This window comes from Pleurodeles waltl, chromosome 1_1 (assembly GCF_031143425.1).
Source record: "Pleurodeles waltl isolate 20211129_DDA chromosome 1_1, aPleWal1.hap1.20221129, whole genome shotgun sequence".
Taxonomy (NCBI): Eukaryota; Metazoa; Chordata; class Amphibia; order Caudata; family Salamandridae; genus Pleurodeles; species Pleurodeles waltl.
Genome location: NC_090436.1, coordinates 236464872 through 236536960, shown reverse-complemented (window position 1 = coordinate 236536960; position 72089 = coordinate 236464872).

Sequence of the window (72089 nt, the reverse complement as noted above, 5' to 3'; positions counted from 1 at the left end):
ACTGCACACACATGGCAGGTCTGAGACATGTTTACAGAGCTACTAATGTGGGTAGCACAACCAGTGCTGCAGGCCCAGTAGTAGCATTTGATTTACAGGCACTGTGCACCTCTAGTGCACTGTACTAGGGACTTACTAGTAAATCAAATGTGACAATCATGAATGAACCAATTACATACACATTTTGTATAGGAGCACTTGCACCTTAGCACTGATTAGCAGCTGTAATGTGGCCAGAGTAACAAAAACAGCAAAAAACAGAGTCCAGCACACATCAACAACCTGGGAAACAGAGGCAAAAAGTTGAGGGAGACCACGCTAAGGATGAAAAGTCTAACAATGGTTAAGGAATACTTTGTAGCTGTGGGCTACCAGAGTACAACAGTATTACTCATGGAGTCATGAGAGATTGTGGGACCATTTACCCTACTTTCCACCAATATCAATTGAAACATTACTAATGTGCTGAATATTGCCAGACACATTTGCAAGACATAATCTCACTATGGGCCAGTGACAACGAGGAGCATGAACAGCTGGACGATGAGTATGTTGAAGATGGGGCCCAAGCCCAAAATGTAACATCAAATGCAGCAACATTGCTGAGTCCACAGTTTCTAGTCCAATGTGTGGTAGATGCACGAGTGACTTACACAATGTCAGAAGAGCCATGTACCCATGTGAGAAAGCATATAGCATCACAAACAGTGTGTAGTCAAATTACCTGCCCAGTAACAGTGAGAGAAAGTGAACCAGTTTGCACATACTACAAAATATTAGTTACTGAAAATGGTGTGGACTGACCCTGGCTGTGCCCTGGGTCTGCTACCGAGGCCGAGGGCCACTACTCTGACTAAAAGGTATATGCAACATTGACAGAAGCACAATTGCAACCGACAGACTCTTGTATGTCCCTAGCAGATAATAGGGCAAGTTTCACTCCAACTTCCTATAAGTTCCTAGTAGATATTAGGGCAAGGTTGACTCCAACTACCTATAAGTTCCTAGTAGATAATAGGGCAAGGTTGATTCCAACTACCTATGAGTCCCTTGTAGATAATAGGACAGGGAGGTTTTGACTGTCTGCTGCATGTCAAATGTGGTGTCAGGGCCAGATATAATATCCAGTAGCAAACTGGGAGTGTGTACCCTGATGGAAGGCCCCTGAATGGGAGAACATGATTAAACTGCAACATGACTAGAGCTGTGTAATTTCCAGAATGCAGGGATGCACTGTATTTACAAGAATACGGTGCACCCTGTGTTGTCCCCTGTGCTGGTGCTAAATCAGTTGACTATCACTGTTGGAAAATGGGTTATTGGTAGGGCAGGTAGGTACCTACACCTAGCAACAAGCCACAAACCTCCACAAAAGTACAGTTAGGTCTCAGTAAATTAATCCCAGCTCTACCCTTGGTAGCTTGGCATTGAGCGTCAAGGCTTAACTTAGGAGACAAAGTGTAAAGCATTCAAATATCACAAAACAGTAATTAAATAAAACACAGGAAACAGTTTAAAAATCCAAAACCAATTTATAAAAATAGCTTATATTTTTATCTTTAAAATGACACAAAAACGATTAAAATCGGTTCAGGGGAACCGGAGATATGAATTTTTAAAGTATTATTATTTTCTAGCGCTTAGAAACAAAAAGCGCCAATCGGGTCATCTGGTTGCACCAGGACCGGGGCAAAGTCAAACTTTCAGGCCGACCGCGATGGAGCCCTGCTCGGCTACAAGTCGCGGGAGGCCTCGGTTAAAAAGTTACCTTCTGACTTAGTCTCTTTTTTTGATGTTTTTCTTCCCCAGGCCGAACCTGCCAGTTGGATCCGACCTCCTGGAGCCCTTGTCCGGATACGCGAAGTCGGTTTCCTCGGTGGTGATTTTTACCTTCGGACTTAGTCGTTTTTTCGAGATGAAAATCCTTTGACCGGGGTAAACCTGGATCTTGATCCGACGTCCGTGGAGCCCTTCTCAGATACGATGGCTGGAAGGTCCCGGTCAACTTTTTACGTTCGGACTTAGTCTCTTTTTTGGATGTTTTTCTTTACCGGGACGAACCACGAAGTCAGGCCGGGTCGCGGTTGAGGCAAGCCGGCTAGAATTTCCGCGTCGGGTCGGTCACTTTATGGAGCTTTTTTTCAAAAATTCTCCAATCTTTTCCAAACTTCTGGGGCTTCACCCAGATGTTCTTTTAAGGTTCTTTTGGGGTCCACAGCTCACCCCAAGGGTCCAGAAGTTCTGTGATGGTCCTTGGGGGTGCGGACTTCAACTCCCAGAATGCACCTGGCGCAAACTCCTTTTTGGCCACTGGACAGTGGTCAGCTGGTCACTTTTTCAGGAGTTGGTGCAGGGGACTCTGGTTAGCAATTTTTCACCTGTAGCAAACAGGGAGTCCCTCCTTGAACCAGTGGAAGCCAGGCAAAGTCCTTCTTGTGGTGAAGCCCAAGTGTGCAGCTGGTGCAGTCTTTCTGAGTGCAGGGTCCAGGTGCAGGCCAGGGGTCCAGCAGGGCAGTCCTTCTTCTTCTTGTAGTTCTTTCTTCTTGAAATTTGGTGGGGATCTGAGGCGTGGGTGCAGGTCTGCCAGTTTTATCCTTGCTCCTGGGTGAAAAGCAGGGGGGCCCTGGTCCTCAAATCAGGGACAGGGTCGTCCCCCTGTGATGACCACTTCCTGGGAAGTGTGGCAAAAATCCATCCCAGAAGGCAACAGTCTCTAAAAATCCAAAATGGATGAATCTGATTTTTAGAGGAGAGATCTGGCTGAGCCCACCCACTGGTGTGGCTAAAAATCATAAACACACCCCTCTCCTGCCCTCTCCTAATCTAATCAAGGGGGCACCTAGCTGTCTGGGGTTGCAGGATGTGGGGGTGTTGCTGGGTGCTGCAAATGTCCTTCTCTGCCTTTGAAGACCAGTTTGGCAGCCCTCCCCCTTCCTGTCTCACCATCTGCTGAGGGGAGATTCTCTCCCCCAAGCACATTCCTTTGTGTGAAGTCAGGCCACTTCACACCTCATTAAAGTAGCCTGGCAGAAGCTGCTGCAGGCTGGCCAATCAGAGCACAGCAGCAAAAACAATGCAGAGCTGAAATTGGCAACTTTTTAGGTAAAGTCTAAACTTTTTACCTGCACTAGTTATATTAAATCCAACAACTGGAAGTTGTGGGATTTATTATAACAATCAATTTGATACCAAATTCTTGGTATGTAACACTTAAGGAGACTTTAAAATTTTAAATAAAGTCTGCCCATTCTAGCCTATGAAGGCCATTTACTTCAATGAGGGAAAAACGAATTTGGCTGTTTTTACCTCAGCAGGGCTTATAAATCTATTTTTATAAAGTCCCTGCTTATAGTTACATGGCACCCAGCCCTAGGGGCACATAGGGCACACCTTAGGGGTGACTTATATGTAAAAATAAGGTAGTTTAAGACTTTGGAAGTACCTTTAATTCCAAAGTCGAATTTGCATATAACTTTAATTTAAAAGCAGCCAGCAAGGCAGGCTTGCTTTTAAAATGACACTGGGCACCTCAGCAATGCACCTAGGTGTGTACCACCTATGCTGTGGTCCCTAAACCTACATGCCCTACCATATACTAGGGACTTATAGGTAGGTTTACTTAGCCAATTATAATTAGCCTAATTTGCATATCCATTTTACACAGAGCACAGGCCCTGGGACTGGTTAGCAGTACCCAGGGCACCATCAGAGTCAGGAAAACACCAGCATAAAGTGGAAAATGGGGGCAAAAAGTTAGGGGGCCTCTGCAATCAGCCCCAGTTTCTCACACAACCCCCCCCCAGCCCACACGCCCAGGAGACTCAGCCCAACCCTGGTAGAGTCTTCCTGGCTTGTTAGGCGAGGAAGACAGTGAAGAAAACTGGCTGTCCCTTTGCAGGGCCTACTCTGCCTTATATCCTCCTGTCAGGGTCACTCCCTCTGGGTAGTGAAGCCATCCCAACAGTAAAAGGACCCAACCCAAACTGAAACTTCCCTCTAGGGGGGTCTTCCTCCTCTCTCTCTGCCAACTTGGGTAGTGAGGTGCCCACCTCCCCTACTCCTAACTTTGCTAGGGCAACACCTAGCTTACCCAAAGAGGTCACCCAACACTTGAGCAACCCCACCATGACCAACAGGGTCAGGGGGCCTACTTTGCTATTGGCCTTGGGGTCTGCCTCCCAGGCCAAGTACAGTGCTGCCAGGAAGGCTAGCACCCAACAGAGGCTACTGACAGCTGTCAGTACCCAGAACCACACCCTAAGCTCTCCACTGACAGGTGGCTGAGCTGCTTTAGGGGCATCTTTGGGGTCCTGGCACCCCTCTTGCTGTCTAGAGTGGGGGGCTACCATCTCCTGTGGCAGACACCCTCCTTCCACTCTCCCTTCTGTCAGTGCAGGGGCAACACCTTGCATCTGGACAGCTGCCTGACTACTCAGGACTTCCTTGGGGTCAGGTGAGGCCTCACCAGTGCCAACTCTGGGCTCCCCCCCTACTGGGGCAGAAGGCCTTTGGCTCCCTGGAACTCTCTTTAAGAGTGGCCTACCCTTCCTTTTCTTCTTTCCTTTTCTTGGGGACCCCTGTCTCCTAACTGTAGGGACTGACTCCCCAGGACTTTGGGTTGGGGGGGCGCCCTGGGCGACCACCCCATCTGTGACCAGACTCACCTCTGGGAGATCATTGCCCAGGATACAATCTAGGGGAAGGTCAGCACTGACTACCACCCTAATCCAGTCAAGGATACCCTCCCTCTCTAGGGGCACTATGGCTACAGGTTTGGAGGTGACCTCCCCTGTGGCTATCCTGACTTTCTTTGTCTTTCCTGGGACATACATGTCTGGGGTCACTAACCGGTCACTCACTACAGTGTGACTGGCACAGGTGTCTCTCAGGCCAGTGGTAGGGATCCCATTCACTTGAATGTGGTGGAAGTGCCTACTCCCACCCTCAGGGATCACCAGCTTACCATCTGGTCCTGTCTCCCAGCATAATGCTAGGAGGACTTCATCATCTGAGGAATCCTCCTCTATGGCTACACTGGACAGCCCAGTGCTAACCACCTTCTTTGGACAGGCTGCATCTCCTCTGAAGTGACCTGTCTGCTGACAGTCAAAGCAAGCCCTACTGTCTAAGAGCTTTTTTAACCCTGGGTCTCCCTGTCTCTGCATGTCAGAGTGGGAGTGGGATTTACTCTCTTCCTTCTTAGGGTTCTGGGGTACAGAGGGAGTCTCTGTGGTGGGCTTACCACCTCCCTCCTTAGGTTTTTGGGGACCTGTCCCCCCCTTCTTGGAGTCTCCCCCCTGGGACTTGACAACCACCCTGGTTCTCAACCACTCATCAGCTGCCTCCCCTAGCTCTCTAGGGTTGGTCAGCTTAGAGTCCACTAGATGCTGGCGTAACCTTTCTTGGATACAATTGGTCAAGATGTGCTCTCTCATGATCAGATTGTATAACCCCTCATAAGTATTTACTTTGTTGCCAATAATCCAGCCCTCTAGTGCCTTTAGTGAGGTGTCCACAAAGTCAACCCAAGACTGGGTACTGACCTTCTGGGTGTCCCTGAACTTCATTCTATATTGCTCTGGGGTCAGACCAAACTTCTTGACTAAGCACCTCTTCATACTAGGGTATGAATCTGCCTCCTCCCCCCTTAAGGTCAGAAGCCTATCCCTCCCTGAGTTGGGGACCAACTCCCACAAAAGGGAACCCCAGTATTGAGGCTTAACCCTTCTCATTTGGAGTGCCCTCTCAAAGGCCCCTAGCCACTTATCTATGTCATCCCCCTCTACATAAGCAGGAACCACCCCCTTGGGTAATCTGGGGCAAACTCCCCCACCCATGGACACCTCAGCTTCTTTATCGCTGCTTCCATCTCTTTTTTCTTTGCTTGCCCACTTTTTCTTTTCTAGGGCCAGCTTCTCTGCTTCCAAAGCTATGTAGGCTAGCTGGGCTTCCAGCTCTCTTTCCCTGATGGATGGGTTCTCTCCTCCTGAAAGGACCCTCTTCCTACCACTAGCTTTGGGTCTGCCCCTAGTGACTGTATCCAGTGAGGACCGTTCCTCCTCTTCCTCACTTGGGGTCTGATGCCTTCCCTCCCCTGAGTGGTTAGAGTTAGCATCCTCCTCTTTTTCTTCCTCCTCTGGAGCTTCCTCTGTCTCTACCTCTTGTGCCTCAGCCCATGCTGTCAGGGATGTGATCAGGATTTGCTTCCTGAGATCAGTAGTTGCAGGCAACCCTCTTTCAATACACAACCCCCTAAGCTGGACTACTGTCAGTGTGGGTAGGCTAGCCAGATCAAGCTCCATGGTTCCCTAGTTTTGTGTCAACAAAAACTTTTTGCAAAAATTGGAAATAAGAATTTAGAAAAAATTACAAAAATTCAATAATTGAAATTAATCCAAATTAATTTAAAAAAAAAATTAAAATTAAAAATTAAAAACAATTTTTGCACTAGGACAATTTAAAGGATTTTTAATTTGTTTTATCTAAAACTGTAACGTGATATTGAACACAAGTACAGGATCCCGTCGCTGCTTCCAATTATGTTGGAAAATGGGTTATTGGTAGGGCAGGTAGGTACCTACACCTAGCAACAAGCCACAAACCTCCACAAAAGTACAGTTAGGTCTCAGTAAATTAATCCCAGCTCTACCCTTGGTAGCTTGGCATCGAGCGTCAAGGCTTAACTTAGGAGACAAAGTGTAAAGCATTCAAATATCACAAAACAGTAATTAAATAAAACACAGGAAACAGTTTAAAAATCCAAAACCAATTTATAAAAATAGCTTATATTTTTATCTTTAAAATGACACAAAAACGATTAAAATCGGTTCAGGGGAACCGGAGATATGAATTTTTAAAGTATTATTATTTTCTAGCGCTTAGAAACAAAAAGCGCCAATCGGGTCATCTGGTTGCACCAGGACCGGGGCAAAGTCAAACTTTCAGGCCGACCGTGATGGAGCCCTGCTCGGCTACAAGTCGCGGGAGGCCTCGGTTAAAAAGTTACCTTCTGACTTAGTCTCTTTTTTTGATGTTTTTCTTCCCCGGGACGAACCTGCCAGTTGGATCCGACCTCCTGGAGCCCTTGTCCGGATACGCGAAGTCGGTTTCCTCGGTGGTGATTTTTACCTTCGGACTTAGTCGTTTTTTCGAGATGAAAATCCTTTGACCGGGGTAAACCTGGATCTTGATCCGACGTCCGTGGAGCCCTTCTCAGATACGATGGCTGGAAGGTCCCGGTCAACTTTTTACGTTCGGACTTAGTCTCTTTTTTGGATGTTTTTCTTTACCGGGACGAACCACGAAGTCAGGCCGGGTCGCGGTTGAGGCAAGCCGGCTAGAATTTCCGCGTCGGGTCGGTCACTTTATGGAGCTTTTTTTCAAAAATTCTCCAATCTTTTCCAAACTTCTGGGGCTTCACCCAGATGTTCTTTTAAGGTTCTTTTGGGGTCCACAGCTCACCCCAAGGGTCCAGAAGTTCTGTGATGGTCCTTGGGGGTGCGGACTTCAACTCCCAGAATGCACCTGGCGCAAACTCCTTTTTGGCCACTGGACAGTGGTCAGCTGGTCACTTTTTCAGGAGTTGGTGCAGGGGACTCTGGTTAGCAATTTTTCACCTGTAGCAAACAGGGAGTCCCTCCTTGAACCAGTGGAAGCCAGGCAAAGTCCTTCTTGTGGTGAAGCCCAAGTGTGCAGCTGGTGCAGTCTTTCTGAGTGCAGGGTCCAGGTGCAGGCCAGGGGTCCAGCAGGGCAGTCCTTCTTCTTCTTGTAGTTCTTTCTTCTTGAAATTTGGTGGGGATCTGAGGCGTGGGTGCAGGTCTGCCAGTTTTATCCTTGCTCCTGGGTGAAAAGCAGGGGGGCCCTGGTCCTCAAATCAGGGACAGGGTCGTCCCCCTGTGATGACCACTTCCTGGGAAGTGTGGCAAAAATCCATCCCAGAAGGCAACAGTCTCTATAAATCCAAAATGGATGAATCTGATTTTTAGAGGAGAGATCTGGCTGAGCCCACCCACTGGTGTGGCTAAAAATCATAAACACACCCCTCTCCTGCCCTCTCCTAATCTAATCAAGGGGGCACCTAGCTGTCTGGGGTTGCAGGATGTGGGGGTGTTGCTGGGTGCTGCAAATGTCCTTCTCTGCCTTTGAAGACCAGTTTGGCAGCCCTCCCCCTTCCTGTCTCACCATCTGCTGAGGGGAGATTCTCTCCCCCAAGCACATTCCTTTGTGTGAAGTCAGGCCACTTCACACCTCATTAAAGTAGCCTGGCAGAAGCTGCTGCAGGCTGGCCAATCAGAGCACAGCAGCAAAAACAATGCAGAGCTGAAATTGGCAACTTTTTAGGTAAAGTCTAAACTTTTTACCTGCACTAGTTATATTAAATCCAACAACTGGAAGTTGTGGGATTTATTATAACAATCAATTTGATACCAAATTCTTGGTATGTAACACTTAAGGAGACTTTAAAATTTTAAATAAAGTCTGCCCATTCTAGCCTATGAAGGCCATTTACTTCAATGAGGGAAAAACGAATTTGGCTGTTTTTACCTCACCAGGGCTTATAAATCTATTTTTATAAAGTCCCTGCTTATAGTTACATGGCACCCAGCCCTAGGGGCACATAGGGCACACCTTAGGGGTGACTTATATGTAAAAATAAGGTAGTTTAAGACTTTGGAAGTACCTTTAATTCCAAAGTCGAATTTGCATATAACTTTAATTTAAAAGCAGCCAGCAAGGCAGGCTTGCTTTTAAAATGACACTGGGCACCTCAGCAATGCACCTAGGTGTGCACCACCTATGCTGTGGTCCCTAAACCTACATGCCCTACCATATACTAGGGACTTATAGGTAGGTTTACTTAGCCAATTATAATTAGCCTAATTTGCATATCCATTTTACACAGAGCACAGGCCCTGGGACTGGTTAGCAGTACCCAGGGCACCATCAGAGTCAGGAAAACACCAGCATAAAGTGGAAAATGGGGGCAAAAAGTTAGGGGGCCTCTGCAATCAGCCCCAGTTTCTCACAATCACCAACATGGCCACCCTTTCACCATGGTGCAAGGGTGCCTGTGCTCCAGGAGTAATTGTATTTTTCATTTTAGAAACAATCATTAATAGCAATTTGCCCCTTCTATGTGTGCTGCAAAATGCAGCACACACAGACAGAGCAATTATTACAAATTCTTGTAAATTTGGTGGAATGGCTGGTGCATGTGTACACCTACAGCAACACCCATTGTACAGCCCTTTGCAGAAGAAAACTGCTTCCGGGAGGCCCATATTACCAAAGCCACATTAAGCCATGAAAGGTAGCTTAACACTACCTTATAAATATGGTGCAGGGCACAGCGCAACCAGAGCATTGACAAAAGTGACACTCTGGTGGCACAAGAACCTCGTACATGAGGCCCTAAACAACACAACACTTGCCTGCACCAGCCTGCTGTCTGCACTTTGGGACACAGCTCATATTGTCCAATGTCTGCATTGTCCTAAATTTGGGTGTGTGACCCATATTCCAGGGCTGGTCCTTGGCATCCCTGGGGACAAATTAAGCAATGGACTCAGGTGCCAACATATAGGGTCTAATTTATCAGCCCCTTGCGTCATCGTAGCATACTTTTTTTATGAGGCTACAGCGGCGCAGAATTGTCCCACACTCTGTGCTGGATTTACAAACTGGCACAATAGTACCTGCGCCAGACATAATGTATGCAAAGGGGGCATTCTCCCATTTGAACGAAAAGAGAAAGAAAACGGTCACTGGTAAGTGAACTAAGGATTTATTTATTTTTTAAACGTCGTAAAATGCTGAATGAGATGAAGTCAGCAATTGAAAATAGAAGCTTGAAACATACTGAGAAAAAAGAATAAATGCATTTTATGGGAATTAGGAAATCTAATAATAAAACTGAGACTTTCAGGCAGAAACAGAATGGAATTAAAGAAATTAAGAGAATAGTTCAAAATCTTTGGAGCAAGATGAAGAAGTGTAAGAGGAGAACTGTTGTTCTAAAGCAAAAACATCATATTGAGAATATAATTGATAAAGCATTTGTTGTGAAGAGGGAACTTTTTATATTAATATTGAACAAAATAAAGACACTAGATAAAACAGTCATGTGCATGAGGGAAAAACACTAAGAAATAGTCTTATTAACATAACTAATTTTCGCAAAATGTTTAAAAGTGAATAGATGCACACATCTAGTACAGAACCATTTTTATATGAAGAGAGGTTTTTGCAAGAGAGTACATTAGTGCATGCAGGTGACACAACTGGTCATTGCCATGAATTAAAAGAAGGTACTTCTGTAGAAAAATAAGAGATAGTTTCTAGGAATGTAGAAGTGTTAGCTGAAGAACTACAAGGAAGGCGTAAACAAGCTCCTGTGTACAAATGGAAGTCTAGTAGTATATGCAGCATCCGTCAGGAATCAGATGATAAATTGAAAACTTTCTTAGGAGAGTTTTCATGGAGAAGTCTGAAACAGAAAATTAAAATGCTTCAAAAATTAAATCCATGAACAGTTAGAAAATATACTAATTTACAAGACCATTCATTGGCATGTCTTTCAAAGAAAGTGTGTAGAAGCATTTTTCATCACTTTAGAAGGCTAGCTGTGCTTCATTTGAAAATGCAAATTTTGGTAAGCAGACTTTATTATGTGAAAACTCCAGTTTTCTGTTTACGAGATTTCAATAGAGCTCTTTTATATGGTACTGTGGCAGAGGTTGAGAAAGTTTGTGAAGACATTCAGGGGCATATTTAAACTCTGTTTGCACCGAATTAGCACCATTTTTTTAACTCTAATTCGGTGCAAAACTAACTCCATATTTATACTTTGGTGCTAGACCCGTCTAGCACCAATGCCCTCATTTATTCTTTTTTTGCGCCTCATTAATGTAATTTTTTGACACAAAAGTGGCGCAAACTGACAAAATATTGGCCCTTATTTATACTTTTTGGTGCAAAACTGCACTAACTCAGTTTTGCACCAAAATGTTTAGCACCAGCTTGCATCATTTCTGTGCACCACATTTATGGAATGGTGCAAACCGCTGCAAAAGGGTAGGCTAGAGTACCAAAGTGTGGTGGAGCTGGCAGTATAGAAGAAGAGGGTTTAGCACCGAAAATAAATGACTTTAAGCAGGTTAGAGTAAAAATAAAAATGTCTCTAACCAGATTAGCACCATTTTATGGTGCTAAACCTACCATTCCACATGACTCCTGCCTTAGAGAAGGCAGGAGTCATGCCCACCACCCCAATGGCCAGCACAGAGGACAAGGGTCCCCTGGGCATGGCCATTGCATCCTGTGCCATGTATGGGGGCCCATTTCAGGGCCCCCTATGGCACTTTCAAAAATAAAATGTAATCTTACCTTTACTTGCCTGGGATAGGGTGCCCCATCCTCCTCAGTCCCACTGGTGTGGGTGGGGGTGCCCCTGGGTCCTGGGGGGAGCACCTGTGGGCTTATTCCATGGTGTTCCACCATGGAAATAGGCCCACAGGTCCCCTAACACCTGCTCTGACTCAGGCTTTAAAAAATGGGGCAAAGCAAGCTTTGTACCATTTTTTGACCCCTCCTCCCTCCCATTGCACCATTTTTTTATGGGAGTATAAATATGGTGTTAAGGCCATAGAGTCATTTTTTGAACGGGAACGCCTGCCTTGCATCTTATTAAGGCAAGGTAGGTTTCCACTTCCAAAAAGTTATTTTAACTCCATAAATTTGACGCTAGATGGGTCGAGCACCAAAGCATAAATATGGAGTTAGTTTTGCACCGAATTAGAGTAAAAAAAATGACGCTAATTCAGTGTAAACAGAAAATAAATATGCCACTTAGGCCCTCATTCTGACCTTGGCGGGCGGCGGAGGCCGCCCGCCAAAGTCCCGCCGTCAGGTTACCGTTCCGCGGTCGAAAGACCGCGGCGGTAATTCTGACTTTCCCGCTGGGCTGGCGGGCGGTCTCGTTCAGACCGCCAGCCAGCCCAGCGGGAAAGAGGCTTCCACAATGAAGCCGGCTCGGAATCGAGCCGGCGGAGTGGAAGCTGTGCGACGGGTGCAGTTGCACCCGTCGCGTATTTCACTGTCTGCGCAGCAGACAGTGAAATACATGTAGGGGCCCTCTTACGGGGGCCCCTGCAATGCCCATGCCAGTGGCATGGGCACTGAAGGGGCCCCCAGGGGCCCCGCGACCCCCCCTACCGCCATCCGGATCTCGGCGGTCCGACCGCCGGGATCTGGATGGCGGTAGGGGGGGTCAGAATCCCCGCGGCGGTGCAGCAAGCTGCGCCGCCGCGGAGGATTCAATGGGGCCGCGGTACACTGGCGGGACCCCGCCAGTGGTGCCGGTCCGACCGCGGCTTTACCGCCGCGGTCGGAATCCCCAATGAAGCACCGCCGGCTTGTCGGCGGTGCTCCCGCGGTCCTCCGCCCTGGCGGTCAAAGACCGCCAGGGTCAGAATGAGGGCCTTAGTGTCAAAAAATTACGCTAATCTGGTTAGAGTCATTTATTTTGACTCTAACCTGCCTAACGTCATTATTTTTACGCTAGCCTACCCTTTGCACTGGCTTGCACCATTCCATAAATATGGTGCCCAGCTGGTGCTAAAAAATGGTGCAAGCCGGTGCAAAACATTTTGGTGCAAAACTGTGTTAGTGCAGTTTTGCACCAAAAAGTATAAATAAGGCCCTCAGTTCTGTTTCTTTGGCACTGAAGAAGAGACTAAGGAGAATGAAGAGGTAGTGATTGTAGGTTTAGAGGAACTGGACACGGAGATTAGTATTAACAACTTTGAACATGTCCCACAATCAAGAGGATCATTGCTAATTTCCTTAACAAGCACCTGTCCACCTTAACATGCCTGTCCACCTGCTCCAATTGTAACTGTCAAAACGTACTCTTCACACTGTGATCTGTATTGAATATGTGACACAATCAAGAGGATAATTTCTCATTTTCTTAACACGTAATCAACTGCCAAAAAGCACATATGCACATTTGCTTATTTATGGATGTTTGTGAGTCTGAGGCCTTGCTTGGCTTCATACCTATTGGTCTCCTCACCTGCTTCCAGTCAAATCAAGTTCCTTGTCCTCCAGCCTGCTTCTAGTGGAGTTCCAGTGCAAGTCAAGTTCCTTGTCCTCCAGCCTGCCTCCAGATGAGTTCCTCTGTTCCTCATTCTCTGACCAGCTTCTAGTCAAGTTCCAGCATTTCTCATCCTCCAGAGAGGCTAAAGTCGAGTTCCTGTAATCCTTGCCCTCTGGTCAGCTTCCTGCGGAGTCCTGGCTCTCCTTTTCCGTCTTCCATCTTCGATCCCATATTTCCTGCAAAAGGGAGTGTGAGAGGAGTCAGAAAATGGAGAGACGCACTAGTATCTTTATAGAGTGATTTAATAAAGAAACATATGGCGATATCAGTCCCTTATACTATTGTCTTTGGTGGCCATTCTCTCTCTTTTCCCTCTCTAGTTTCCTCTTCTCCTTTCCTCTGTCGCTTTTTAGGGTGGGATTCTCCCTCGTTCTCGCTCTCTGTCCCTCTTTGCTGCTGTTGATCTCTCCTTATGGATTTCTTGCTGCCATTCTCTGCCCTTCTACTATTTTCACTTGTTTTCCTTTCATCTTTTCTTTTTTCTTTTCTCTCTCTCTCTCTCTTTCTCTCTTCTCTGGTTACAGTTGTTCTTTCTTCTCTGTCTGTCACTGTCTTTACTGCGTTTTCTATCTCTTGCTCTTTTCCTTTGTTTGTATATAAATAAAATAGATTGTTACAACTACCGTCTCTTGTTTATTTCCTGTTTCTGTTGTTTTATGTTAACTAAATGCTTTTCTGCAAAAATGGGCAACAACAAAAATAAATTTTGTTTTAGGTTTAACTAAAAAGGAAACTGCATTGGAGCTGCTAATGTAACGAAACAATAACCCCAGAACCACTAATCCCCAACAAACATAACCTCTATCCAAAACAACCCGTTCCCGCCTTCCTACCTCCCCTCTCGTCCGGTACCTGGTGTGGCCACGCTCTCCAGAGCGTGACTGGTTTTAGCGTGTTGCATCCTCCTGGTTCCTGGCTCCGAGGTGCAGCAGTCGGCGAGGTTCGTCCTCCTGGGTGATGCCGTCATCGGGCTCCCAGTCTCGTCCTCCTCTGGTGGTTGCTCCTCCCTGGTGAAGCAGGCTCTTAAAATGCCCCGCCGAAGCATTTCCATCCATCTTGCCGGGAGTTGCCCAGAGCACTTCTGGGTCGGGAACGCTGTCCCCGGAAGTCTCCCCGGGGCCTCCCTGACTCAAGGTGGTACCTCCGGGGTACCGAGGGGCGTCGTCCGCAGAGGATGCCCTGTCACAGTCACTCCCCCTGGACAGTGGCCGTTGGGGCCACAGGTCAACTGGATATCAGGAGAGGTAATCAGCATTGGCAAGAAGATGGCCAGGTAAGTGACAAACCTGAAAGAAAAAGGATTGCAGGGATAAGAACCAACGGAGTACTTGCGCATTAGAGTCCTTATGCCACGCCAACCAGGTCAAGGGGGCATGGTCGGTAAACAAGGTAAAGGTTCGACCCGCCAAAGAATAGCGCAGTGATTAGATGGCCCACTTAATCACCAAGCACTCCTTTTCCAGGGTAGGATAATGTCTCTCCCGGGGCAAAAGCTTGCAGCTCAAGAAAACAATAGGATGGTAGAGCCCATGTTCATCAGCTTGGGAAAGAACAGCCCGAGGCCCTGGTCCGAGGCGTCAGTCTGCACTTGGAAAGGTTGCTGAAAATCAGGACATCGTAACACAGGGTTGACAGTGAGGAGATGTTTCAAGAGCTCAAAGTGGTTTTTCTCTCATTCAGAAAATTTTGAGATTTGGTTGGGTTTGGTTTTTGCTAATAGGGCAGTGAGGGGAGCAATTTCAGAGAAATTAGGAATGAATCTTCTGTAGTAGCCAACCATCCCCAGAAAGGCTCGGACATCTTTCTTTCTTTTGGGGAGAGGAATCTGTGTGATGGCCTGCACTTTTTCCAGTTGGGGTTTCACTGTGCCCCCGATAATGTAACCTAGGTAATTAATGGAGTCATACCCTAGTTTACATGTATCTGGATTTGCCGTAAGGCCTGCATCTCTAAGGGCAGATAAGATATTGGTTAAATGGGATAGGTGTTCCTTCCATGATTCACTATAGATGATGATGTCATCTAAGTAGGCCGCTGCATACTGTTGAAAGAGCCTCAGTACCAGATCTATTAAGTGTTGGAAGGTTGCGGTGCACCATGGAGACAGAAAGGAAGGACTCTAAAGTGATAAAGACTGGATGGGGTGGTAAACGCAGTCTTTTTTTTGTCTTCTTCCTTTAAGAGCATCTGACAATAACCTTTTGTAAGGTCCAAGGTGGTCATGTACTTGGCTTTTCCTAGACGTTCTAACAACTCATTGATTCGGGGCATGGGTTAAGTGTCGAAGTGGGACAGAGCATTTAATTGATGGAAGTCAAAGCCGAATCCCATAGTGCCATCAGGTTTTGGCACTAATACGACGGGACAACACCAGAAACTAGAGGATCGTTCAATGATACCGGCCTGTAACATCTCTTCAACTTCATGTTCTACCAATTTTCATCTAGCCTCAGGTATCCGATAGGGTCTTTGTCTAGCGATTTTATCCCCTATTGTCCGTATGTGATGAGAAACTAAATGGGTCTTCCTGGGGATCTTTTAAAAAACATCTAAGTTGTTATCTACTATCTTAGTTAAGTGTGACTTCTGTAGTGAGGAGAGACATGTACCGAATTGGGGCCTTCTTTTGTGGTTCTCTTGTGAGCTCAAGGAATATAATGGTAGTTTTCCTGCAGAGTTGGTGCTGACTAAAAAAAACATGGTGGGTTTCCTCTGCCTCATGCCATGGTTTAAGGGGGTTGATGTGGTATATCTGCTCCCTCCCGTTGGTAATTTCTAATTTATAAGTCACAGGAGTGACCTGTTCGAGTACCAAAAAGGGACCTTGCCACTGGGCTAGTAGTTTATTCTCTTTGCTTGGTAGTAATACCAGGACCTTCTGCCCTACGTTTAAGGTTCTGGGTCGAGAGGTTTTGTCAAAATAACTTTTTTGAGTGTCTTGGGCATTTTTCAGACATGTATGCGCAGCTTCCCACACCTCGTGTAGTGTTTCCGTTAATTCCTTTGCATAACTGAGCACATCTTTGCTTTCTGCGTCTTCCCATTGCACCACCAGGATGTTGAGCAAGGTGCGTGGTTGATGTCTGAAGAGGAGCTCAAATGGGTTATGCCCGGTGGATGATTGGATATGGGTACGGAGGGCATAGAAAACCAAGGGCAACTTCCCTCCCAATTTTTCCCTGATTCATTAATAGCTTTTCGTAGAAGATTTTTAATCCTTTGGTTGTACTGTTCTACGAGACCATCAGTCTGGGGATGGTGTAGTGATGTTCTGATCTGCTGTTTTCCCAATATCTGACATATCTCTGCCATGAGGCGGGACATAAAAGGAGTCAGTTAATCTGTCAATATTTCTTTAGGAAACCCCACTCTAGAAAATAATTCTATCATAGCCTGGGCTATCATTCTGGTGGTCATACTAGCAATGGGAATAGCCACAGGATAACGGGTGGAATAATCCACCAAAACCAGTTGATATTAATGGCCTTTGACTGAGGGGGTTAAGGGGCATACTAGGTCCATACCAACTCGTGTAAATGGGATCTTGATAATAGGCAAGGGTTGGAGTGGAGCCTTATGATCATTGGATGGGTTAATGAGTTGGCAACGAGGGCAGGCCTGACAATGTTTCCTAGTATCCCCTTAAATCCTGAGCCAATAAAAGCGTTTTGTGACAGACTCTTCCGTCTTTTCTCTTCCTAGATGCCCCTCACTGTTATCCCATGGGCTAGATGCAATACCTGCTCCCTAAATGGTTGAGGAACCACCAAATGGGCATTGGAATTCAGACCTTGTCTATATAGCAAGTCGTTTTTCAGTTGGAATGAAGGACCTACCGACTGTGTTGTTGGAGAAAGAGCTACGTTCCAAGCATGTTTCAAGGTTGTGTCTTTCTTTTGGGATAGTTGAAATTGACTGGATACTGATAGAACAGTCTTTGGGACTTCGGCAGGAGAAGAGCTCATCATATATTGTCTACTATTCTCTCTTTTTTGTGCTTTCGTGAGCTTTTCTCTGGGTTTTCTGTCTTCTAGTTGGACTGAGGCAAAAGGGGCTTCTTTCCGACACTTCTCTGAGGCACTGTCTTGCTTGAGTCTCTCTAAAAGCTCAAGGAAAGCTACATAGTCGGTCCCGATTATCAGATCCTCCCCTAAATCAGGTATTACCCCCACAGTGAGCTGCTCCTCTTGGCCTCTCCAATTAATGGCTACATTAGCTACCGGATAAAGCTTTTGATCCCCATGGACCCAGGTTATTAAGACATTTGCTCCTTTCTCCCATTGTTGGGGTTGTACATAGTGTTTGTTGACTTCACTCTGATTGCATCCTGAATCCACAAGTACGTCCCTTTTCTCATTATTAACTCTTATGGGTATAGTATATTTTGCTTTTCCTGCGCTAGCCCAGAGGACTCGTCCTTTTGCTATACCAATTTCCATCGGCTCTTCGGGGTCCTTCTTAAGAGGACAATGTCTGGCTATGTGGCCCCACTCAGCGCAGTGAACGCATTGGGGTCATGTATTGAAGTCTCTCGGAGGGCCACGAGAACTACTGGGTTTTTCCAGGCTAGGGTTAGGGGTGGGTCTCACAAACAGTGGTTTAGGGTTAGGACCCTTATTGGTGGGAGGAGTTACTACGGTAGGGGTACTCCTGAATTCTGGAGCTTGATGGAATGCGCAGGCTAGTTCCACAGCAGCTGTGTAGGTGAGGTTTGGATGTTGTCAAATCCAGTTTCTAGTTGAGGGAGAAAGCACATCTAAATACTGTTCTAATACTATTGCATCAAACACATTGTCTTTAGAAGTTTCTGTGGGATTGAGCCATTTTCCCGTGGCATATTGTACACGGTAATATAATGTATGAGGACTTTCTTGGGATGCTCACTTGGTTTGTCTGAACTGAACCCTATAGTTTTCTTGATCCAGACCGACTCTTTCCAGACTGGTCTTTTTGATTTCGGCATAAGGTGTCACACCCTTTGGATTTACAGCCTGATAGGCGGCTAGTAATGTCCCAGTAAGCAGAGGTGCGATGTATTGTCCCCATTTATCTGCTGGCCAGGTAGCGGAGCTAGCGACCCGCTCGAAATTGGTAAAGAATTAATCTGGGTCGTCGGTTTCTTGGTATTTTTGCAACACGCTACTGGGAACATTTGGATGGACTTTACTGCTGGCAATAGTGCCTGTTAATTTCCCCAAAGCTGTCTCATGAACCAATTGGTTGTTAGCAATGATGGTCACCTGACTCTTCAAGGCCGTTTGAAGGGCCTCTCTCTCAACCTTGGCTTCTCGGATTTGCTCCTCCCACACTAGTTGGCGATGCCTCTGACCCTCCGCTAACTGCGCAATCATATCCGTCAAGGATGGTTTGTCCTCCATTTTCTTTTCTTGGTAGATGGGTGGCGGGATATGGGCCCGCACAGATCCCACTTCTGACATCACTGTGAGAGGCGTCATAAAATGGAGGGATGCACTAGTATCTTTATAGAGTGATTTATTAAAGTAACATATGGCGATATCAGTCTCTTATACTGTTGTCTTTGGTGGCCGTTAGTCTTTTTCTTCTCTCTCTGCTTTCTATGTGGGCCTTCACGCTTTTCCTCTTGGTCTTCTTTCTTTTCCCCAGTGTCAACTCAGGAGGAGCATGCAAAGGAAAGAAGATTACAGGCAGTGGGTAAGTATGTTCTTCATTATTCTCTCTCTTTTCCCTCTCTAGTTCCCTCTTCTCCTTTCCTCTGTTGCTTTTTTGGGCGGGATTCTCCCTCGTTCTCGCTCTCTGTCCCTCTTCTCTGCTGTTGATCTCTCCTTATGGTTTTCTTGCTGCCACTCTCTGCCCTTCCACTATTTTCACTTGTTTTCCTTTCTTGTTTTCTCTTTTCTTTTCTCTTTCTCTCTCTCACTCTCTCTTCCTCTCTCTCTCTCTTCTCTGGTTACAGTTGTTCTTTTTTCTCTGTCTGTCACTGTCTTTACTGCGTTTTCTATCTCTTGCTCTTTTCCTTTGTTTATATATAAATAAAATAGATTGTTACAACTGTCGTCTCTTGTTTATTTCCAGTGTCTGTTGTTATGTTAACTAAATGCTTTTCTGCAAAAAAATTGTTAATTTGAGGCCCCAGTTATAGTTTGTGGGAAAAGGAATAGAAATGGGGAACAAAAACAAATCAATAGGCTTCCTGCCCTTGAGGCCTGGATCCGGTTCTTTGGTATTTGGACAACAACAAAAATACATTTTGTTTTAGGTGTAACTAAAAAGGAAACTGCATTGGAGCTGCCAATGTAACAAAACAATAACCCCAGAACCACTAATCCCCAACAAACATAACCTCTATACAAAACAACCCGTTCCCACCTTCCTACTTCCCCTCCTGTCCCGTACCTGGTGTGGCCAAGCTCTCCAGAGCGTGGCCGGTTTTAGTGTACTGCGTCATCCTGGCCTGGCTCCAAAGTGCAGCAGTCGGCGAGGTTCGTCCTCCTGGGTGACACCGTCGTCGGGCTCTCGGATTCGTCCTCCGGTGGTTGCTCCTCCCTGGTGGAGCAGGCTCTTAAAAAGCCCCGCCGAAGCATCGCCGTCCGTCTTGCCGGGAGATGCCCAAAGCACTTCTGGGTCAGGAGCGCTGTCCCCGTAAGTCTCCCTGGGGCCTGCCTGACTCAAGGCCGTACTCCCGGGCGCCCCGTCACAGGGAGAAAATAAGAAAGATGAAAAAACCCAGTTTGGGTTCTTCTGAAATTTTAAAGCAAGTAACTTAATTTCAAGGTAAAGAAAGATTAATTGCTCAAATGAAACAAAACAGAGCTCTGTCTTTTAAATAATTTATCACAATAAGAACTAGTGTGATTTATTATTTGGGTGGCAATCCAAGATACCGCTAAACAGACATTAAGGAAATACGTATATCGTATAATAAGTGCTCCCCTGAGAATTAGGTGATTGGAAATAGAGCAAGTTTATCACAGCTATTATTGGCAAGAGATTACGCTAGAACACAAAGAAGCCCTTTAGTCAAGTTGATTGTTTTTGAATTTGGACATTTCTATAGAGACTCGGAAAGTATTGTAAAAAGAGGAAGAGACTTGAATATACTTATTTATACTTATATAAACACATGCACAATATCTGAACAATAATTGACATTTTGCAATAATTTATGCAAATTCAATGTATTAATGAAGTAATTATTTTGCAGTCCAGAATGCTAAAAACCATGAATCCAGTATTTTGAGAAATCAGAAGTCCTGATGCCCAACAGGAAACACAATCCAGGGTCCAGCAGTCCGATTCTGCAGTCCATGAAGCAGAAGCTGGCATTTTCTCTTTTTCTCTTCCTAAAACCCCATTCCTCTTGAGGACTTGCGAGAGGGCAATGCACTCTTCATCGTGGTCACGTTAGTCCTCAGCGGATTTTGAGGAATTTTCATCGCCCCATTGAAAAAGCCTTGAATTTATGTGAGTGGCTCCCACAGAACACCATCCATTTCAAGCAATCGTTCGAATGGTGCCAAAAACAGGGAAACTGTCAGAAACAGAACTACAAAAAGCACTTAAGGGAAGAGTTTTGTATTTACCTCTAGATTTAAAAAAGTGTTGATACCAAAATGTTGTAGTTGAACCACTGATTATTCTAGTGCATGGAGTTCCCACCAAAAGTAAAAAAAAAAACTGACAAGAATTAGTGGATGTGAATAAAGTAAAAATAAAGCTACAATATATTCGAAAGAAAATAACGTTTTTTTTTTAAATTTTGATATTATTGGAGATGTAAGTTGTATTGAAGATGAAGTACTACAATCTAGTGGACAAATAGAAAAAGTGGATAAGCAGAACAATATGAACACTGTAGTATTGATCCTCTCCATTCAAAATAAGTTGTTGGTAATGCTATTGATTTGTTTCAAATGCAACAAGCTAGAAGAGCTCCAATCAGTGTGCAGGGAAAAATGTTTAGAGCCTCTTAGATTTCCCAGCTATTTCACACAGGAATAAGGGGCCACTATGATGATCAACCTGTACAAATACCAGCAGCTGAAAAGACAATATTCAGAGGACGCTAGGTTTTGACCATGAATTCCCTGTATATTCCATCTGTTATTTGAGAGTGGCTTGTCAGGACTCTCTTATGCTGTCAATCATATCCTTAAAGCAGTAGTTAATCTGCACAGTCTGAAGACAGCAGGAGAACTGTGCTCTTTGGATCCTGCTAATATATGTAGGTATGTCAATCACAAGTTTCAAGCAATGATGTGTCTCACATGCAATAAAACAAGTCTTCCTCTTAGAGAAGTTTTAGAAGTTTTTCTGAGAAAATAATACCAGTCAAGAGATGCACCTGATATACACATGCTCTTATGCCTAAAGGCTGCACCAACATTTGGAACTGATACTGATGGTTGTGTACTGTCTTTCCTAGAGCAGTATGTTACATGCACCTACCCAGATGACAATAATAACAAAACCCTAAGGCAGCAAGTGTACACTTCCAAACACAAAGATGTGGCAAGTATAGCTGCTGAAGATATAGATGTAAAGGAAAGTTTTATACAAGATGTTGTTTTGGCTTCCAAGGCCTATCATCTGTAAGGGAAGAGTGAACAGCTTTTTATCTACAGTGAGGCACACATTGACAAGAAAATCACCCAAAAATACATATAATCTGAAAAAATCAGTGGCCTCCAAATATATTAACTATTATAATCCTCTCATCCTGAAATTATGTAACGTAAATATGGACATACGGTTTGTTGCTGAGAATTCCATTGCTATTGCTCGCTATGTCACTTCATATAACACAAAGTCAGAGAAAACAGATATGAACAAAACATGGGAGGAGATTTCTGCAAAAAATCTCTATCAAAGAAATGATAGAGTTTCCGTGTGAAATTGTTCTCACATGGAGAGATACGCTCATTTGAGTGCTAAGATAGGTTGAGTTCTGCTAGCTTGTTCTCAAAGTCTAGAGAAATTGCTTGGGTTAGTCTAGGCCTTGCCAACACACGAAGCAAAGTCTTGAAATCCTACCCTGAAATTCAGTACTTAGCAGAACTCGATCCGAAGAGTACAGATATAGTAAAAACAAACATGCTGTATACTTACTATCCAAGAAGAAGTCCACACCTCGAAAACATGCGTCTTTATGAAATTCTGCAACACTATAAGTATAGAAATAATGTGCTCGAAAACAATGATGAAGGCAAATATGGTATAGCTGGTTGTAATGGTTGTTTAGTTTGGCATGCAAAAGGTAACTTAATCAACCATAGCAAACTTACTTGTCAAACTGCTGAGACACAAGAATTTTTCTACTTGGCACTTCTCCAGCTATTCAAACCTTGGCGATTTGGAACAGAGCTTCTTGGACTATTTGATTGCTACAAAGAGTCTTTCAATTCTGTAAAATACAGTATACAGTGCTTGATATTTCCTAACTACCTGAACATGTTAAATGAAGCAATTCAACAAGAAGAAACAATTGCTACTGAGATAGCAAAGGAAAGTTCATAAAGCAGCCAGAGTTCTGCACCTCTCAGTCAGGATCCTCTTGGACAGCCAATATTAGAAATTAAAGCTGCCATAGCGATGAATAACATGGAGACAGCAATGCAATAAGCAAGAGAAGAAAATGTTAACTTGGAAGAGTTAGTAGAGCAACTCAATAATGAGCAGAAAGAAATATACATAGAAATCAAAGAAAAAATAGAGCATAGATTCCTTCAAGCAAGCCAGAAATGTAAATGTTCAAGCTTTAAACCAATTCCTTTGTATGTCAGTGGACAAACTTGAACTGGAAGAAGCTTTTTAATACAAGTTTTGACCACCTGTTTACAGAAGACTACAGATTCTATTTTATCATGTGTAGTGACAGCACCTGCTAGATTAGCTATGCACAACATCAAAGGACTTACCTTACATCGTCTACTTATGCTACCTGTTGAACACAATCATAAACTGGAAAACCAAAAGTTATATGGAGAAGCTTGTCACAATGGTTCCAGAGTTTTGAAGAAATTGAAACTTTTCATCATCAGTGAGATGAACATTGTCTCAAAAGTAATGCTTACCTTTGTACATTTAAGAATGCAACAGATGTAATTGTTTTCGGTGATTGTTACCAATTACCCTAATGAAAGGACAGCCTGTATTTAAGACACTCCTACATGAAGACATTTGTAATTCTTTCGGAAGTGTTGGAAATGTCAACATTTGGTTGAATTTCTATGACCAAGAACTAATTAGAAACATGTGTCAAGCATCTGATGTGCAATATGGAAATATTCTAAAGGATATCAGATGAGGAATACAATCAAAAGAAGGAAAATGTGTGTTGGAAACCCAACTTATAAAGAACAGATTTCCTTCAAAACATCTGCAGCACAGTTAATGTTTGAATTCATTCAACATGGAAAATCCATTGTGTGTCTAATGCCTACTCTTAAAGAATGTACCTCTTTCAATGAAAAATTACTACAACGTCAGAAAGAACAGATATTGGAATTAATATCAATCGATGAAATTGAACAACAAGAAGTAACAATACTGTTGAGTGAAAAACTACAATAAAAACTCAACAATTTTTTTTCAAAAACTGCAGGATTAGAAAAGTGTTTACATGTTTGTAAGAACTGTAGGGTGATTTTGCAGCGTAATTTAAACCTTGAAAAAGGATTGGTTAATGGAGTCATAGGTAAAATAATTGATTTCATCCTAACAGAAATTAGGTTCAATATTTAGCAATTCAATTTGATGATCTTGACGGTGTAAAACTGATAGCAAGGTGTGTTGTAACATTTCTTTCTAGTTTCCAATATCTCTGACATATGCTGTAACGTTACATAAGTCTCAAAGTTTCAGTGTTGATGCAGCATTTATTAATATTGGCAGCACTGTATTCAAGGAAGGTATGTCATATGTAGCATTGTCTCGGGTTAGAACTTTGTCTGTTTCTATCTGATAGAGTTTGATGAAAGTAAATGCTGATTCCACTTGTTCACTGGAGTACAACCGATTGAGAATCCTGTATGTGCCACATCTAGGACAGTACCCAGTTTACAGAAAGCCTACAATCATAACAAAACAAAATATTTCACAGAATCCGACTGCTGGACCTGGGAAGAAGAGGAAAAAGAGAAGAAAGAAGTATTGGAGAAAAATAATACAAACATGCTGGTGAAAGGTTACCAGTTCTCAAACATCTGTTGAGTCAAATGCTCTGCCAATGTAGTTATCATTAGTCTCTTTACCTACTCTAATTCATGAAATTAAAAAGAAAAAGGATACATGATTGTTCGCTGCATTCTTTAGCTTGTTAGAATGCTTGTGCAGTGAGAGAACAAAAACATATTCTGCATCTTTTCTTAGAGATCTTGCAGATCTGTGCACTGACTCAATAGAGTTCACTCAAAACACTAAGGAACATGCACAAATGATCAATGGTCCCACTAGGTATTTTAGAAGAAAAGATGGTACCTAGTGAGGAGCACGAGGAACTATATGGACTAAGTTACTCACGGCAGCATGCTTGTGAAAATTGTTCATTTTCTTCAAAAACAGAAATAGATTCAGAACAATTTATTTACCTAACTCTACCAGACTGTAAAACAGTCAGTTTTGAGAAACTGTTTAAAGATGCATCACTGAATAATGCCTGCACAAAGTGTAAGTCTTCCCATCTATCAACTTTGAACATCAGAAAAACTGGCAAGGACATCTTCTTAATGCTAAAATGATGCAAAGCAAATAGAACTAAATTGGAAACTCAAATAAAAAATTTGGAAGCTGGGCAAGTTTCTGTTTCTGGAAAAACGTAAGTGTGACATCTGGACATTACACCATCCACATAAAAACTACAACTGGATGGACAGAGTGCAATAATAGCAAACCTACTTTTAATCAGAGATTACCAAATAAATGACAACATTCTTATCTTATGTTACTTGAACCAAAGTTCTAAGGAGGAATAATACATTAGAAATGGAATAGCACATGTCTGGGACTTTCAAAAAAACAAAATAAGACATCATACGGCCTAAGAGGGGTGATGTCTTTCAGAGGAGTTTTAAATCTTGAAATCTTCTTACTCCTGGAAGGAAACCACATATATACTACTTTACTGGAAATAGAGAGATCAGAAATTTTGAACTAGAACAAACATCTTCACCAGATAAAAAGAAAGACTTAAGTTTCAAGAAGAGTTCGAAAACAATAATAAAAATAGCACTACTGGTATAGTGTACTCTTGTTCAATGGATTACCAAACTTTATGACATCATATGGCCAATCAAGGGTGATGTCTTTATAAACATTATTAATTTCTACTATGATTCATTCACATTAACTACATTGTGAGGTAAAAGAGTTTGGTGAATGTTTGTAGTGAGTGCCATACACAGTAAAGTTAATTTGAAATAAAGTGCTATGTACTTATGTTTTTTTTTTGACAGTCCATATGACTGTTTTTCCCTCTATTGTTCAAGGAGGAGTACCTCATTTATAGCGCAAAATTATAGAAGCTGAGAACAGTGGACAACAGAATGTAACATGTTTAAATAATATTTGTGATTGCTATACAGTATTATAAATTTGTGGTATCTTGTAATTAACAATATCATTTTTATTACAGATTGTGAACTGTTAACAGATATCTTCATAGCGTGAAAATGTAACTTTTATTTATTTTATCTCTACATATTTCTTCATTGAGAGACCATCCATAAACATGCCCAACTACAGAGAGCTATTTATGCTGATACATCAACACAGTACTGCCAATACAGCTATGTATACAAATAAACATATACTAACACACCCAGGAAATACTGGTTCATAAAATTATATACAGGCAAACACTAATACATACACTACCACACACAGACATACACTGATGCATACAGTGACAAATGCATGCCCTCACTGATGTACTGAGTGACACACCTAGGCACACAGAGAAGCATACAGTGAAACATCCAAGCACACATTGATGCATACACTGACACATCCAGGCCCACACTGATACATACTCTGACACACCCAGAAACACACTGATGCAATCAGTAACACACAGGCACAATCTGATGCATACACTGACACACCCAGGCACACACTGCTACATACAGTGAGGCACCCAGGCACACACAAACGCATTCAGTAACACACCCAGGAATACACTAATGCACACCTTGAGACACACAGGCATGCACTGATGCATTCAGTGACATAGCCAGGCACGCAATGATACACACCCTAAGACACCCAGGCACACACTGATGCATACAGTGATACACCCAGGAACACACTGATGCACACAGTGACACACCCAGACACTATATGATGCATGCACTGACACAGCCAGGCACACACAGATAAATGCACTGACACACCCAGGCACACACTGATGCACACAGTAACACACACAGGCACAAACTGATGCATTCAGCAGCATACCCAGGTGCACACTGATGCATACAGTAATATACCTACATACGTTCTGATGCATACACTGAAACACCTAGGCACACACTGATGCATCCAGGGACACAGCCAGTCACACACTTATGCATACACTAACTCACAGAGACAAATATTGGTTCATGCACTGACACACCCAGGCACACACTGAAGGACACAGTGACACAACCAAACACACACTGATGCACACAGTAACACACTCAGACACATACTGATGCCTACATTGACACACCCAAGCACACATCGATGCCTTCAGTAACACACCCAGGCACACACTGACTCATACAGCAACATAGCCAGGTATACTTGGACGCATACATTGAGACACCTAGGCACACAGTGATGCACTCAGTGACACACCCAGGCACACACTGATGCATTCAGTGACACACCCAGTGACACACTGATGTATACACTAACACACCCAGACACACACTGATACATACTCTCACATGTCGAGGCACACACTGATGCACTTAGTGATACAACCAAGCACACACTGATGCATAGAGTAACATGCCCAGGTACACACTAATGTATACACTGCCACACCCAGGCACACTCTGATGCATTCAGTAACACACTGAGGCACACACTGATACATACACTGACACACATAGGCACACAGCAATGCATACACAGACACACCCAGGCACACACTCATATACTACACTATACTTGCACACACTTATTGTAACAGAAAAAGCACACACACACACACACACACAGCTGTTGTTTGAGAGAAGGAAATATTTCTAACAAGAACCTTTTTTTTTTAGAAATGTCCTGAACTATTTAAAAATAAATGGTGTTTCTTTTTTTTTCATTTCTTTTTTAAACTGTCTCTATAACGAAAGAGCATATGAACAAACCAAGAAGCAAAGGGCTTTATTTTGGAAAACATTGAAAATTAAGTTAAAGTATAAAAAGAAAACTAGCAATGGTAGTTGTAAATGGCACAGAATAATTCAGCCACAGAAGAGACCTTGGCGACAAGGAAAACATGACATTTTGAACAGTAAGTAACTGTTCTTCACAGGTACGGTGATACGAATGGCATTGTAGTTGTCGCTAAAGATTGTCTGTCCTTCTCTCTCATGCAGGATCCTATTATATACAATTTCATGGATCGTCTTCGTGTTTTCACACGGAACTTGTTCAATGGGAATACTTATTGGAGGTCCCGCATGAAAGTTGCTTGCCGCAAGTGTTACATGTGACATATTTAGCTGTCACTTTTTCTCATTAAGATTGATGGTAAAGTGTCTCTACATTTAAATTCTTTCTTTGTTTTAGGTGTAGTCCCTGCTTCCTTCAAAGTGGGATCCTTTGGATGTTCTGTTGCTGATGAAGTTGAAGCCATTGCTGTACAAAAAAACGACACAGAAAAACACTCAAACAGCTGTTTAGGGTAGACTGCTCTCTCCACAGAGTTGAAAGCAGAAATGAATACTCTTGGGTGTGGTCTGAACTGTTATAGGGTGTGGTCCACAAACAACCTTTGTGGATCTCCGGTTCCCAAAAACATATAATATCACATCGTTAAATATAAAACAGGTATAGATCAAGTGATATATACTTACAAACAAGTGCATCCTCACTCCAATATGAAAAACAGATGACTGTATACACTAAAACTAATCTTGCAAAAAATAGTGAGATTCGAGGATCCGCAGCTGCAGATCGCACCCAATCACATGATCAGAAGAAAAACCATTGAGAGCCTCCCTCCATGTTTTCGGCCGCGGATCTGGATCTGCGTATCCTCATACATTTAAGAAATAATAATAAAGAAAATATATCTACATTTAGTGTATTAATGCTTATTAGATACAGACAGCAACTATGTATGCGACAGTATCATACATAGTTGCAAGTCATACAGTCATTGTCATATGGAGTCAAGACCTGTTATTACCCACTTACTGACTAAATTACAGGGATGGTAAAGTTAGTAAATACAATTAAAAAAAACATAGAAATTCACTGAAAAAAACAAAGGTTACAGGGACATTATAGTTAGGAAATAGAATTTAAAAAAAATAGAAATTCACTGAAAAAAACAAAGGTTACAGGTACGTTATAGTTAGGAAATAAAATCAAAAAACATAAATTCACTTAAAAAAGCAAATGTTACAGGGATTGTATAGTTAGGCTCACAATTCACACGAACAAAACCAATGAAATTCAGTAGTTATAGTTACCTCAGCTAACTGTAACTTGTGCCATGGTCTTAATGCATTGCTTATGACCTCACATACTATATCACTCATGATATGGCCAGTAATAACACTGATGACATCTCAAATATATATATATATGTGTGTGTGTGTGTGTGTGTTATCTACCTGGCGGTCACCGATAAGTAGTTATAGGCAGTACCTAGTTTGCATAGGAAAAGTGGTTTTTGTTTTGCCACTAACTTTGGCGCCATTTGACGTATCTTCACGAAATTGTCAAAATGTGAATGACTGTCAGTTCAGCTGCTGTGTTGAAAAGTTTGAGGTGATTCGTCAAGCGGAAGCCGAGACAAAGGGGGGGCCCAAAATGCTTTTTCCCCATGCAATTTCCATAGGTATTTAGACATGACAACAGCCCAAACCACTGCATGGAGGTACACCAAAGGTAGCTCTTGGTCCAGGAAGAGCCCTTTTGGTGTTTGGTGTAATTCCATTTTGTAGTCTTAGAACAATTAAAGGAAAACCACATTTGGATATCTAGAGATGCAGAGGCTCCACAGATCTCAGAGATATCATTCTGAGATCCGATTATCGACCAACACTTCAACCAGGAATTTTTGGCAGCCATTTTCAGACTCAGCCAAGTCCCAAAAAAAGAAAAGAGGATAGGGTGCGAATACTCTGACCCCTTAGCCCTGGTGCTGGGGTCATGCAGGGACCCCGCAAGAGCATAAAAGCAGTTTTTTAATTTTTTTGCTGAAAATCGCAGAAAATCCACAAATCTGCAAATCCAGAAAAAAATACAAAGAAAAAAAAAACAAGCACAGTTTCAAGTTCTTGTTTTTTCAAGCACATGGGTGGGCCAGGTACTGGGGGCATGCATATTTATAGTTCAAATGAAAGGGTGGGGGCACATGAAGCCCCCCTCCATGAATGTAACAGTTTCCCAGGGACCACCCCCACTCCAGGGCTTTATTTGTAAGAGGGGTATGCGCAATCACCCATCCTTTTGCTCAAAAAGCCGTGGGACCACCACCTCCCTGGGGCCGTAAAAATACAAAAAAGGGGAAGGTGGCTTTCGCCCCACCAGGCCATTTATGGACCGCCACATTTTAAACAAAAATTGCTCAGACGCCACACTCCAGGAAAGTTCAAGAGTTTTATTTTTCAGATTAGTTCATCACCTCTACCACCACTGGCGCGTTTCAACTACCAAGTCTTGTTCACGGTTCATGAGTGCATTTTCTATTTCCCTTATTTATATAACCCCTTATGTGCCCATAATGAGGCTTTCTGCCAATCGTAGTACTTTTAAATGTAAAAACGTTCTTACATCAATCAAGTTTACGAATTATATTGTTGCTATGCACATTTCTTCACCCTCAGTACTCAGTATATCTGTAAATCCTGTATAATTCTATGGTTCTATGGCAGTCAATATAAGAACAGGTCTTGTTTGGGGTTCAATAGTGAAATGTCTATGTCTCTTATTTGCATTGTCCCTGTTAGTGCCCACAATGGGGCATTATGGGATCTGTAGTACTGTTGAATATAAAAACATTTTTACAAAGAGATGAAAATTTGCGAGTTGCATGTATTATGAGTATATGCATTATTCCCCCTTATTTATGAGCATATCTGTGAATCTGGAGTGATTCTCATCGTTGAGTTCAGTTCTATATTTGTCCCATTCTCATACCACACTGATATTCGGGTTTCTTTCAATAAATCACTCTCCTAATGATTATCAGTCTAGTGACCATAACACAAACATGTATCTCAGGTGAAAACTTGAAGTGAAAGTCCTATATCAACATGTATATATTTGGTAATCTTTATATTTTCATTAGAAGCCATATCCAATAAGAGATGTCCTGCGCAATACCATATTTAATTATTATTGAGCACCAGGACCTATCCAGAAGCCTTTCTCTATACCCATCTATTTCACGTCATGTTTATGCATCAATCATTTTGTTTGCCTATCCTTTGTCTTGTTTCTGTGTAAAAGGGGACTTCTATTCCCTTGGTTTCATTGAATTATTTATATCCTTGTTGCTAAAGTTCTGCATTTAAAGATGGCAGTACAGATCCTCATCCCTATTCAATCCATTTGGTGTCTTGGTCCTTATTTTTATAATTAGTCTTGATTCCAAACGTCTGAGTTTTAGCTTTCGATCTCCCCCTTTCTCATTTTTGTCAATGCTAGTGATTCCAAAGTGTCTCATGCTCGCCCAGTCTTCCCCAGGATGAGTTTGTAGATGTTTGGTCATGGCATAATTTGAGTCCTTGTTTTGCACTGCTCTAATATGTTCCAAAATATGTTTCTTTATTTGGCATATGGTGTTTCCTATACAGTATATCTGAGCCCGCAATGACATTCTATTAGGTACACCACATATGTGGTGTTGCATGCAATCCTTTTGTCAATGATTACTTTTTTGCCTTTTGATTCTTGTAACTCCCTTGTATTCACACCTATGCAACATGCTTTATATTTCTCAGAGCACACAATGACTTTGTTTGATTACTTAGCCAATTAGAAGGTTTTTTCATTTAGAAATGACTTCTCACCCACAAGTCCTTTAATAATGGTACTTTTTTATACATGACACTCGGTCTATCTCCCAATAACTTCCCAAACCCAGTTTTCACTGATTTGTAATACACTATATAGTTTTATCTGTAAAGCTGCAAGTTAGTAAAGAGGTTTTTGGACATTTCTTGGAAAGTTAGTGTGTGTAGATGACCATATGTTACCACATCAAGGCCTCTCTCCAGTCCTCCCCCTCTAAGGGACCCACCCATTCCTCCCATCTCCGGTGGAGTCCCTCGAGGGAGCCGGCCGTGTTGGCAATCAGAGAGCGGTAGATCTGGGAGACTCTGCCTCTGCCCAAGCTCCCCATCAGTACCTTCGCCTCCATAGGACTGTATTCGGTTATATTGTCTCCTGCCCGGGCATGTACCAGTAAGGTGTGACGAAGCTGGAGATACTTGTGGATCTGCGTCTTGTTTAGTGAGAAGAGTCCCTGGAGTTCTTCTAAGGACCGCATATTTGACCCCCCCCCCCAGATGTCGCCCAGCGTGGAGATTCCTATATTGTCCCACCTCTGGAATCCCTCCAGGTCTGCAACCTCTGCTAGGTGTTTCCCATGCCATAGCCGGGTCTGCCAGGTAAGACTACCCCACCAAAAAATCGTGACATTTATTTAACGATCTGACCTTTGTCCCAAAAACCGGGACATGTATTTAATGATCTGACCTTTGTTTCAAAGACCGGGACATTTTTTTTAAATTAATAGAAGCGTCAGGACACGGGACTGTCCTCTAAAAACCGGGACTGTCCGGGGAAATCTGGGACGTCTGGTCACCCTACCGTTTGGACGTGTTGTAGCCTTTAGCTGGACCATTATCATGCATACGAGCAAAAGGGTTTCTCCTAGGGTTAAACTTCACCCAAACACTCAGACTTCACTCTACATTGTCAGTGGGATTGCTAAACAATTCCACGTCTAGTTTTAAGTGGCCCGAGACTTCCTTGATAGTTATATCCAGAAAGTTACTTTTATGATTGCTTTTGGTGCCTATAATTCCAAGGTTACTGTCACCTAAATTCACCCAAATATAAGGTCGTCCAACTGATCTTTGGATTCCCATGAAACAAAAAGAAATCATCAATGAAGCAGGGCCAATATTTCACATTTTCATAAAAAGGGACCATCTCCTTGATACCATCTTTCTTTTCAATTGCTTCCACATGAAGGCAGATTAGACTGGGAGCACAGGAAGCTCCCATACTAGTCCCATTCCATTGTAAAAACAACTCATTCTTAAATAAAGAAAATGTTATTCTTGAGGATCAACCTTTTAATTTGTTTATGGTTATGAGAAACTGACTATGGGTATAAGTATAAATGTTGATTTTATATCAATTATAATGTGATATTATTTTAGAAAATAGGATTAAAGCCATATATATTTTTCAACTTCCGTGGCTGTTTGGTCTAAATGCATGGAAGGAAGTCATCCCACTACTCAAGATTTCACAAACAAACTGGCAACTCATTACACAACCAAGGCAGACACATTGGACTCCTATTTTAAGCAGAAGAAAACCAACAGTGCCAACCCCTTTCCTAAAACCCCTTCTAAGAATAAACCAACCCAGCCTCTACAGTCCTTCAAACAAATATCACAAGGTGAATTTATGGATTTGTTCAAAGCAAGCAGGCCTTCCGGTTGCCCTTCTGACCTTTGTCCACCACACATCTTCAAGAACATTCTTTTATATACTTCTGCTGACACACCTGTAAGAAGAATCATCAACAACTCTTTAACTACAGGAACCTTTCCTGACGACCTGAAAAAGGCATACAGACATCCGTTATTAAAGAAAACAAACCTAGACCCACAAGACTCCAACAACTACAAACCAATCACAAATGGACCTTTCCTGTGCAAACTGATAGAAAGAGCTGCATTCGCCCAGATGTCACAATTCACTGAAGACAATTCCATAATTTCAGCCTACCAAACTGGATTCCGCCCAGGAAGAGGCACTGAATCAGCACTCATAGCAATCTGGGATGATCTTAAAAACACAGTTGACCACGATGGAGTTGCTGCACTACTTCTCTTCGACCTGTTGGCTGCCTTTGATACGGTTGACCATGACACCTTAATTCAAAGACTCCACGTAGCTGGCATAGAAGGGACTGCTCTCTACTGGGTTACATCCTACCTTCAAAACTGAACTAATATTATCTGTTCTCCCCCCTTCTCATCCAAACCCTATCTCACAAAAGCATGTGTCCCCCAAGGATCAATCATCTCACCTTTGCTTTTCATCATCAACATGTTATAATTCCCAGAACTGATCAATGATTTTCATCTCACATACTACAACTAAGCAGATGACACACAAATACTACTTAAATTGGAATGCCCCGACGACATTGAAAACTCACATATCTTCAGTTGCCTCAGAGCTGTTGATCAGTGGATGACTTGGAGCCATCTCAAACGAAATGCCTCAAAAACGGAAATACTCATATGTGGTGACGGGAACAATTATGACCCACTGTGCACCTAGCCTGATGATCTTGGACCACCTCCTCAGTTACACAAGGAAGTTATAAACCTCAGAATTACCATGGACTCTAAGTTAACTATGAATGCCCAAGTGGACAAATTAGCACGCACACGTTTCATCACCTTGAAGACTCTGAGGCGTATCTTCCCCCACCTCAGATTTCCACACAAGGTGCAGGCTACTATCTCTCTTACACTATCCAAACTGGATAATGCCAATGGATCATACAGTACAGCAGGCTCCGGACATCATTTTAGGTGTTAACGGTTGGGGATTTTAGGCTTGCGATTCAGAGGCAAAATTCAGGCCAACTTCAGAGTATGAAACTTGCATCGGATTGTAATCTAGACTAGGATTAGCAAAACTGGCTCTGTGCCAATACACCCCTGCACATGGCCAGAGGCCATATGGAGATTGGTTTGGTTTAGAAACCATAACTGCAAATATAAGTGGTGTTACATGTGGTCACCGAACCATAACTCAATTAACTATGTTTTTTTCAGTGAAATCATATCTGCATACACCACACACTTGCACATGCACATACACACACATACAGACACAGTTTGCTTACATGTCTGGGTGCTGTTAACTCATATTCACAGCAAACCTTGAAATATGGGAAATGTTTCATGATTCCCTGTGACATATGGATTTCATCCTCTTGATAACAGCCCCAAACAACTCTGCAGTGATTCACCATAGTCCAGCAGTATGCATCACGGAGGATCAAATTATGCAGTGAGGTTTTCTCAACTATGTAGCAAAAAGATTAAATTATGTGGCCTATTCTTTGACAGCATTGTTTTCATCAATTTATACTAGAATCCCGTGCTAGCTACAATGCAGTCTGGAAATTGTGCAACTTGAGCGGCAAATTATGTGGTAAATGTGTTGAATCCATAATTTTGTGGTAATCACTGCAGCAACATAACCACGTAAACTCTCTGGTCTTCATCATTGTGCACTGTTTTATCAGAAATGTATTCCTGAAACATAAAACTGAATATGCTAATGCAGTCAGTGGCCATTGCTAACTGTAATTTTTTGAAGAAAATAGCCATTTCAAGATACCTACCCAAGCAATCATGTAATGTAAAAAATATACCAGGTAACGTTATATGGCCATATAGGGGTTCTGGTGACATTTATAGACCACTCTGTCTTCAGACTCATGCCGTATAATGTCACCAGAACCCCTTGATGCTTGATGGCAATATTGGAACAAACTACACGGTTATATAGATGTGATGAAATCCCAGAACTGAGCACTTGTGCATGTTGCTTGTGGTATACTGGGTTAGTACTGGAGAGACATACACACTGACTTCAATTGCTTTAAATGTGTGTATGATTGCACCAAAGTGGCTGTGAGAAATTGGGTTGTTGGTTGACTGAGATGTGAGCCCGAGTCAGCAGCAGCCTCAATCCTTGTCAGCGTGAGGCACTAGCCAACCCTAAATTAACGTGTGCTCAACCCTCTGGTTGCTTGACACAGAGCAGTCTCGCTTAACTTAGAGGTAGTATGTAAAGTATTTGTGCAGTACTTCAAAGAATAATAAAGTGAAAACACTAATTTTTAATAAAAAGTAGAACTGAAATATCCAAGTTTGAAGGTTGTAGTGAAAATAAGCCAAAAAGCACAATGTGCCAACTGTGGTTATATGGTTGCGCTGGACCGGGACTAAGTCACAAGTTCAGGCCAACCATGATGGAAGGCAGGCTGACTACAAGGACCCACTTAGGTCCACTGAACACAGGACCTTAAATCCTGTACTCTGTGTTTGTGGCAGCATTGCTTTGCAGGACTTTGAGTCATCTGTTCTGAAGAAGCTGTTGTGTTGAGGCTTTGCAGGGCTTTAAGTTGCTTCTTGCCAGGCCTGGGGAGCTGTGCAGCATACCTTGATGGGACTTTGCTTTGCTTTGCATTTATTCCTATGAGTTGGTAGCTGTGCAGTGGGGCTGTGCGTCACCCGGCATTGATTCCAATGAGGCTAGCAGTTGTGCAGCTAAGCTTTGGAGGGTTTCACATCAATTCATGTCAGTTCTGATGGGTCCACAACAAGACTTGGCAGAGCACCTTCAGGCCCACTTTCAAGGTTCCAGGACTGGGATGGCACCACTTGGGAGGTCAGGAATCACAGATGGCAGAGTCCAGGTGCTGGGCTCAAAGTTTTAGAAGGCTGATTTGTCCCTGAGGTTTTTTATCAGGATGCCATCCACCTAGTCCATGCAGCCACTCTAGGGTCCTGTGTTCAGAGTTGCAGGTCCAGTCCTTCTCACCCAGGCAAGACGGCAGCAGCCAGTACTTCAGCGCAGCGGGCAGCTGCCCTTCAGAGCAGCAGCTCTTTGGAGCAGCAGTCCAGCAGAGTGGCAGTCCTTTCAGTGGCACAGCAGTCCTCCCTGGCATAAAATCCACAGATCCAGAAGAGTACTGAAGAGTTGGTGTTGGAGGTCCAGTATTTATACTCAGGCATGTTGAAGTGGGGTGAAGCTTCTAGAGGGATGCCTTTAAAGTGCACAGGTGCCCTGCCTTTCTTACACTGGCTCCACACTAACTACAGGGGGTATGCAGCCCTCTGTATGGAGGCAGAACACAGCCCATTCAAGTGTAAGTGTGGCTGCACTCAGCTCCTCCCTCCCATCCTGCCAGTGATGGCCCACGCAGGCACACCCAAGCTCCCTATTATGTGTGGCTGTCTAGGAGGAATCTACAAAGGCTAATTATCAACTACACCCAGTCAAGTGATCCAGAGACAGGTTGCAGGCACCAATGGCTATGGCGTGAAAATGACAACTTTCTAAAAATGGCATTTTCAAAATTGTATTTTAAAATTGTACTTCACCATAAGTTAGGATTTTTCATTACAATTCCAAAGACAGCAAGCTTGTACTGGTTACCTCCTCCCATTTGGAAATTACAACTTCTTAAATGTAATAAGGTAGCTACAATGTTATATTATGGGAGAGGTAGGCCTTGCAGTAGTGACAAACAAATGTAAGGGTTTTTACTGCCAGGACATGTGAAACTTAAAAAACACATATCCCACTTTTTAAATATACTGCACCCTGCCCTCTCGACTGTCCAGGATCTACCATAGGGGTGTCTTATATGTTTTAAAAAGGAAAGTTTGGTCCAGGCAAAAGGTTTATTTTGCCAGGTCGAAATGGTTGTTTAAAATTGCACCACAGGCTTCATTGACAGACCTGAGACATGTTTAAAGTGCTTCTTGTATGGGTGGCAAAATCAGTGCTACAGGCCCATTAGTAGCAATAATTTACAGGCCGATGCACACGTATGGCCACCTTACTAGGGACTTACAAATACATTAAATATTCCAGTTGGGTATAAGCCAATTCTGCCAAGTTTTTAAGGAAAAGCACATGAACTTTAGCACTGATTAGCAGTGGAAAAGTGTGCAGAGTCCTCAAAGCCAACAAAACAGGTTCAGAGAGGTTTTTTCTCCAAAGAGAGGCCAAGGTTTGAAGTAGGGTTCTTTTAGACCTGACAGCCTTAGGGTGGTCTTCCTCCAATGTTTTGCCTGCCTCCCTCCATTTTTCTCACCTTGTTTCTGCTGGTTGTAGGACTGTGCACACTTTACCACTGCTAACCAGTGCTAAAGTGCTTGTTCTTTCTCCCCTAAACATGGCAACATTGTCTCCTACCCAATTGGCATAATTAATGTACCTATAAGTCCCTAGTATAGTGCACTATATGTGCCCATGGCCTGTGAACTAAATGCTACTAGTGGGCCTGCAGCCCTGATTGTGCGACCCAGATATGTTTCCCTTACCCATCTCCCAAGCCTGACATTGCCAGGCCTGTGTGTGCACTTAGACTTGGCATTTAAATCTAATTCCCAACTCCCCTTTTATTACGTATACATCACCCCTAAAGTAGGCCATAGGTAGCCCATAGAGCAGGGTGTTATGTAAGTAGAAGGCAGGACATGTACTTACAAGTTTTACTTGTCCTGGTAGTGAAAAACACCCAAAGCCATTTTTCACTATTATGAAGCCTGATCCTCTCATAGGCTAGCATTTGAAATTCCCTTATATACATTTAAGTGGTCATTTCTGATCTGAAAGGAGTGGCATTGTCATGTTTGGTATGGCTGGAATGGTAGTGAGAAATTCTGGCTACTGGTAAAGTTGGAATTAAAATTACTATTTTAGAAATGGCACTTTTAGAAAGTAGACATTTCTTTGCACGTACTGCTCTCTGTGCCCTATAGCCTGTCTCCAATCCATTGTTGGTATGTGCTGGTTCACATCTCCCCATGTAGATTCCACCAAGACAGTCATAAACACAAGCCACTCTGCTTCTGCATTCATCTGCATACTCATGGGTCTTCTTGGGCAGGAAGGGTGGAGGGGATCTTACTCACACCTCAAAATCTAGTGGCCTGACTTCACACAAAAGACTGATAATCGCAGTGCTGGAGAAACCGACGCAACGCCTGCAGAATCAATGCCGCACTGTCTTGCAACTTAAAAATCTCTGCATCGCCTGCTGGATTGATGCAGCCCCTGTTGCCTCTTAACAACACGTTTCCATCCATTGTCCCTGGGTGTCAAAAATATCCCCGCATTGCAGTGAGAAACCAAGGCTGCGCTCCCGAAAATCAACACATCACCTTTCCGCATGGAAAGAAATAATGCATCCCCTTTTCCGTGCTGGAAAATCCAACGTATCACTTTACTTAGCAATGCATCTCCTACTCTGCAGCCCTTGGCGCCGTTATTTTTTATGCAACCTAGGTAATGTGTGGTAGAAGGATACAACAACTGATTCTTAAGGGTTGAGACTCATCTAAACTTTTGAAAAGTGATATCTTGACTTGTGCATATTGGATTTCTGTTATTTTGGTACTACTTTACTCAGATAAATACGATGTTTTACATAAACTGGTGTGGAGTTCTTTTTCTGTGTTTTCCCTGTGTTACTGTATGAGTTACTGCACACATTATTTACTTTGCCTTCAAAGTTAAGCCTGTCTGATCTATGCCAAGCTAGCCGAGGGTAACCACAGGATAATTTAGGTTGTGCTGTGACTTACCTTGGCTAAGGTTGTGGGCCCCTACTTGGAGAGGGTACATACCTTTGCCAATTAGAGACCCAATTTCTAACAGGTACTCATTTCATACTTCCTTTATCATGATCTTTAATGTCAGCATGAAGCCTGAAAGGAAACATCCATCAGTCCCTCTGTTCAATTTACCTGTCACATGAACCATGTGCGCCTGTTTGTGTTTTGTTTGCAATTTTAGTTTTGCTTCTATATGTCTTTTGTGTGTTGCTGCGTTCGTGTAGGAGCCTCATGGAGTACCAAGGTCCAATCATGATTTTTGTTCTTTGCATTGTGGCTTCATTGTCCTGCATTTGCAGTTGGGAGACCACTACTTGGACAGACTGGAAAGACAAAGACAGGACTGCATGAGATATCTTGTGGCCATCTATTGCATATCAGGCTATGGCCTCTGCTATACATCACCATGTGCCCTCTGCTGCACTTTAGTTTGTGCCACAGACCATCATTCTATAGTCTTATTGTACCTAATTTTGTGATCCCTTTTGTACAAGATGGTAATCACTACTGAGGTTCAGAAATATTTTTAAAGTAATCCTATTTAGTAGTTTCAGAAATTAATATATCTGGGATTGTTTTTTATTTTTATGTGTAGGTTAGCTCAGATTATTTGGTGTGCACCAAAGATACCATAACTCAGCATGGGCTTTCTCCTTCCCATCACCCTGGGGCACATTATACCCAGATCCTTGGGAACACAAAACATGTATCACATAATGCACTAAAATGTTTGATATACCATCACAAGAATCTGCTCAGTTCTGATGCTCTGTAGGCACTTTTCTTCACTCCTATGAGGGTTTTTGTTCTTTCTATGTAATGATAACTGCATCAAGAACACAAAGGGTCAGATTTAAGAAAAGTGGTGCTGCACCCAGTGCAGCGCCACTTCCCTTGCCCTCCTAAGCGCCCCCTAAAGCCTGCATGTGTGTGTTGTATCTAATATAAAGCTCAACATGGCAGTAGTTAGGGAACTAGCGTCAACATTTTTGACACTAGTTTGGAGCTTTGCAGGATTAACTAATCCTGCAAAGCCCATTGAGGCCCATTGAAAATAATGTTGTGACTCCTTTTAACGCCTGCTCTGAGTAGGCGTTAAAAGTGCTGAAAAAAATGACACAAAGAAGATTTCTTTGCCCCTTTGTTTTGGTCCTCCTAACAGAAGATTGCCCCCTTTGCAAACATTTTGCCTGGTCCAGGATAATGTGGTGCAAAGGGTTGCAAAGTGGAGCAATGCATACATTGCGCCACTCTGTAAATTTGGTGCAGCGATTTTGGCCTCGTTGAGCCAGATGAGCATCAAAAGAATGACACTAATGTGGCTCAAAGAGGTGCTAGGGGCTCTTCAATCTGCCTCAAAGTGTTGTACAGTTTTAGGAGAAGAGATGTTTTTGTTTGGGAAACAGATGATTTGAATTTACTTTGTACTCATGGGGTAACTTAAAGTGAAAGAAAACAAGCAATGTATGGAATCTTTAAAAGTAATGTGGTTCATTCGATATTCACGTCCCCAGTCTTTAATCGTTACCTACATTAATATATCGCTGTTAGACTTGGCATCCTCGGCGTGGTCTCCCCTAACTTTTTGCCTCTGATCTCCAGGTTGTTAATGTGTGCTGGACTCTGTTTTTGCTGTTTTTGTTTCTCTGAGCACTTTACCACTGCTATCCAGAGCTAAAGTGCAAGTGTTCCTATGTAAAATGTATGTGTAATTGACTCTCCATGATTGACATATTTGATGTACTAGTAATTCCCTAGTAGAGTGCACTACAGGTGCCCAGGGCCTGGAAATTAAATGCTTTCAGTGGGCCTGCAGCACTGGTGTGCCACCCACATTAGTAGCCCTGTAAACATGGCTCAGCCATGCCACTGCAGTGTCTGTATGTGCAGTTTTACACTGCCAATTCGACTTGGAAAGTGTAGCCACTTGCCAGGCCTAAACCGTCCCTTTTAATACCTGTAAGGCACCCCTAAGGTAGGCCCTAGGTAGCCCCCTGGGCAGGGTGCAGTGTATGTTAAAGATGGAACATGTACTTCTGTGTTTTACATGTCCTAATAGTGAAATACTGCCAAATTCGGTTTTCACTGTTGCAAGGCCTATCTCTCTCATAGGTTAACATGGAGGCTGCCTTTAAATATTATTAAAGTACAGATTCCTTTTGGGAGCAGCTAGAAATATGGCGTTTAGGGTCCCTGAGCTCACAATTAAAAAATACATCTTTTAGTAAAGTTTATTTTTATATTGTGTGTTTGAAAATGCCATTTATAGAAAGTAGGCATTTTCTTTCTTAAACTATTCTGTGACTCTGCTTGTTTGTGGATTCCCTCTCTGGGTCAGTTTGACAGTTGTGCTGTTTGCACCTCTCGCTAGACCGTGAAACAAAGGGAGCTGGGTTGCAGCCTGGAGTTCCTGATGAGCCACCTGTTCTAGGAGGAAGGGGAGAAGTGGTCACTCACACCTGAAAAGGCTGTGCCTGCCCTCACACAAAGCAGTCTGGTGTGTGTCAGTAGCCTGGCCTAGCAAGGCAAGATCTTGAAAACAACAGACTTCTCTTTGAAGTAGGCCTACTTCAAAGGCAGAAAGGGGTATAAGAAGAGTCCCCAAACCCCTGAAAATTAAATCACTTCTGGAATCAAGAGGAACCTCTGCTAAGGAGAAGAGCTGAAGAGCTGAGAAGTGCTGCTTCTGCCTTTGAATGTGCTTTGTTGGGCTATCCTGCAGTTGCTGCTTCTGATAAACAACACACCATCACCTTTGCGGCTGAAATCAATGCTCCACCTGCATCGCGGCTGGAAGATCGATGCAATGTGGTTGGAGAAACAATGTGCAACACCAGCTAACGGAGGCTGATAACGACACAAACCACACGCAGCGTGGTTTTATGATACCGTGCGACTGGATTTTTAATGCAACAACGCTGGGCGTGGAAAGTCAATGCAAAGCCTGCCCGGACGCGAGTTGCCTGTCCCGATCGACACATTGCTCTGTCGCGGGAAATAAGAAATGATGCACGCTGACCCGACCAGAGGAGGAACGATGCACGGATTCATTTGCGAGTGAGAAATTGACCCATCACTGGCGTTTATCGATGCACACTCACTTGTGTAGTTTTATTTTGAAGCTACCCAGGTACTTTTGTGAATTAACCGCATTGTCACTGTTTTCTAAGGATTAAGGCCCTCATTATGATCTCAGCGGTTGATCAGGGCTGGCGGTCAAAAGAAGACCGCCAGCACAACTACCCCCTTGCTGGCCGCATAATGTTTTCCCCGCTGGGCTGGCAGGCGGACTGTTTCCACCCACCGGCCCTGCAGGGAAAAGGGCCGTAACATTGACAGCGGCGCCAATGTTGGTGTGCAGCGCGTGCTGCAGCACCAGTCACACAGATCACGGCCCAGGGGGACCCCGGAGCACCCCTTCCGCCAGCCTTTTCCTGGCGAAGAACCCACCAGGGAAAGGCTGGTGAAAAAGGGATCATTATCCGAAGGGCAGCGCTGGCCTGTCGGACAATGATATCCTCCACTGTCAAGCTGCCTGTCGGCGATAGCCTGGCGGTCCCTGTGTGCATTATATGGCGGTTCAAACCGCCGTGCCGGTCTGAACCGCCGGGGTTCATAATGACCCCCCAAGACTCTATTCTTTAGAAAATTCCTAACTCGACTTGTGTACGTTGGATTTTTGTCATTTTGGTCTTGTTTTGTTTAGATAAATATTACCTATATTTCTAAACCTGTGTTGTGTCATTTTGTAGTGTTTTCAATGAGTTACTGTGGGTGTTGGTACAAATACTTTACGTATTGCTTCTGAAGTTAAGCCTGACTGCTCCGGCCAAGCTACCAAGAGGGCCAGCGGGGCTTAACTGAGGGTGATTCTCCTTTACCCTGACTAGAGTGAGGGTCCTTGCTTGGACAGGGGGTAACCTGACTGCCAACCAAAGACCCCAATTCTATCTATCTCCATTTATTAAAGCAAAAACATTTAAAAGTTGAAAACATAGGACTTATACTAGACGTTTTGTTTAGCACTAGCAAACAATTATTGTTTAGTTTAAAGTCGGTATTTACACGGAGTATCCTTATTTGTTAACAGGTATTTTCTAAACATTGGGAGGCCATGCTAGCTGTCTTAAACCTCATTGGCTGGCTAATGCTAATGGCTATCATGAATGTATTAGCATATTTGAGACCATATTGTTGGAATTTGGGAAGCTTATCCAACTTAAAATAATTGTACTTCATGTTTTGTTGAGATACTGCAAAAATGCCCATGTGTGTTTTTGCTTAGATAATGCTTCTTTCATTTGTCAGGGAATTTTAAAAAATGCAGTGATACAGATTGTATGATGTACGACGAAGCCGCACTGAAGTGAAGCCAAAGTCAACGCTGAGGCAGGAAGCTTGGAGCGCGAGGAGATGAGCAGTCCAGCCCAGCCTGATCAGGGTTGAATAGTATCAGCTAGGGATGGCCGGCAGTGCTCAAGGCCAGAGTTAGCAGGCTAATAGCCATGGAAGCCAAGGATAGCCTAGGAAAGTCCAAGGCCTGAAGAGTAATCCGTGCCGCCTGACCTTGTCTGCAATCAGGTTGTGGCCGTGCGAGCTGTGCTGCAGCTGCATGTAGAGCCCTGTAGAGTTGCACATGGCACCGGCGGATAGTGCAGTTATTCAGTATTTCTTTGGTAACTCCCCCATTCCTGGCAATATAGGAATCATTGTGACAGAAAAACGGCCCACTCATAGTCCTACACACAGAGCATGAAGAACTCACAGAACCCCAGGAAATGTCCAGGGTGCAGAAGCCGCAGCCCCTTGGCCCCATTGCAGTGCTCTCTTTCTCTACATTTCTATCCAGTTTAAGACCTCCTTGTGACTATTGTGTACTGCCTTATCGCTGTGCTGTGCGTTGTGTTTGCCTTTGCCCCTTTCAAGTTCTTTGACCTTTCTCCTTAGTGCCCCCCGCCACATCTCAGAGGAGAGGTGAGCAGGGTTAGATTGGGTGAGCTGTGGTGGGGGGTTGGGTTTGGCATAGCATTGGCAGTTGGCGCAGTTGGCTATCTGATGACAGTCAGCTGTTTGGTGGCCTGCTTGGCTGAGGTTTGCGGAGAGGAGAGGGAGGACTGTGGTGGGTGCTGGTAGGGTCGGCTGGTGGTCCAGGTGCAGCTTGTGGGTACCAGTCTGGCGGACAACATATTTATGGTGCCTCTGCCTGTGTGTGCCGCCTGATGCCTACTATTTGATTTGGACCCCTTATGCTGTAAAATTAGCTGCACTCTGTTGATGTCTGTTGACTTGCTGTAGTAGAATTTCCTCTCTGGAGACTGTGCTGTACCAGCATATGGCACATGTTTGGACAGCCAACAGGCTGTGGTTCTAAGTTATTTGAAACTATTCAGCTTTTATTATATTTAACAATTGTGATAGCAATTATACAGTGGCGCTGAGGAAACTCTGATCTGGTCATCCGATTGGTGCATCTAATTCATCTAATAAAACTAATAAAATCCATTTGCCGAAGGAAGCCCCAGCTTTCCTATTTGAAGCCTTATCGTTCCATCTCAAGTTTTCAATTATTGAGTGATAAAGATAAAGATAAAGTGGAGGATGATGGGTACTGAAAGGATTTAGGAGTTGGACCTTTTATGAATCCCCTTCCACTGCAATGTACTCATATGTACGATGGTGCCCAAGTTGGTCAAGCTACTCCTGTAACATCAATGTCTGCCCCACTGTGTTGTTCCTCTGGCTCAGAAGAAGCGGTAATGCTCCATGTGGGTCCATACTAGTTGGTGATAAAGAGCTGACTGTTGTGAAGACAGAGGGTGAAATGGAGGCTGTATTGAACTAATTCCTGTAAGTGACTTGCTCAAAACCCAGGAGTTGGGCTTAAGCCAGGATAAAGATGATCCCTTGAACTGCCTGAGTGGACAAGACGCTTATCAAGTTCCATCAAATTTACCAGTTTGTAATAACTGCTGGGTCCTGTGCTGAGGCTCATGGTGAGGGGTGCAATATGTTTGAGGGCTGTACTTTGCATGATATTGGCACTATTAACGATAAGAATTGACAGAGGAAGGCCCGTTTGAAATCATCTGCTGCCTTGGGGGGGGAGGGGTGAGTTGGGCCAGGCCTCGCCGTGTTTACCCAGCTGCCCATCCCTGCCTGTATTGTATTGTAGCACTCCCTTCTTAAAGCATTCATTGGCCTGGTTGAATTAATTTAATTTATTGAACTCAAGGAACTCAATTAACTTGATGAATGCAATAAACTGTGATTCTAGTGTGTCTCCTGGCCCTCAAGATATTACGTAGCAGCCTCATTTGGATGGGACCGGGGAGGAACGTTTTATCTGAAATAATGTTCTGTACTGAGAAAGTGCTGTCTTTTATTTTATCTCTGTTGGAAAGATTGGTTTCTAATTCTGATCATGTGTTGGAAGATTTGTCCTCTATTCTCCTGGGGGTGCAACATCTTACCACCTCAGGTTGACGTAATTTGCAGGGCCAAAGGGTAAAAGAGCTGAAATCGCAGACTACCCAATTTAGCCATCTGAATATTGGGAGGTCAAAAGAAACTGGTACTCAAGAGGATAAGCCCTGTGAGGTAGGAGTTCTTTCTCCCAAAATAGCTAGTGTAAAATCCTGTAAAAAACTGGATAATAATGTGTATTCATTAAAATATATATTTCAGTAGTGGGATCAGGAAGAACCTAAGGTCCAGAAGGTAGGGAAAACTTTGTCTGTTAATCTGATTTTCACCAATAAGCAGCCCTGATTGGTGATGTTCATTCCCCTCTTGTTTGTTCTAGAATTGTCCCTTCTTCAGAGTCTTTAAGCGGGGCCCCTTACGGGGTGGTGGCAGGTCTTGGGTGCCCCAGAGTAAAACTTCCAAACAGAAGAAGGAAAAAGAAATGGCGTATTATGAAATTTAAGTCTAGAATGTTAAGGTTTGTAAGTATTTCTGTCAAGCCTGCCCCTCCGGATACTCTTCTTGTGTCTGACAGGCCAATTAATGTCCCTCCTAACTTGAGCTCTGTGCCGCCCTGTAGTCTAGAAATTTTTACTCCTCTTGTAAAGTCTACTGGGTTTGAAGAGTCGGGGCAAAATATCAGGAACTGGAGTCCGCTCCTCTCAAGATCCATAATTGGCAAAATAATACAAGCAAAGATGGTGATCATGGGAGTGGGATGGTTGGTGGACATGATGGTCTAAGGGCCGAAGTAACATGCAGGGTTTCTCAAGAAATGGAATAGGATTTAGTCCGGTCCCACTTGGTTTCCTCCCCGGGGAAGATGCCCATTAGGCAGAAAGGAATGACTTCTCGACCACTTAATGGGGAGACACAACCTTTATGTCCCACCCTCACAAATATTGTTGGGTCTGAGGTAACCTCTGGTAAATCTGCAGAGGGTATGAAAGGATAGGGTCCAAATTAAAAATGTGTGATGGGGAACTTGGTCCTTTGAACCAACAATTTATTTGTATTTATTATGGGAAATTGAGGCCTTACGATTGGTCACATGTAAAGACATTGATATTGTTGATATACATTATTCTGCTTCTTTCCTGACTTAAAGGGTAACATTTCACTCTAAGTTTGTGGTAACGCTGATTCTAAAGAGTGTTGATTATTTCAGGGAGAGAGGGATTAATGTTTTCTGTGTCAAACCCTCGAAAGGAGTAAAGTGTGATTGCCCAGTGTTGAACGCTCAGGGCTGTATGCTGGACCCGTATTTGAGGGGGCTGTTAGTTAGAAAGATATTTTTGTTTCTGTGGGGAAAGATACAGGGAGGAGAATCATAAGAATGGTGGAATCGGAGGCTGTGAGTGGGGGGCTTCTGAGAAGGGTGATGAATCATCTAAGTGGAATTGGATAGCTGGTACATTGAATGGGTCTATAACCAATGTAAAGCTTCCGGTGTTGCGGAGGTGACACTCAGGGTAAATTAATTTCCTGGAACATGTCGGACTTAAGTCAAGCCAATGTAAAATGTATGATGTAGTGTGCCTCATGCCATTAATCATATGTTTGCAGGAAACATGGGTTTGCACTGATTTCACAGTTGAGAATTATTTTGTCTATTCCTGTGGGGTGGAACACTCTGTAAAAGGTCATGCTAAGGGAGACATTGCAATCGGACTCCAACCGGAACCCAAAGCTATTTGTAAATCCTGCTAATTTATGCAATGGTTAAAGAGAGTGGAGGGTTGTTTCCTTTTTTGCTAGTAAATGTTTATATCCCCTGGTAAGACAAAGGCTTCTTTAGTCAATTCCATGCTTTCTTTCGTACGTAATATTAGTGATCTGGAAAAATGTCCCTTGACAATCAATCAATCAATCAAGGCATTTATAGAGCGCGCTACTCACCCGTGAGGGTCTCAAGGCGCTAGGGGGGGGTACTGCTGCTCAAAGATCCAATTCTTGAGGCGCTTCCTGAAGGCGAGGTGGTCCTGGGTAGTTCTTAGGTGAGAGGGAAGGGAGTTCCATATCTTGGCTGCCAGGTAAGAGAAGGATTTACCTCCAGCGGTGGTTCTGCGGATACGAGGGACGGTGGCAAGAGCGAGGCTGGCTGAGCGAAGCTGACGGGTGGGCGTGTAGAACGAGAGGCGTCTGTTCAGGTATTCGGGGCCCTTTTTGTGGAGGGCTTTGTGTGTGTGGGTGAGGAGCCTGAAGGTGATCCTTTTGTTGACGGGGAGCCAGTGCAGGTGTTTCAGGTGGGCGGATATGTGGCTGTGGCGCGGTATGTCGAGGATGAGGCGTGCGGAGGCGTTCTGTATGCGCTGAAGACGATTCTGTAGCTTTGCGGTGGTTCCTGCATATAGGGTGTTTCCGTAGGGCGGCTTGTGACGAGGGCGTGGGTAACAGTTTTTCTAGTTTCGGCGGGGATCCAGCGGAAGATTTTTCGGAGCATGTGAAGGGTGTGGAAGCAAGAAGACGAGACAGCGTTGACTTGCTTGGTCATGGTGAGGAGGGGGTCCAGGATGAATCCGAGGTTGCGTGCGTGGTCTGAGGGTGTTGGTGCGGTGCCCAGGGCCGTGGGCCACCAAGAGTCGTTCCAGGTGGGCGGGGAGTGTCCGAGGATGAGGGCCTCTGTCTTGTCAGAGTTCAGCTTCAGGAGGCTGAGCTTCATCCATTCTGTGACGTCTTTCATTCCATCCTGCAGGTTGGCTTTGGTGGTGGCTGGGTCTTTGGTGAGGGAGAGTATCAGCTGGGTGTCGTCGGCGTAGGAGATGATGTTGATGTTTTGTTTGCGAGCGATGTTGGCGAGGGGGCTCATGTAGATATTGAAGAGGGTAGGGCTGAGCAAAGAGCCTTGTGGAACGCCGCAGATGATCTCGGTGGGTTCTGAGCGAAAGGACGAGAGGAAGACTCTTTGGGTTCGGTCAGCGAGGAACAAGATGATCCAGTCCAGGGCCTGTCCTTGGATTCCAGTGGAGCGGAGGCGGGTTATTAGGGTGCGGTGCCACACGGTGTCGAAGGCAGCCGAGAGGTCCAGAAGGATGAGGGCGGTTGTTTCTCCGTCGTCCATCAGGGTTCTGATGTCATCGGTGACCACGATGAGGGCGGTCTCCGTGCTGTGGTTGGCACGAAAACCTGTTTGGGAGGGGTCGAGCAGGTTGTTATCTTCAAGGAAGGTGGTCAGTTACTTGTTGACGGCCTTCTCGATGACCTTGGCCAGGAAGGAGAGAAGAGAGATGAGGCGGTAGTTCTTCAGGTCGTTGGGGTCAGCCGTGGGTTTTTTCAGGAGAGCGTTGACTTCCGCGTGTTTCCAGTTCTCGGGGAAGGTGGCAGATGCGAACAAGCTGTTGATGATGCTCTGGAGATAGGGGGCGATGATGGCGTCAGCTTTGTTGAAGATGTGATGGGGGCACGGGTCCGAGGGGGAGCTGGAGTGGATGGTGTTCATGGTGGTTCTGGTCTCTTCGGAGCTGATGGGGGTCCAGGCATTGAGGGTAGTGGCTGGGGCTGTAGGTTCAGTGGTGGGCGGCGGAGTTTGGGGTCCGAAGCTGTCGTGTAGGTCGGTGATCTTTCGATGGAAGAAAGTAGCGAGGGAGTTGCAAAGTTCTTGTGAGGGCGTGATGGTGTTGGAGCTGGCGTTTGGGTTGGAGAGCTCTTTGACGATGTTGAAGAGTTCTCTGCTGTTGTGGGAGTTGTTGTCAAGTCTCTCTTTGAAAGATGCCCTTTTGGTGGAGCGGATCAGCTGGTGGTGTTCACGGGTGGCGATCTTGAGGGCTGACATGTTTTCTGCGGTTTGTTCTTTGCGCCAGGTTTTTTCGAGGGTACGGCAGGATTTCTTGGATTCTTTGAGGGCGTCTGCGAACCACGGGGGTTTCCTGATGTTGGTCTCTCTTGGGTGGCTTCTGAGAGGGGCGAGGTTGTCGGCACAGTAGGTGATCCACTGTGTGAGACTGAGGGCTGGTTGGTTATGGTTTAGAGTTGAGAGTAGCTGCTCTGTGGAGATTTTGTTCCAGGGTCTGCGGGGGATTTGTTGTGTGCGAAGGTGGTGGTTCTCACGTTTGAAGGTGAAGTGGACACATCTGTGGTCGGTCCAGTGTAGCTCAGAGGAGTGGCTGAAGGATATGTGGTTACTGGCGGAGAAGATGGGGTCGAGCGTGTGGCCAGCGGTGAGGGTGGGGGTGTTCACCAGTTGCTTGAGTCCGAGGTTGGCGAGGTTGTCAAGCAGGGTGGCGGTGTTGTTGTCGTTGTTCTTCTCCAGGTGGAAGTTCAGGTCCCCGAGGAGGATGTAGTCTGGTGAGTCTAGGGCGTGCGGGGTGATGAAGTCGGTGATGGATTCGCTGAATAGGGTGCGTGGGCCAGGGGGCCTGTAGACGAGAGTACCTCTGAGGGTGGTCCTGGGGTCGGTGTGGATCTGGAAGTGCATGCGTTCGGCGGCGAGGGGGGTGTCTTCGGTGGAGGTCGTGATGTTGATGGAGTTCTTGTAGATGATGGCGATTCCTCCCCCGATTTGGTTGGCGCAGTTTTTCCGGGTGATTTTGTAGCCGTCGGGGATGGCTATGGCGATGTCAGAAGCTGAGGAGGTGTTCATCCAGGTTTCTGTGATGAAGGCGACGTCAGGTGCTGTTGTGTCCAAGAGGTCCCATAATTCGATGGCGTGCTTGTGGACGGAGCGTGTGTTGAGAAGGGATGCACTTGAGGTGGTTGTTGGCGCGTGGGCCGGTGGAAGGACTGCAGGCTCGGTGGAAGGTGTACTTGCAGGCTTGACAGGCGAAGGGTCCATGAGTGCATTTGGGGCTGGCTTGGTAGCAGTTGGCTGTTTGTCTGGGGTTGAGTGTGTTGAGGGAGGCGGCATCGTATCTAAGATGGGGGTTTTGGGTGCGGTGGGGGCCAGGGGTTCTGGCGCTGGGCGCGGTCCAGGCGCGGACGGGCGCAGACGGGCTTGCCTTTGGCGCGCCTTCGGCGCACCAGCGACCGCCATAAGAGGGAAGGGGGGGCCGCAAGGGGGCGGCGAGGGAAAGCGGGATGCGGGGGAGCGGGGAGGCGGGAAGGCGGGAGAGAAAAAGGCAAAAGAGCGATAAAGTTAAAAGAGAGAAAAAGGCAAAAAGAGAGAAAAAGGCAAAAGAGAGAAAAGGGCAAAAGAGAGAAAAAGGCAAAAGAGTGCTAAAGGCAAGGGAGCGAGAAAGGCAAAGGAGCGAGAATGGCAAGGGAGCGAGAAAGGCAAAAGAGCGCTAAAGGCAAAGGAGCGAGAAAGGCAAAAGAGCGGTAAAGGTAAAAGAGCGAGAAAGGCAAAAGAGCGCTAAAGGCAAAGGAGCGAGAAAGGCAAAAGAGCGATAAAGGCAAGGGAGCGAGAAAGGCAAAAGAGCGCTAAAGGTAAAAAAGCCAGAAAGGCAAAAAGAGAGAAAAAGGCAAAAGAGAGAAAAGAACAAAAGAGAGAAAAAGGCAAAAGAGTGCTAAAGGCAAAGGAGTGAGAAAGGCAAAGGAGCGAGAATGGAAAGGGAGCGAGAAAGGCAAAAGAGCGCTAAAGGCAAAGGAGCGAGAAAGGCAAAAGAGCGATAAAGGCAAGGGAGCGAGAAAGGCAAAAGAGCGATAAAGGCAGAAAAGAGAAAAAGGCAACAAGAGAGAAAGAAGGCAACTTAGTAGCAAGCGCAGGAGGGGAGTCTAAGATCTGCACACAGGTGGCAGGGGCCTTGGCAGGTGGAGCTGCAGCGGCGGGGGAGCGACCTACCCGAGGGTCAATTGACAATATTTGCAGGTGATTTTAATGCTAAGGTGTCCAATTTAGCTTGTACACTGTTTTGTAATTCTGAAATGGGTGAGCATTGGGGTATCCCTAAGGTAGTTTTGCTGGAAGAAAATAGAGTAGATAGGAGGGGTATTTGTTTTCTTAGAAAGTGTGTGATCAAATGAATTTGTGGTTTTGAATGCTAGAAGTCCTGAGGATTCCCCTGCTTCCTATACATTTTCCTCCCCTCTTGTCCTGTCCTTAATTGATTACATGGTGGTGTCCTACAAAATGTTCAACAGTGATCAGTCAACAAATTGTAGTGCCATTAGCGTTCCAGCCACAACATAAAGGCCCTCATTATGAGCACGTGTTCCCCCTGGAACCCTGCCAGACGTATAATGAACGTTCTGCTGGGCCGGCAGGCGGAAACATTGTTTCAGCCTGCCGGCCCAGCAGAATACCTGGCCGGGACATTGCCGGCGGCTTCACATGGAGCTGCCGTCAATGCCCCTGTGCATGGGCAGTGTAGGGGCCCCCAGGGGGTGCACAAATTGCCCCAAGACACCCATTCCGCCAGCCTTTCCCTGGCGGTGTGAACCGCTGGGAAAAGGCTGGCGGAATGGGTATCATTATCCAGAGGGCAGCGCTTCTTGCAGCACTGCCCTGTCGGATAGGAATACACTGACCCCTGCAGCATTACTGCTGACGGTGGCGGTGTATTCCACTGTGGGGTTTTGGGCGGGTCATTATATGGCAGCTGGGACGCCATATTTACCGCCACCGCCGGCACGGCGGCCCAGACCGGCAGGTTCATAATGACCACCATAGTCTATGGGAAGCTGTCACGTCTAAGTACATTTTTTTATCAGTGTGAGTATTGTTTGCTCCATGGCCAGAACCTGCCTCATAATATGGAAGTTAAAGAGATAGTTTGAGATTATGTTTCTTCCAGTGGAGGGCAATTAACTGTTTAGCTGCCCCTGACATATGTCAGATGAGCACTCAAGCTGATTCTGTCATGCTTTCAGGGTTCATTGCTCTCAGTTCCAGCATTAGAACGCAAGTGTCTGAAGGTAGAGGGTAGCCCAATGTTCCTTTAATATGGCCCAGTGTCTCCTTCAAAAAGGTTTGGATAAGTGCGCAGAACCACCGTACATGTAAAGTTACCCATTTCTTGGTTGCAGAAGAAGCATAATGCTAGGACAAAGGGAGACATTCAATGTCGTCTGCTTGGAATTATATGCTATTGGTACATTACTTTAAATGCTGATTCACTCTGAGGGATGTTTCTGACAGATTTAGATATGTCCCTCCATAAGTGATCCCAATTCTTAGTTGATAGTTCTCTTCCCAAACTATCACTCATTGCATTTAATTTGGGTGGGTAACATAAGGTTTGGAATCCTGAAAAGCATGCCAGGTCCTAGAGATTGAGCCTTTAGTTCCCTTAAATGCACATCCCAATACCTCAAAGTGCATGAATGGCCTCAAGGCTGCTGCATGATTTGATGGGTGCAAAGTCCAGTGTCATTGGAGGTGAATCCTTTCTGAAATATGGAAGTCTTGCTTACGCTGTTCAAAAGACTTAACGCTGTTCCCTTAAAAAAGGTCTAATAAAAGGTCTCACTCACCTTCCACTCATTCAGAAAACAAAGTTGGGCTCAGAGTATGGACTCAGGATTCCTAGTGATGGGTGCATTTGGGGACTGCAAGTGGTAGGGCTTTTCTTAATAGTAATGTTTTAGTTGGGGTTGCAATGTAGGCGCTCGTTGGTCGAGCATGTTGAGGAAGCCAGACTAGATTCCTTTGTGGATTACAAATTACAGCTTGTTCCATGTGAAACCTTTCTTCACAACTCATTCCGAAATATATCAGAGGTGTGCTGCTCAGTAATACACCAGAAAATGAAGACAAGTCAGGCTACCTTTGTCTTACAAAAACATAAGGATCTTGTTAGAGATACAACGTTCCCTTCCACTTCCTATATGAACAAGAGTTTTTTGGATCTAAAGTTTAGTAATGTCCAACAAGGGCATAGGCGTTGGACGTTCCCTCTAAGAGATACAGACCTCTAGGAAGGACAATAATTGTTTTAATTTTGATGTGGCCCAACCATGGCAGGTGTAGTGGCCGCCATCTCATTAGATCTTCTAGAATGATTTTAAGGATCTCAAACCAGTTGGCCCTGGCCCATCCCTCAAGGAGATTTGTGATGTTGAGGCCCAGATATCTGATGGAATTTGTAGCCCACTGGAAGGGTGTCAATGTTTGAGGGTGTGGAGATCTGCTGGGGTGATGGCTTTATTGAGATTTTTCTTTATTAATTTAAAGCGTTGCACTTGTCCAATTTCTGGGGCTCTGATTAGGCATAAAAGGGATTCTGAGGAACTGGTTATTGTGAGGAGGATATAGTCAGTGAATAAGTTGATTATCAAGCCTCCAAATGGGATGCCCATTATTGATTCTGCTTGCTGGATCCTTATAGCCATGGGTTTGACCTCAAGAATGAAAAGGAGGGGAGAGAGAGGACATGCCTGCCTGCTGCCCTGAGCGAGTATAATAATGTATGTGCATTGTCCATTATCCGGATATCTGCTGTGAGGGTTCAATCAATAAATCAATCAGTTTTTGTAAAGCGTGGCTACTCACTTGTGAGGGTCTCAAGGCGCTGGGGGAGAGGAGGGGCCTCATCCGAAGAGCCACGTGTTGAGGTTCTTCCTGAAGAATGTGAGCGACAGGCTTTGTCTAAGGTGCAGGGGGAGGTTGTTCCAGCTCTTTGCTCGATGTTGGTTTGCGGATGTGAGGGATGATGGCCATGGCCAGGGCCATCTGGGCAGAGTGGCGTTTCCAAAGATGATGAGCTCAATCTTGTCAGAGTTGAGCTTGAGGCAGCTTTCTCTCATCCAGGTGGCGGCAGCGGCTTCCATTCCTGAGTGGAAGTTCCCTTTGGCCATGTCCATGTCTTCGGTGAGGGAAATGATGAGTTTCTCTAACCTAAGGATGTTATGAAATCAGTGTAGGATGTACAACGTGATATAGACATTTTTTGAGATTCACAAACTAACAATTCCTTAGGCCCATTTGAAAATCTGGGCAAGCATCCACTTTAGCAAATTGCAGAAAGAATTCAGATCCCTTATATTTAACCTGGGATCACTTCAGCTGACCTGCATTACAGTCAGCCATTGCCTATCTATGTCCTGTGTTAATGGAACCTTTTTCATAAATGTCAACAATGTGCTTCATTTAGGTTACATTGAACAGCTGTGATTAATCAGTTCGAAATTGGCTGCATAATTTATTTCTCAATGTACTTTTTCACACAAAATTATTCGTTGTTATACCTTTAGCACCATATTCTCAACCCTACTTGACCATTTTCATGTAGTCAAGCTTAACTATTAATTTTATAATTATCTTGATATTTACGTTACCTAGTGTATTAGGCCCTATTTTCTACTGTTCTTAACTTGCTCATTTACTCATCTTATACTTATAAATTATCTATTCGCTCACCATTTTAACTAGTTCTCGGCTCTTTATCTCCCTTCCTTAAGTCCCTTATCATGGATCTTCCAAATTCAAGAAAAGTAAAACTATATACTAATTTAATCTCAGAAATACTAGAAGAAACACATCCAAAGTAACCTAACCAAACGTAATCTACCTACCAGATCTCTAAAAAAAGTTCTGAAAAACAGATAACCCCTTGCTCACACCTGAACGGTTGAAGCAACTTTCATTCAGAATTATTACACCCTAAACAATGATATTATAAACACTGATTTCCTATTCTACAACATACAGATTGAGCTTGGTTAAACATAGCTCAATTAAGGATTACAAACTCCCTTAGTGCAGTAAAATACCCATCTCTGCTTATTAAAATCAAGACTGTGGATTTTGTTGCATCGTGTATAAATCACAGTGTATCCACAGACATAAATCTACAGATTGTAACCACCACCTTTAATGCTACTAAATCCTTGCGTAACCAAACCAATACTGAACTCTCCCCTCGCTCTGAAAATGATGCAATAATATTAAACAAGCATTTGCAATACAATGGGTCTCGCGTTTGCTCGAGGTAGAGCTATTAACAGTGTAAATTCCTATCTGGACTTTTCTTTCCACACAAACTGAAAGGAAAAAAGTGAAACAGTTGACATAAGCGAGCCGACTCAATGCACGGCTGTGAGCACGAAGAGAGAGACAAAAGGAAAAAGAAGTTTGCTTGCAGTCAAAGTTATTGGCAAAACTGCAATTATCCATGTAACAGGGTCGATGACCAAGGTGGTAAGAAAACCGCCCTAAGGAGGGACAAACGTAAAGCAGTTACCAACAAAAACAAAGGATTTTTGAAAGGCAAGCCCATGAACAAGTTATAGTGATGGGCGTGCGGTGGGCATGGTTAAAAGCCCAGACACATACCAACATGTTGGAAAAGCAGGGCTTGTGCGCTGCTATGCTCAACGGTCATCTATTCCAGCCAGCTCACATTTCAGAACGATCTATTTGCGGAACCGCTTCACATTAGTGTGAGCTTTGGATACCTGCATGGGCGTTCAGTTTATATTCGTGGACAGATGAGCTATTATCAAGGGAGAGGGGATTGTTGCGTGCTATGTTACCAGAGGGCGGGAGAAACTGGTGTTTTTTTCGACAAATATTGAAAATTTCATGAATTCTAACTATTACATGTCAATAAAATAAGGAAAGGTGTATTAAACTAATCAATGCATTGTTGGGTACTGTTCACAGATGAGCAGGATTAAAAAAACACATCATTTTTAAAACAAGCGTTGGTAATTTCATATGTATTTATACATAATTAGGAATAATAATATAAAGGCACATAAAAGCATTACGAAACATAGATATGTGGCTTTATGAATGCATGGGCATTTTACTGATCACTATACAACTGCACTACACAGGTTCAACCCTGGCTAAAAGCTGCCAACATTTTCAACTGTAAGCCCATCATTGTTGATTGCATGAAATCTCTTGGCTTCCAACTTGACAAGAACTTGATTCTTCAATCCAATCTAAAAAACTTAGCTAAAAAATCTAAAACTTAAATCATACCCTAGCCCTTTCCAGATTAGACTGCTGCAACTCCCTGCTAAAGAGGATCCACAAACTCCACCTGGTTTCAATGAGAGCACCGGTCTATTCTACTTCTATAAATGACAGACTCTAGGATGTACAATCATATTATATCACTCCTGTCTTGATATCATTGAAAGGCCTCCCGATTGAAGCAAGAAGTAAAAATTCCCAAATCTATTTCTCTAAGAAACTGGACATATTTAGAGGACAAGAACACCTTTGTTGCACCAACACCCATTTACTAGAAGTCTCCTTCTATCAAAGAAAAATAACCCTCAAACAGGCGTTCAAAAGACACGCACAATCAGTTTTAACTGCTCCTTTGAGGTATTCAAGACTGAAGTGAAAAGTCTGCTTTTTGAACAATTTCTCCTGGTGGGCCATTACCATTACCTGGCAGCCCATCCCTAACAGCAACATAGATTTGTGTAAAATAAATCAGCCCCTATCTAAAGTACCTCTATTATTCTCAGACAGGAAATGAATAGACTTCACCTACCTTTTTGTCTCCTGGCCTAAATGGGGTTATCTCAGTGTGTGTAGATGTTGATCATTCTTGTTCCTCTCTCTGTAACATAAATCCCTACCCTGTACTTTGACACTTACTGGACTATGTTCATACCTCATGCTACACTGTAGTTTTAATTATTCCATATAGTCCCTTGCACAGCTGTTTCTCTACTTACCTAGCACTGTACATAGTATATGTCACTCCTGCTGTTTTCTATCTATACTGTAACTTTGTGAACCTCTCCACACTGTATGGAAACCTTAATAAAGAAATAAAAAATAAATGTGTATAATAAAAAGAAATTAAATATGATTCTTTGTATGTTAAATTATACCATGTTGCATATGCATAAACTAGGACTCTAGCTTAGCTCTACAAAGATTTATTTCAGGCCGACTGGTGTTACTAGTGAACTTAGCTCAATGCAGCAACGATCAAATGTGAAAACAAATAGTTTTCTGTAGCCCCACACAACCCAATTCAATACATAGTTGAAATGGTGTTGTGTTTTTAGTTTACAAACAGTCCCTAAACAGGGATCCAGGGATGCAGTGGTAATCTAGAACCCAAATTTCGCTCTTTACAATATCACACACAACAGCTGCTCTAAAAACAAGTATTGGCAAATCCATTAGGTTTCTCTTATGTGATTATTAATATTTTTTTGACATTATAATTTTTAGCTTGGTGATTAGTTGTGCAATATAAGTTACTGAATTCCATAAAAGTGTTATGACTGGTTTATTGAGAAAGCCAATATATTATGCAGTAACTGGTGATAACATAATGCAGGGAGTTTAGGTGAACGGCAGAGGACAGAGAAAAACACAAGCAGCAGACAAGCACGCTTGAAATTGAGTTTTCTTCCCAAAAAAGTACAGCTGGGATTATGCAACACAAAAAAACACTGACAAAGCCAATAGATCTTGCATGGATGAAACCTATTGGCTTTGCCACTGATTGTACTTACATGTTGAGAACTTAAGGCCAAAACAGCTCTGAGTATTCACACTGACGATCACCAGATCACCTAGATGGCTGCATGCGCCTACCTCACTGAACCAGCTTAATAGCGCTTTATTAGACAATGAAGCCTACACATGTTGGTGAGCTACATCCTGTTATTTTAAGCTGGTTTCATCACGGCAGTATTATGGTGATACTGAGCCCTAGTCATCAGTGAGTATTATAAACGCCACCCATCAAGAACAATATACACATTTCACAGGTGGTTATTTATTCTTCCAAATGGTATTTAACTAGCATCTCATATCCTAACACTGGTGTGGGTGCTATTTTAAGTGCAGCAACAGAATGAACGAAGAAGGAGGTCTCCCTTTGGCTGGGTGTGAGGTGGGGGGCACAATGTTGGTTTGATATTTATGAGGGACGACGGGATGGTCATTGAGGTGACATCCCAACAACTCCACTTTATTGTTGCAACCATCCAGTGGCGTAGCGTGGGGGGTGCAGGGGGGGGCCAGCCGCACCGGGCGCAACATGGGGGGGGGGCGCGCTCGCAGCTCTCTGCCCCTGCCTGGCTCACTCACGCAAATTACTTGCCTTGCCCCGGGTGCTGACAACCCACGCTACGCCACTGCAACCATCCACCACCTGTCTCCAAGTCTGCCACCCAGAGAGGACAGACTGTAAACCTATCCCCGTTTATGGTTTTGAAGCTTGAATGAAATATGAACCAGGGGCTTAAATAAAAACAATTCCCAGCGGGAAGAAATAGAATTAATGTAGCTATACAACAGCAGTGCTGCTACACCAAGGAGCATTGACCTAGTGCTCTCCTCCCCACATTGCATCTGGATCTTGTTGAAGTCAACAGAAATGCCATGTCTTTTAGTCAGGGCTGAGCATGGACCTTCTCAGAGAACTGCCATTTGTGGTAGAAAACTCTGGGAAGATGTTGCATGGAAACATGCTCTTTTCCTGCCTGTGCCTGGGCAGCAACAGGATAGCTATTTAAAAATATGACAATACCCCAGTACTAAGGCACTGATAGATCCCAACATCAGTGGCTTGTGAAACGCACACATGTTTGCTCTTCTTGACATGTGACCAATTCAAGCACCATCATGTTATTATGTGGGCGGCTGCTAGGAGGAGCCTTCAGCTCCAGGGCCACTACACCGGGGGCAATACTCAGTGCAGCTTTACACGCACCATAGCAGCTGTTTGTGCAAGTCAAGCAGGATATGTAAAAAAAAAACAGTATACAAACAGTGTGAGGGTGTTGGGAAGAGGGCAAGCAACACAAGAGTGGGGCGTGGGACGACAGACAGCGGGAGGAGGGCAGGGGCTAGGGAGACAATAGACAGCGTGAAGAGGGTGGGGTTCAGGAAAAACATAATGGGTGGGGGATAATAAGCCCTATATAGTGGGAGAAGGGAGTAGAGAAACAAGAGACAGTGGTGGGAGAGTGGGGCGATAAAATAATGGAGAGGATTGCTGAAGTGAGGGAGGACTGCAGACCCACGCACTCCATAAGAGTGAATGTGCAAAAGTAAAAAAAAACAAGTGATAACTTACGATTCGGTTTGTAGGCTGAGAGGGGAAAGAACTCTTTACAAGAGCTCATCCTGGTGCTGCAGTCCGTTCAGAGCTCACACCGAAGGTAGGCTTCACTGTACTACATGGTAAAAACATGGTCTGCAATCTGCTGTGGGAAATCCGTGCAATAGAGATACAAAACAAGCGAGGGCGGACATCATGAGAAAGGCATTTTCAGAGGGAGAGGCTGTGATGTGAGCTAGGAAAAATAAAGGGGAATGATAGAGCGTGGCCAGTATTAATTAAATAAAGGAGCATATGAGCCAAGAATGTCATGGTGGCAAACGAACATCGCTGGTTTATTTAGGAAGGGCGATTAGCGTGGCCAAGGAGTGGGAGGAGGGCGGGAGTTCAGATGGCGTGAGTTAAATGTTTGTCCTTCTTCTGTTCAATGGGCGCTGTATAAGAGAGGTTCGGAAGACGGGCATGCAGTGCTTAATTTGTGCTTGGTGTTACCGGTGCTGAGCACCGGCACTTGTTTTTTAGGGCCGGGGCTTATTCTTCTGCCTCGAGCATTTGCTTCGATCAAACGACACATATGGGAAAGACGGAGGAAGGGAAAAACGAAAAAGCGTCTCAAAGGACGAAAGTAGAAAGCTGCAAGAGTTAGCTGAAGGGGCAGGGAGTGACTTTATGTGGATTTAAGAGCTCCGAGATGTCTTCAGGATTACACCGCCTCAGTATTCCGTGTTCACACATTTAATTGTAGCAGCCGTGTTTAAGAGGAGGGCTTTGCACACCTTTTTATTTACAAATTAAGCACTGAGGGCATGTCTACCTACAAACATTCATTTTTAGCTGCTACTGAATTGAGATGAGTGCTTGATGCTGCTGCCACAAAAGGGTCATCACCACTAATGGTCATGTGACCCTTAGCCCAGTCGACAAGATAGCATTAAATGGATGGGGATATTAAGTAAATGAAGGAGCACAAACAAAAAAAATGCAAACACGCATGCTTGAAATGCATGCAGCCAGGGCAAGAGTATGCAAATAAGCAGAGCGCAAGCGCTGTGCAGACAAAAGCTTAGGAAAAAGTCCCACACAGCAGATGAAATCAGTACTTTGGCCTTGGGACACTGATAAGAGCAAGCACATGAGGAAGAACAGGAAATAGCATGTTACAGCCAATAGAAACGGAGGAAAAGTATGTTGCAAGCACAGGAACCAATGCAAAGCAAGGGGGTTGATGTAAGCCCTTTTAAGATATATATTATTAGATTTCACAAGCATATCTCAAATGTTGTGTAGGCGAAACTTAGAAAAGAGACTGTTTTACTATGGAACTGTGGAACTGCTCAAACTAATTCACATCGTTCACACTGACAAACCCTTAAGAAGGCCAAACACTCCATACTGTGAAAAGTCTTGAGGTGAAATAGCCTTTTCACATACCATTAGGAGTATTATAATATTATACTGAGAACATTATCAAGAGCATCCTTTGCATTAGATGCTTACACAGTCGGTGGGGTATGATACCTGGTGTAGGCAGGGTTACAGAAACCAATCTATGACAGGGAATGGGCATGTACATGGGTTAACCTCACAAATGCACTCCCAGGATACATGCAAGGGGTGGAACTTTGCGCATGTGCCAAGAAATGCACTTTTTTGTGAAGCTGGGAACATTGTCACCGTGTTAAGGGGGTGCACAGAAGTAGAAATTAAGGCAGTGATCCCAGTGCTTAATTCAGTCCCACGAATGCAGATTACAGAGTTAACAATTTGGACAGAACACCACATCCTTGAAAAGTAGCCCGCCATCTGATCCATAGTTGCCAATCCTACCGACTAGGGTAGCAGGCTACCCCTTTCACAGCAGTCCTACTGGCTACAGATTTAGCCCTGTCTTATTGTGGCTATTAGAGGCTGGGGAGAATTTTATTATTTGTTTGTTCTTTGAAAGGCTTACTTGAGAAGTCTCATTATCTAGATTGGTCACCATCTCACTGCTCTACGAAGCAGGTGAGACAGAGTGCAGTGCTGCAATTAATACAAGATTGCTAAGTGGCCGACAGTTTTAATAGGGACGTTGCATTCAATTTGTCTTACTGTCTTTAAAGTGCCCAGCGCTCATAAAGCATATATCTGGCTCTGGTGGGTGTGCTCGATTCTACATTTTTAGGGTAATCGCCTGACTTCAACATAGCAGATACCATGAGAGTTTAGGAGCCACTTGGAAATGCAATCAAGCAGGAAGTGGTGGTGTTCCCGGCTACAACACGGATTTTGGTGTTGTTGCCGGCCAGACAATGAGCAAGTAGCCTGGCCCTTCCACAGAAGCCTCTTCAATTGCAGCCCTGCAGCATATGATAGAGGCTACTTTTAGAGAAGTGCCTGGATCTCTACTGGCAAAGATTGCAAGGTGACAGCCTAGAAAAACGGCATGAGACAACCCTGATGAAGATGATAGAAGGAGTCTTTTTTGCATTTTGTGTATGGTTGCGGGCTTTCCTCCCTCTATTTGAAGTGCTGAAGAGAAATATTTCCTCACCTAGCAAGAATGGGTTGATCTGGAGTTCTTCCACTTTATAATTCCATCCAGTAAGTAATTGCTCATGAATGGAAAGATACTGATAAAATATCCTTTCCTAGATTTCTTTCTAGAAGATACCCGCCTTTCTGTGTAAATAGTATTGTTGATTGGATTTCCATGATTGACAGATTTGATTTACTGGTAAGTCCCTAGTACAGTGCACTAGAGGTGTCCAAGGCTTGTAAATCAAATGCTATTGGGGGGCCTGCAGCACTGGTTGTGCCACCCACATTAGTAACTCTGTAAACATGGCTCAGACCTGCCACTGCAGTGTCTGTGTGTGCAGTTTTTAACTTCCAATTCGACTTGGCAAGTGTACCCACTTGCCAGGCCTAATCCTTCCCTTTTCTTACATTCAAGACACCCCTAAGGTAGGCCCTAGGTAGCCCCCTGGGCAGGGTGCAGTGTATGTGTAAGGTCGGACATATACTAATGTGTGTTACATGTCCTAACAGTGAAATACTTCCAAATTCGTTTTTCACTGTTGCAAGGCCTATCCCTCTCATAGGTTAACATGGGGGCTATCTTTAAATATGATTAAAGTGTAGATTCCCTTTGGGAGCAGATAGACATCTGGAGTTTGGGGTCTCTAAGCTCAAAATTTAAAAATACATCTTTCAGTAAGTTGGTTTTAAGATTGTGTGTTTGAAAATGCCACTTTTAGAAAGTAGGCATTTTCTTGCTTAAACCATTCTGTGACTCTGCCTGTTTGCGGATTCCCTGTCTGGTCAGTTTAACAGTCGGGCTGTTTGCACCTCTCTCTAGACAGTGACACAAAGGGAGCTGGGGTGTCGCATGCATATCCTGATGAGCCATCTGTGCTAGGAGGGAGGGGATGAGTGGTCACTCACACGTGAAAGGGCTATGCCTGCCCTCACACAATGCAGTCTCCAACCCCCTGGTGTGTGCCTTAGGCCTGGCCAGGGCAAGGCAGGATTTCACAAACAAGAGAGACCTTCCTTTGAAGTAGGCCTAATTAAAAGGCCAAAATGGGTATAAGAAGAGCACCCCAAACCACAGACTTTAGATCACTTCTGGATATCAAGAGGAACCTCTGCCTGGAGGAGAAGAGCTGGCTGAAGAGCTGAGGAGAAGTGCTGCCCTGCCTGTGACTCTGCTGAGATTCCTGCCCTGCCAAGTGGTGCCCTATCCTGTTCCTGGGGCCTTGACAGGTGAAGCTAGGAGACCAAGATTGAAAATCCATGCACAGACCGCCTTGCGGGGAAATTTCTGATGCAACCTCCGAGATACAGCTAAATAAACAGCGTGCCGCCGGCTTTGCGGCTGAAATTGACGCTCTGCCTGCAGCGCGGCTGTAAGATCGATGCACATGGCTGGATAAACGATGTGCAACACCTCTAACGGAGGCTGGTAACATCGCAACCCACCCAGCGCGATTTTGTTGATATTGTGCCGCAGGATTTTCGATGCAAACCTTGCTGGGCACGGAAAAACTACGCAACGCCTGCCCGGACCAGAGTGCTTAGCCGGATCGATGTATCGCTCTCCTGCAGAGAGGAAAAACGATACATGCCGACCCGACCGGAGGAGGAGAAACAACGCACGGTCTAGCTTGCAGGTGAGAAATCGATGCATCACTAGCCTTTTTCAACGCACATTCGCCTGTGCATGTTATTTTGACGCTACTCAGGTACTTTTCAACACTAACAGTGTTTTTACTGTTCACAAAAGGATTTAAGACTCTTTTGCTTTTAAAATTAATAACTTGACTTGTGTATGTTGGATTTTTGTTGTTTTGGTTTTGTTTTGTTTTGTTTAGATAAATATTTCCTATTTGTCTAAACCTGTATTGTGTCATTTTGTAGTGTTTTCACTGAGTTACTGTGTGTGTTGGTACAAATACTTTACACCTACACTCTGAAGTTAAGCCTGCCTGCTCATGCCAAGTTACCAAGGGGGTGAGCGGGGGTCAGCTCATGGTGAATCTCCTTTACCCTGACTAGAATGAGGGTCCTTGCTTGGACAGGGGGTAACCTGACTGCCAACCAAAGACCCCATTTCTAACACATGGGAAGGAAAATGGCACTGCAGTCTTCCTGAGCAAGAGATTCCCCTCCTTGGTGACCTTCTAACTTCCTCCTCTTGTTTTTTAGTAGATTGTCCTCAGATGCTGTCAACCATGGCTGGATCGTAGAGGAGAATGCCTTGCTCCTCCAGTTTTGGAATCTCCCTTTATTCAAGAAAGCTTGCCCTACATGTTCTTTGGCCTCAGGGACTTCTTTGCATGCTCCTGCCTTTCTCCCTGATTTCCAGTGTTCTAAAGAAGATCCAGGTGGATCAGGTGGAGATCTTCATATTACTAGAGTGGTCCAGGAGGCTGTAAGTTCCTCTGGTACTGAAAATAGAGCAATGTTGTTTCCCATTTATCCATCGCTTCTAAGCGTTTTCCTTTGGAAGTCAGATTCCCCCAAACATCTGAGACTAGGAGCATGTAAACTCTTTCATCCCAGGGATGCTCTATTAGAATATCTGGGAGTATCAAACTTTCAAGGAAGCCCTCCACCCTCAATGCTTAAAGTCATCTCTAGCGGGTCTTAGAGTCCTAATGCAAAAATAGTAGATTATCCCCTGTTCTCCCATCAAAACCTTAGAATTCTTTAGGGACAGGTTCATGATGGGATTAGTATTTCCAATATCAGAGCCCAGTGGTCATCGATTTAAGCTGTAGTGGTGCTGATGTGTCCCTGGTAGCTCCACCAGCTTCCTGCCTTCTAAGGAGTTTTTTTATGTGAAGGCCTGTTATCCATTGTCCTATCTCTTTTTGGGACCTTCCCCTGGTACTTCATGCCTTAATAAATCCTCTGTTTGAGCCTTTACACGTGGCAAAGCTTAAATATCTGTCAGCCAAAGTCCTGATTTTTGTTGCCATCTGCTATCACCATAGGATTAGGTAATAGGATGCATTACTTTCTCGTTCTCCATTCATGAAACTTTGTAATGATGAAGTCATGATAAATTCATTCTTAGACCAAGCCCTCTTTTTCTCCCTAAGGTACCCTTGAGGTACCATTGGGGGGAGTACATTGTACTACCAGTTTGTTTTTATATCATGACACTACCTCCTTGGAGCTATTTCTATTTATCTAGACAGGGTGAGCTACTTCTGTAAGGCTTCTTCCTTATTTATCACCTACAGCCTTCTGGTAAGGGTCTGGTAGGGGTCTTCATTCCATAACACCCACACTTTCCAGGTGGATCAAACTAGCACTTATTAAGTTAAAAGAGACATCTAAGGTTGCCTTGCCTTTGGTTATTCAAGGTAAATCAACAACAGGTATAGCTTCCACAGGGCCAGCGTTTAAGGGTGTGTTCTTAAAAGGCATTTTCACTGCAGCCACAAGGGTTTATTCACATTCCTTCATGTCATGTTACTGACATCGACAGAAGTCAGTGTTCACCTTTTTTCTTCTACTCATCAGCTATGATTTAGTGAAGCACTAATTAAATTCAGAATGTGTGGTATCTCCTTCCTTTATGGTGTTGGGAGAACATAGGAACCAATCACCAGTTGCTTGGGTACTGGCTTACTAAATAAGGACTTGGACAGGAGGACGGGCAAGGAAGTAATGACCTGGTTACTTACCAGAAATCGTCATTGCTCCGAGTCCAGGTGTTTCTACCCATTTTAGGAGGTGATTGATTTGTTTGTTACTATTTCTTGTTTTGTTTAAACTTAATACATCAGGAAGTGTGCATTCCAAGTTCTTGCTTTCTGCATTATAGGATAAGGCTGCCATGAGGAACCTTTTTATTTAGGCTACTTATTAAGCTTGTGTGAAGCAGAGAAACGTCTTACTACGTAGGGACTGTGACAGGAAGACCTGGACTCATAGTAATGAAGATCATCCTAAGTACCCGGGTCATTATATAAGGCTCCTATGGCCAATAATTGCTTGATTTAGTTTCATGTTATGTATGGTGGTCTGCCAGTGAATATAATATTAAAAGCAAACATTCAAACACAGTGTTTAAACAATCAATTTTCTTATACTTGAGAATAAACGATTGAAAGCAACCCATTCTTCTACACAATCTTTGCATTAGGATGCTTCACAGGATAATCCGTTCTGGACACACTATTGTTATTAAAAAAAAATACATACATGAGATACATAGAGGGACTTTTGTTCACTGGACTTATTTATTGCTCTGTTTAATTGTCATTCACATTTTGCTTCCTCTGACCACAGTGTGCAGCATGGAGCATTGCGTTAGCTCTCTTCACTTTGAGTGAATGCACATTGGCCACTTGAGTCTAAAAATAGTTCCTTTTGCTTCAGTAACGAAGACATTTCAATGTGTGCTTTTCTATTTTAGTTATTGCTTTTTTAACATTTTATATACTGGCTATTAATTTTGCCTGAATTTCGGGTGTTACCTTAAATGGGGATTCATTGTCTATTGCCTTTTTAAAGTTTCAGTGATAAAGTGAGATTATAACATTGGAGCTGCCTGTCTGTGATTTGCATGGCTTGAGTACTATGTTAACTAGAGAATACATGGTAAATTCACAGCACAATCAAGGGCTTTTTTTAGAGAGCATGACTAGTAAAACAGCCACTTCAGTAAATGTTTTTTTTACTTTTTCCACTGAAAGCATATGGCAGCCATGTTTAGGTGACGGCAGATTTTCATTTTTTTCGTTTTTGTAGCATATGCTTACAATAAAACCCAAACAAAGAAACAATCAACTTGTCAGCATGCTGAAGCCAGGCGTATTTGGCTTTGACACTGCTTGTTTATAAATATGATCTTGATGAGCAGGTTATGTTTAATGTTGAATACAGTTCTCTTTAGGGAGCTCTTCTTTAGGTTTTCACTTGGGGAATATTTGGCTTACAATGCAGATGAAACGTCATTAGTCCATAAATGATGTATAAATCTATGTACATATTTACAAGGAGCTTGCTCCGCCATTGCATAATTTTTTGACCCTCTGATGGCGCAATGTTAGCTTCATATTAACAAAGGGACTTATTTGGCCTGATGTGTCAGTTTTTCAAGACCAGTGTCAGAAAAAACCTGCTTGGGACCTGACTGCATCACACAGTTTATAATGTATAATTTCTGAAAAACTGATGCAGTGATATTTAGGGCCATATGTACGAAAGCTTTTTCCCATAGACACAGAATGGGTCAAATCCTTTGGTACATCTGGCCCTTAGTACTTTTTCATTGTGTGATGCTTCTTCCAGTCTGAAATGCATCAAAATTCCTATATCTCCATAACCCAGGCATAGGAACTGATACAGTGGCTTTTTAAGAGGAATCTGCCCATTTAAAATCACTTAACACAATTAGAATATGTATTAATTGCACACACCCTCTACTAGTAATGGGTCTACACATGCCATGTGACAATCATGTTTTAGGACCCCTTGACCAACATGGGACCATGGCCCCTATGATATCATCTTCCACTGCAGTAGGACGGTGCACACTACCTGTAAGTGGCAGGCCAGGATTTTCACCTCCATGGAAGAATAGATCTCCAAGTCCAGCCCAGCGTACTCCAAAGGATAACAGGTGAGTGTACACATAAGGTAGGTAATACATGTATTGTCACTTAACATTACAACATATACTTGCATTTACTTACATTACTCTGTCACTCACTATGTCACACATACTCAGGTATCTACATTCACATAAGTAGACTATGCCCACTGTAATGTGACACCTAGCCATACTGCATACATTACATCCAGGACCAATGTGAGTGTACAAGGTGCTATTCCACCATTTTACAGTCTTTTACATTAGCCCCCACACAATAGACTACTTGTAATAGTGGAGAACTTGCGTTGGTTGTAAGACCAACTTCAGTAATGCGTCACTCTTGAGGCTGATGCATTGCAGCAGAGTTCCCACTGGTGCGTCAGAATTCCTGACGCATTCTTAGGTTCTTACGCCATGGTGCTTCGTATTGTAAATATGATGTATCCATGGCGCCGTACCCTGTATTGGCACAGTGCAAGAAAGTTTGACAGATTGCTGCCACAATGCAGCGCTGCATCAGTTTTTGTAAATGAGGCCACTAAAGCTACATTGGAAGCTTACTTATTGTTTACTTCTGTCCCTTTCTCCTACTGAAGTTGGAGCATAGTCCATTAAGTGCTGCGCATGCACTGCTAAGACCCATAACAACTCATGTCATGAAATCTAAATTGTAGGAAATTTGTTGGCGCAAGAAGAAATAATTTACAGATTATCCGAAAGAAAGCTGGTATTAGATCGATCAAATATGCAGTTGAATTATTCTTGAAAATTAAATCTTCATCCGTCGCCTAATGCTTTAAATTAAGGTTTAAACTTCCTTGTACGTATTGATTACTCTACGCATTTGTTATGAATTGGTATTTTATTACAGAAACGGTATGTACATTAGTTAGACAAATGTTTCTTAAACTTAAATTTGAGATAGCACTACATATAAGGTTTTTGGTAGAACCCTTTCTGTGAAGCTCTGAAGCAGAACTATTTAAGTGAATGGCTTTTCGTATCTCTGCAAGTAATTTTGAGGGAGCAACTGAGAGCGGCAGGGTATGTGAAGGAAGGAAGAGACGGGACCTGTGCCTAGGAGGCCGAGGTGGCAAACTGAACAGCAGGACAAGCTATTTAGCACACCCATGTGTGTTAGAGGAGTGTTAAATTAGGCCAGTAGTAATGGAATGATTTCTTCTGCACTTGAAACGCCATTTCCACCCGCTACTCCATTGGAGGGTTTAGCATTCCTTGCCTACTAAAGTAATTATTTTGATTTTTGATTTTCATTAGGCTGCTGAGTGGTTCCACGACATGTGAGGCCATCAGCTATTCCTAGCTTGCAGGCAACACCGTGTTGTATTCTGAGACTTGTTTTTTTTCATTTTAATACTGTCATGGTCTCAAAAGCCCCATCATGCACAGTGTTGGCAAAAAGGAAAGAATTGATTGGAGCTGTCACACATCATATGGAACAACTTGGTATCTTTCACATTTTGACGAAGTCGTCTTTTTCATTTCTAAATCTGTGCTTGTGCAAAACCAAAAGTAAGCTTTCCTCAGATATTTTGTGGCAGTCCACTGTTTCATTAATTTAATGTATTAAACAAGTAATGACAATGCGCATATTTTTAGTGTTTATAGTGAAAAATGTTGTACCAAGCTTCACTAACAGTAGTGGGCATGTCCCTTGCTCACAGAAGACACGCAGCAGTGCACGGTCACTTCTCTCACAGAACAGGTAGATGTCATGCAGCAGCAAAGGAGGATAGAATTCCACCAAGATCAGATACAAATCAGAAAGAAGCAATACAAGAGATTGGTGTCCTAATTGCTCAAGTAAGCTTGGCAGCAGCAAAACAAGCTTCCCCCCCTACGCAGAAGGCTGTTGCAGCACAAGCGTTCAGAGTTAGGTTGACCCCAGTTGTGCAGGATTACATCACTTATACAACATATTCAGTGACTATCAGTGGCATGTAGGTTGCAAACAGATTACAAAAGCAGACTGTATGGATGGATGTGTGAATGACTAGGATAGTGCTGCTATCACTTTAACATTCAGGTGGTTGTCATTTTATCACAGCTAGCTGAAAGCATGTTTTCCAGGTTGGTGCATGAATGGATCATCCAGTTTAAGGGCCTGATTAGGTCCTGGTGAGGGAATACTCCCTCACAAATGGATGACAGGATATCCCGTCCACCATATTACGATCCCCATTTGAGATAATAGGTTTGTAATACAGCAGACGGGGTATCCTTCACGTTTGTGATGGACTACTTCCCGAAACCAAGATCAAAATCAGGCCGTAAATGTTTTCCTTTGTACTCTGGAATTTGTAATCCTGATTTTATAATTGTACCAGCAAGACTATAAACCACAGAGTGCAAAGGAAAAACCCTTTCTTGGAAGTGCTACTCACACATGGAACTAGGAAAAGTGAGATCTCTGATGATGTCTATGTAATAGCATATATTTCAGAAGTGAACTCCCCTTACGTAGTTTCATGGAATAGAAAATGCATTAAAACAGGTGCAATGCTTCCAAATTGGTTCATGCAATATCATAATCCTAGTTTGCTGTACACATAGGACGCCCGTAGAAGAATCACTGCAGGGACATATCACAAGGAGGGTTCCACCCATCTCTACCAGCTCAGCCTAAGCCTTAACACAGACTTCCTACTGTTGGATTTTCACTCTAACACACAGAACACTACTGATGATGCAGAGTTGTCAGAGGCAGTCGGGGAGAGACCCGTGTGTTTTAGAGCCTTCCTATGATTGCTGCTAATTGCACATATGTAACGTGTGACACTGTCTGCCTGCCCTGTCTTTTCAAAATGACTTTGCATTAATTTAATTTGAAATCCCATTCATTTAGTGGGAAAAGTCAGCTACGAGTCCCAGAATGTGAAGTGATCTTGGCTAAGCATCCAGGATTGGACAAATGTCTCAGTCAAACATTACGCTGGCCATGTGCATGGGAAGAGTTTGTGTTGGGACAGAAAATGAGTGACGGTTATGACCTGTCTAAAATAAACTTGAACAGAATCTTGAGCTCTCAAGTAGGAATTCCGGTTCCTGTGTGAAACTAACGTCTGCTTCTGACTAGGGGAACTTCTTCCTTATAATTTCTTTTATAACTCCAGTCCCTGACCCAGAGGAGTGATAAAGGTATGCAAGCCCCATAGTTTTCTTGGGAGGGGTGTGGAACATTATGCAAGAGGAAGACAGGGTCCTAGGGAGAGTTTCTGGTTCTGCTCTGGTGATGCCCCATCACTGTCCTCACACTTTGCATTTTCTCAAGTCAAGTCCCCTGGAAAAAGTTACTGGGTGAATACAATCCAGGCAAAGTTCTTCCTTGGCATTCTGGTACTTGTAGCACAGAATTTCAGAACTACCAAAATGCAGAAGAAAAAGCCTGAACTGTATCAACTGCTCACACTTGAAATTCAGAATTAGGGATTTCTCAGAGTCTCTTGACACATGCAGGACCCCTCAAGTGGCTAGCTTCATTCGCTTCACTGAGTGGAGCAAGACTGTTTCTGCTCCTCATTGTGGGCCGTAACAGAGCCAGTATTATACATTTTAAAGTTAATTAAAACCATAATACCCAGTCCTCCATCTTACCTTATTGGTCTTCTTTATGCTAATTGATAAGGGGATGCGTTCTTAGGTTGATGGACCTTTTGACTCGTTTAAGATATTCACACCCTTAATCAGTACTTATCATAAATATCACCAAACAAACAAGAGGAATTCTTTAGATTCAGTAATTCTCACACACCATAACCCATAAGGTCATGAATAACCATACCATTAGTATCATTTAGAAAAAATATTTCCCTAAATTAGCAATGCTAGTATCATGTAAATTAGTCTCAAAACCAAATGATATAGGTATAAGAACAACACTGGTTGACCAAATCTCCTAAAGAATCTCAATTTAGCTAAAGCGTTAATAACTAATCTTTCTAAAGCCAAAGTACAAATCAACAATAAGAGTAACTGCGCAATGGTAATAACATACATTGGAATTCAGCAATTAAATACCATGGATTGGCAATTTATTTGAATGGAGGATAAACTCACTAACCTCAGATTAGCATCAGCATGTTTGGACTTCATGCAGAAGAATTTAGTCAACACAAATTTGGAAAACATCTAACCATGGCTCTATCAAAAGGCAGCAGTTGGTACCCAGAAAGAAAAGACAAATCAATAATAAAGACATTTGGAGTTTGATATACCTGTTCTTATGAATCAGCAAGCGGTGAACAGTCTTCATCAAGCAGACATCAGTTAAAGCAGCATCAGGACATGACAAGGGAAATGGTTCAGGATCGGAGACTATAAGCTCTCTGAACCATTAGACAGAAGCATCTAAGGTAGGCAACAAAGGCGCTATGAGCTCTAAGCATCGAGCGCAAAGGTAAGCACCAGCATTACGCATGGAGCATAAGAAAATGAAGTAAGGAGTGAAGTCTCTGCAGAAAAGTGTCGAAATGACCCCAGTAAGGTGTTGAAGAAGATGGCCTGAAAAGTACTCCAAACTGTTAGTGCAGTGCAGTTCAGTTTAAGTTGTCCCATGTTGTCATTGGTCAAAGAATCACGGATAGCCATTAGTCCAATAAAATGTATACTTCAAATCTAAGATATAACTAAACAGTCTTTCACATATTGATGATTGGCTCCTCTTCTTTACG